Source organism: Triticum urartu, chromosome 1A (genome assembly GCF_056163025.1).
Source record: "Triticum urartu cultivar PI428250 chromosome 1A, HENAU_Tu73, whole genome shotgun sequence".
Taxonomy (NCBI): Eukaryota; Viridiplantae; Streptophyta; class Magnoliopsida; order Poales; family Poaceae; genus Triticum; species Triticum urartu.
The window spans coordinates 521,990,828-522,062,916 of NC_141873.1; the positions used below are offsets into that span (position 1 = coordinate 521,990,828).

General features: G+C 47.5%; 3 protein-coding genes across 3 annotated transcripts; all 3 read left to right on the forward strand.

The window, feature by feature from the left end:
• Positions 1 to 19,928: 19,928 nt before the first annotated feature.
• LOC147992171 (uncharacterized) lies at positions 19,929 to 21,659 on the forward strand. The gene is made up of 2 exons (XM_087539908.1): positions 19,929 to 20,671; positions 21,050 to 21,659. Exons 1-2 carry the CDS (start codon positions 19,929 to 19,931, stop codon positions 21,657 to 21,659), a joined length of 1,353 nt encoding a protein of 450 aa, XP_087396034.1.
• Positions 21,660 to 23,099: 1,440 nt separating this feature from the next.
• LOC147992172 (uncharacterized) lies at positions 23,100 to 23,402 on the forward strand. The gene has a single exon (XM_087538953.1). The coding sequence runs from the start codon at positions 23,100 to 23,102 to the stop codon at positions 23,400 to 23,402; it is 303 nt and encodes a 100-aa protein (XP_087395079.1).
• A 6,600-nt stretch (positions 23,403 to 30,002) lies between these two features.
• LOC147992173 (F-box protein At5g07610-like) lies at positions 30,003 to 31,387 on the forward strand. The gene is made up of 2 exons (XM_087539913.1): positions 30,003 to 30,691; positions 30,790 to 31,387. Exons 1-2 carry the CDS (start codon positions 30,003 to 30,005, stop codon positions 31,385 to 31,387), a joined length of 1,287 nt encoding a protein of 428 aa, XP_087396039.1.
• Positions 31,388 to 72,089: the final 40,702 nt, after the last annotated feature.

Consider the following 72,089-nt stretch of genomic DNA (forward strand, 5'->3'; position numbering starts at 1 on the left):
CGCACCCCGAGATCGGGAGAGTGTGGAGCCACCAGGGGCTATCTAGTAGCCCCACTGTCAAACTCCCATGGCTAAGTGAAAGTGTTAAAACATTATAGTCCGTTTGCCTCGCTCGCTCCGCTATCACCTCCTTAATAGGACCAAGACGTTGGGTTAAGTGTGAACGCGTGTTTTTGCTAGCACCTCCGCATGATATGCATGGGGGTTGAAGCCGACGACTGCAATCTTTCAGGTTATACACACGTATACAAAAACGGCCGCCCAGGAGGCATCATATTACTTTCAGGCAAAAGTATAAAAATAGCCTTATCAAACTCTATAAAAGCATTTCGCTTAAAATGAGATTACATATCACTCAAACATAATATTTTTTGAGCACTGGGCCTCTACCAAACAGGCACCCTCAAGAACTTCTTCAAAGTAGTGCTCAGCAGCCTTTCAACCTATGGCCGAATCCCGCGCTGCAACATTGGTAGCATCCATCTCCGCCCAGTATGCCTTGACACGGGCAAAGGCCATCCGTGCGCCCCCTATGCACGCCAACCTCTTCATCGCATCAATGCGCGGCACCACATCAAGTAACTGCTGCACCAAGCTGAAATAGTTGTTCGGTTTTGACCCTTCCGGCCATAACTGATCCACAACAGACCTCATGGAGAGTCTGGACAACCTATTTAGTTCGGCCCATTCGGCTAATTGGTCGGTCAATGATAGTGGATGCTCGGAAGAATTGAATTGTCTCCAAAACAGCTGATCTACTTCACAGTCCGTCTGACCCTGGAAGTACTTGGCCGCATCGGCAGCGCTCGCCGCCAAATCCATATACACATCCTCCGAACTCCACAGCCGATCCAGAGGGGCATACCATGGATCTCCGAACCTCCTCTGCAACATAAAGGATTTCCCAGCTACAATATCCCGGCTTCCCGCAGCTCCTCCTTCTTTGCCCTCATAGCAGAGCAGTGGTCTTTTCTCGTCACAGCAGCCTTCTCAAGGTCCAATGCCTTCGCCTGGTTTTCCTTTTCAAGAACCCGGCAACGGTCGGCGGCGGCTTTTAATTCTTTGGCCATCTTGGCCATCTTGTCTCGGCTCTCGCCATGTGCGGCCTTCTTGGCTTGCAACTCTTCGGCCGCCTTCAAAGCTGCCGCATTACCCAACCTCGCGTGTTCCTTGGCTCGGGCAAGTTTTGCCCGCAAGGCTTCAACAATGGCAGCTCCATCTGCAGTCACAACATATTAAAGATGCTGGCATCATACTGCTCTTCCTATTGTGGCGTTTATCAGATAATGACACTTACCCTGTGCCTCGTCAAGCCTTTTGTTAACAAGCTCGATATCGGTGTCTGCCGCATCCAACTGCCGTTCTAAATGGGCAAACTCGCTAGTCCGCCTAACCACCGGAGCTTCCATCACCTGCACATAGAGGCAGTATGGTTATTACCTGGGAATATGATCCTCTGTTCGTTGTCGTTTCTGACGACAACCAGAGTCTCAGGGGCTACTATCTACACAGGGCACACCTAGTATGTGCAGGACTATCATACATTCTTTTACGTACCTCAAAGCTTGTCAGTAGACTCATAAAAGCTTCATGCAATCTGCTTTCGGCGGACGATATTCTCTCCATCACCGTATTCATCAGCACACGGTGTTCATCTGAGATGGCCGCTCGCCCCATCAACTCCCTCAGAACATCCGATCGCACACTAGACGGTGCCGGACTCTTTTGTCTGCTCTCTTCGGGAGCCGGACATTGGGAGCTTCGGGGGTCAATGGGATTATCTTCTGGCCTCACCGGACTCAGAGAGGCCCTCCGCGACGACACTTCAGGGTCGCCCACTTCCGGAGCGGAGGAGTCCGGAGGAGGCGTTTCGCTCTCCATCATCTCTGGAAGAAGATCCCCCGAAGACGAGCTCATTTAAGAGGGGCTAAGGCCCGAACTGCAAAAATATATGCGGTGGTTATCTTCTCAGAAGAAAAAGATGGCATATCTGTACTATTAAAGTATTTCGAGTCACTTACGACTCGCGGGAGAATTGATCCCCCCGCAGACTTTGTGCGGCAACAGCGCCCCCCAAGGCAGGACCCTCTATGGGAGACTTTTTCTCCCGTTTGGAAGCTTCGGCTTCCGAATCCCCGGGCACAGTCCTTTTCCTCTTCAGGTCGTCCTCCTTCATGGAGACGCTCGCTCTCTCGGTTAGAATGGGCAGCGTTGGGGGCCGCGTCCGCCCGCATTATCCTCCACAGTATCTTCCTTCAAGGGCTCCGGGCAAGGTGCGGTCTGGAGCATCTTTTCCAATACCGGGTTTTCCAAACCCTCGGGGAGGGGGGCCGAACACCGAATCAACTTCGCCTTTGTTAGCCAGTCCTGGTCAAAAAGTGAAATCTCAAAAAAAATAACTTTGTAACAAAAGAGAGATAGTATGTTCGGCTGGAGGATACCTTACCTGTTCGGCGGCGCGGTTACTACTCAGGCCCACATCCTCGGTGATTTCCGGACACTCCACCTGAGGTTCGAAGAATGACTTGTACATCTCCTCGTGTGTCAGGCCGAGAAAATCTTGAATGACACGCGGTCCCTCGGGATTGAACTCCCATAGGCGAAGAGGCCGGCGTTTGAAAGGCTGGACTTGACGAACCAGCATAACTTGTATTACCGCAACCAAACTGAAATCTCCATTAAAGAGATCTCGAATGCGGCTTTGCAGTATGGGCACGTCCTTGGCCGGCCCCCAGCTCAGACCTCTACTGATCCATGACATCAGTTGTGGTGGAGAGCCCGAGCGGAAAACAGGGGCGGCCACCCACTTGGCACTTCTAGGAGCCGTGATATAGAACCACTCCCATTGCCACAATTCAGATACCTCTGGGATGGAACCTTTGGGCCACGGGGCTCCCGTCATCCTGCGTATTGAGGCACCTCCACACGCTGCATGTTGCCCCTCGATCATCTTCGGCTTCACTTCAAAGGTCTTGAGCCAGAGGCCAAAGTGAGGGGTAACCCGGAGGAAGGCCTCGCACATGACAATAAATGTCTTGATATGAAGAAAGGAGTCCGGAGTTAGATCATGGAAGTCTAGCCCGTAATAAAACATCAAACCCCTGACAAAAGGATCCAGAGCAAGGCCTAGACCTCGGAGGAAGTGGGAGACGAACACGACGTTCTCGTTGGGTTCGGGGGTGGGAACGGCCTGCCCTCGAGGAGGCAGCCGATGCAAAATCTCGGCGGTCAGATATCTGGCCTCCCTCAACTTTTTGATGTCCTCTTCCGTGACGGAGGAAGGCACCCATTGGCCTTGAAAGCTAGATCCGGACATGACTGAAGGTTCGGAGCACCTGACCTGAACTTTGGGCGTTTGAGCTCGAGGTGGGGGAAGGATTTGATTGAGCACGGGAGGGAAAAATAAAAGCCTTGTCCCCTTTATAAAGAGGGTGAATATCAAGCATCCTCTCCGTGTCCGTTTGGACTTGCCTGTAATCTAGGAGTCCTAGAAGCGGTTGGGTTACCCACGCCCGTATTGATGAGAATCCCGGAATAAGGGGACACGATCTCTGCTTTAACAAGACATGCCAAGGAAACCGCCTCGCATAACGCGCTGAGATGAGACAGTAAAACGGTTCGAATAAAAGCTTGGCCGTGGTGCGATGTCACACTACGGAATACGTCAGCAGATTTGATTTGTGTAAATATTATTCTCTCTATGGCAATATGTGGAAAAACTTATTTTGCAGAGCCAGACACTACCTTTGTGTTCAAAATCTTCTATGAAGTACTTGGAGGAGGAACCCGCCTTGCAATGCCGAAGACAATTTGCGCGCCCGACTCGTCATCATTGAAGCCTGGTTCAGGGGCTACTAAGGGAGTCCTGGATTAGGGGGTGTCCGGATGGCCGGACTATACCTTCAGCCGGACTCCAGGACTATGAAGATACAAGATTGAAGACTTCGTCCCGTGTCCGGAAGGGACTTTCCTTGGCGTGGAAGGCAAGCTTGGCGATACGGATATTCAGATCTCCTACCATTGTAACCGACTCTATGTAAGCCTAACCCTATCTAGTATCTATATAAACCGGAGGGCTTTAGTCCGCATGACAACATACACATCAACAATCATACCATAGGCTAGCTTCTAGGGTTTAGCCTCTCTGATCTCGTGGTAGATCAACTCTTGTAATACACATACCATCAATATTAATCAAGCAGGACGTAGGGTTTTACCTCCATCGAGAGGGCCCGAACCTGGGTAAAACTTCGTGTCCCCTGCCTCCTGTTACCATCCGGCCTAGACGCACAGTTCGGGACCCCCTACCCGAGATCCGCCGGTTTTGACACCGACAGACGACTATATTTGGACACCGGAAAGGTTCCGGGTGAGATTGGGACAATACCGGATTACCGAGAGGTTATCGGAACCCCCCGGGAGGTATATGGGACTTATTGGGCCTTAGTGGAAAGGAGGGGAAAGGAGCAAGGGAGGGGCGCCCCCCCCCCCAAGCCCAATCCGAATTGGGAAGGGGGCCGGCCCCCCCTTTCCTTCCTCCCTCCTTCCTCTTCCTTCCCTCTCCTACTACTAATAGGAAAAAGGGGAGTCCTACTCCCGGTGGGAGTTGGACTCACTACTAGGAAAAGGCCTACTAATGGCGCACCGGTTTTGCCTACTAATGGCGCATCACCGGTGCGCCATTAGTAGCACGCCACTAGTAATTTTTACTAATGGCGCACCACTGGTGCACCATTAGTATCTGGTATACTAATGGCGCACCATCCAGTGCGCCATTAGTATATAACACCATGCGCCATTAGTGTGCCTCCGAGGGGCCATATTTAACCATGTGCTTTGGCACACTAATGGCGCACTACGGATGGATGCGCCATTAGTATACTTGGCATACTAATGGCGCACTCTGTCTTGATGCGCCATTAGTATCCTTTGGCATAGTAATGGCGCACTCTGTATTGATGCGCCATTAGTATCCTTTGGCATACTAATGGCGCACCTTGTGGTGATGCGCCATTAGTATGAATATTTGTTTTTTTTACTTTTCTGATTTTTGCGCAGGTTACAAAATATATTATTTGACAGAATATAGACAGTGGCACATAGCAACAGCAGATTCATCGAATACAATAGAAGATTAGTCTCCGAATACAATTCATCATATTAGTCTCCGAATTCAAAAGACCGAACAAAGATAAAACATTACAAGTCTCGAGACTGCGAGTATCGAGTTTGTCTTCACAGTACAAGTCGATATCAATCATCTAAACTACCATCACATAGAAGAGAGCTGCGGTCATCACGATGAGCATCGCGATCAAACTGGTCTTCATCCGGTTCCTCCAACGCTCCCTCCTCTCTCCCGCTAGATAGCGGGCGTATGTAGATTCGGCCTCCGCCCTAGTGGTGTACCCTTTGTACCTGTTACCGCTAAAACGATGAACCTGTCTCCGACACTCCTCCCAGTCGTCGTAGACTCTGGGAACCTTACCCTTGTACACGACATACGACGGCATCTCTATGCACAAGCCAAACAATAGACAATACATACATAAGCAATATATAAGTATGCAACAAAAGGATCGGAAGAGAAAACAAGACATTAATAGCACGATTCATGGTCCTACTAATAAATAGCATCGATTACATCTAAGTTGAACGACTATCCAAACCAAAGAGACATACAATTCATTAAAGTTTAATTACAACATGAGCCAATCAATGTTTCAGAACTACACATCACTACTTTCGACTCGACTCATGGACAGGAGCGTGGATGAAGCCGCCGTCTGTCGTGATGGTCATAAAATCGCGGGCGTTGTCAGCTTGCATTTGTAGCATTCCGTCTATCTCAATGTTGGACGGTTGATATCTGAGGAAGAACTGCCCCGAGGTATGAAGGACATCTTGATGGATGATGTCCGCAAACTCCGACTGGATGCGAAAGAATTCTTGTCTGATGTCCGCGTCCTGGATTGCCGACAAGCTCGCGGCCCAATCTTTGAGATTATTTGGTAGCAGAAGGTGATGATGGTCCCTTACGATCGCCCGCATGTGATGGAGGGTGTAGTAGGCATCCTTCTGACCACCAGGCGACTGCTTGACGCAGCAGAACGTCGTATTGTGGGCGGACACGTGCTTGCCGTACTTACGAACTGCCCTGGTGAAGGTGCCTCCAGATTTGGCGTAGCCGGGGAGAACATCATCAAGAACTTTCTTGATATTTGTGTAGTCTATCTTGGAGTTACGGTTCGGGTCGAAATACCTGGCCATGGAATATTTCGGGCTTAAGAGGATGAGTGTGCAATGTGTGTCACTGCATAGAACACGGAATGTTAGAAAAAAAAAGAACGATCGAAATCTAAGAAATCATATGTTACAGGGCAGTTAAGGGATGACTTACTCGGGAAAGTAAGGCACAAGGAAGTTATCCTTATCTGGGTTTGCCAGAATGACGTCTTCGAGGTGTGAACTCGCGACTTTGCAGTCCCCAGCGCTGCTCAAGAGCTTGGCACGCATGTAGAAGGGGTCGACAATCACGATGTCCGGGGTCTTGTCTCTAATGATCCGCATCTCCATACTCAGCGAAAACAGCCGAACGAAGGTGTAGTGCAGCAGATGAAGGTTGAACATAGCAAAGATGTCATCAAACCGCAGGACGATCGTACCCCCGATGTCGCCATCCACAAAGCCCTTGCCCTCTGGTACCTTGGCCACGAAAACCGGGTATGCCACATCATTCTCTCTGAGACGCCGCTTCTCCAAAGAAAGAACACTGTCGTGCAGACTCCGCATAGCACCGGTTGCAGCATTGAGCATATTTGTCGGTAGCATCGCCCTACCCGCCACATGCACCCTCCTCGAGATATCATTAGGTGAAGGTGGCCCGTCCTGAGCACGGATCTTACTCAATGCCGGCTGGCTCACACCGGCGGCCTTTTTAGTCGGCCATTTCCGGCCCTTCTTCTTGATCTGCTGTAATGGGACCGAGTTCTGCTCACAGACCGCCTTCTTGAGCTTGTTGGGGCTGATAATATTTGACACCTCTGCTATCTGAGGCTCGGTGAAGGCGGCAGCTGGAGGCGTCTCCTGAGAACTGAACGGCAGACGACGCCTGTTGCAATTGGGTTTCTCCGCCGTACCAGCTAGATCGCGGTCGTCTTGTTTGGGTTCTTGAGAAGGAGGCCCGCAGAACTCGTCACCGTACCCAAGTTCGGCAAAGTACTTATCGACGTTGGTAAATGTACCATCGTCGTTGTCGTCGTCGTCCGGATCCTGTGCCATAGGGATGTCTGGCATGTCCGGTAGCGTTGCGGCGTTCTTGCCATGGCTTGGCCCCGGCACTACTAGCGGTCTTGTCTGTGGGGTGGTGTCCCCCGCCCCCAAATGAATCTGGCTCTTCGGCCAAAGCAGGGGCCAGCTTACGCAGGCGCTGAGGGTCATCTCATCTTCTTCGTCGGCCCCAGCGGGTCGAATCGGAGGTAACATCTCGTCGCAGCCTGGCAGCACCCGAACCACTTCAACCCTATACATTGTGGGTGACATCGGATTACCGTGGAACATGGGGTTGCCCGGTTGAACGATTCTGCCCTTGGCGACATCGACCAACTCGCCGCCCATGAAGTGCAGGAGAGTGCAAGGAACGTTGGCGGCGCCCTACGAAAACATGTAGGGCGACAGGGATGCCCAGTCAAAGGCAAGGAGGTGAAGTCCTCGGCCGAGAGGCTTAGTTACCGTGATGCCGTCGAGCTCGGCTAATGTCGAGGCACCGCCAACGGCGGGCGTGCAACTGACGGAGGGGCCGCTTGCTGGCGAGGTGCCGGCCGGCGTACACCCGGGTGCATTAAGCTCCAATGCCGGCGTCGGAGACACCAATACCGCCGCCGCTGGAGACACCAATGGCGCCGCCGCCGTAGACACCAATACCGCCCCCGCCGGAGACACCAATGGCGCCGCATGCGCGTTGTGTGAGTTGCTGGCCGTGAAGCTGGGAATCGGGGGCGGCCCCTGTTGGCCACCCGCAATCCACGTCGTTATCCCATGAATCAAGGTAGGCATAATGCCGGCAAGCGTCGATCCCAGTTGTTGTTGCACTTGCTCTTGGACCATCTCCAGAATCCGCGCCACTTGCGCCTTGAGTGCTTCAACCTCGCGCGACTGGCTTTCCGAGCTGGTCTTTTTCTCCTTTCGCCCACCAGTGCCATAGTATGACGACCATTTTGTGAACAAGCCTTTGCCGGCCACACGACCAGCTGAGTTGGCTTATTGAGCTTATCCCTGTTTTTCATTACGTTCAATGCCCTATTCAAAGGGGTGTCGAAAGGGGAGCTCTGAGACGACCCCGCGCTACTGCTTTCTTTGTCCTGCGGAAGGAACGTGAACCATTTAGAAATATTGGGGATTAATTAGAATGCATCCATATGGAGCTAATTACGCGGGGGTGTATTCCTTACCAGAACAATCTCAAGCTCCTTGGTCTTCGGATCCGTGGTAAGCTCCTTTGTTACCGGGTCCTCCTTGTACTGGGCCCTGAGGAAGTTCCTGGTCTGCTTGTCACAGTATTTCTCGAAGCAGGGCGGTAGGCCTTGCTCGGCACGCTCCACGTCCTCCTTGTCCCATACAGGCTCCGCCACTCTGTAACCGTCGGGACCGAGTTGGTGGACCCCTATGTTCAATTGCCGCATTTCTTTTCCCCACTTACTTGATTCGGAGGTTGCGGGGCTCTCGCACTTGATCTTGAACTCCTTGTAGTCATCTTCGCTCATCAAAGGATATTTCGCCTTGATCTTCTCATAACTATCACCTTTGTCAATCATTGCCTTCACCGTGCTTTTCCAAGTAGACAGGTCCATGCTCATCGTCGTGAGGGCGGCACCATTCACTTTATTACCCGAGAGGCGTGTGTTTGCGAACTCAGCGGGGAACTTGTATCGTTCATGCAGCTTCGTGAAGAGGAGGCTGCGCAAATTCCCTCGGTCCTTATGCCTTAGGTTCTCGGTGTTGATTGAGGCGGTGCTCCGGAGAATGCACCCGAGCTGAATCGAGTACCCCTTGACTACGTGTTTGGGCGCCGTCGGGTGCCCGTCAGAGTTCACTTCAGTAAATTCCTCCCTGACGGTGCCGAGCACGTTCGGGTGCTGGTCCTTCCGTTGCCTCTCCGGTTGGCTGCCATCTGTGCGTGCGCCGCCATCATCAGTGGTGGCATCCGCGGCGCCATCATCAGTGGTGTCATCCCTGACGCCACTAGGGGTTGTGTAGTCAGGATCGGTGTCTTCTGCGGCGTCCTCATAGCGGTGAGGTTCTTCCTCCAACTCCTGGGACAGCTCCCAGAATTGCTTGCCGCCCGAACCGCCGGCCTCAACGTTGTGGGCCATGTTTCGCTCTAAATAGGAAAAAAGTTTGGTCAAAAAGTTGGTTATTGTCAAGGAATAAGATCATGGTCTCATCATTTAGGGTTTGTCGACACCGAGGCATCCTAAAAGCTAAGCTTTTATCATTTAGGGTTTGTCGACGCCGAGGCACCCTAAAAGCCTAAGCGTACATCATTTAGGTTCCCATCGACACCAAGGCACCCTATAGAATCCAAGGTTTCATCATTTAGGGTTTGTCGACGCCGAGGCACCCTAAATGCTAAGTTAAGTTTTCATCATTTAGGGTTTATCGATGCCGAGGCACCATAGGTTGGGCCTAATCACTTGGCACTAATCACTTGGCTCTATTGCCATCTATGCAGCAAGAATGGCGGGGCAGTTGATCCTACTTAACTAAGTACTAAGATACCCCGGCCCATGCATTAGTCGCAAGTACCCCATATGTCCTATTTTTAGCAAAGTCATGCTAAAATTCACGGAAAATTTCAGCATGACCTTTGCTGAAAATAGGACATATGGAGTACCCAAATTTGCCGGAACGGAAGTTAATCGACATTCTGGTAAACTCAAGGGCCTCTCGGGATACCTGCAATATCATTATCCCTGCGTAATGAAGTTGCCAATGGGTTATTTCAGAAGATCACAAGTAGCATCATCGATATTGACTGCATATATTCACTGTACAGGACTGAATTCAGTCAAGAAAACCTGTCAATTTCTGTTCACTGCATATATTCACTGTACAGGTTGTCAAGTTTTATTTCAGCGCAAGAATGACACACTCAACTTCATTGCTTCAACCACATGGACAACAGAGCAAATGTTGGAAGTTGACAATATACTTTAGATTCACACATGCTCCCCTAATTATTTTGTCTGTATCTTTAGATTATCTACTTTAGGCACAATCATACACAATTCTGACTAATTCATCACTGTAGGCCAGCATGAAACATACTCCTCCAAAAAAAGCCTAAAATTCCACTATTATTGCCTGTAAAAAGGCCTAATATCCACTAGTATTGCCTCTAAAAAAGCCTTAAAGTCCACTATTGTTGACAATCAAAATATGATCTGAACTGTAAGGAGTTAACTGAAAATGAGTGGTTGTTGGCATGAGGGAGTAAACTGATTGTTGGCACAAAAATATTGGTTCTGCAAACATGAAAACAGTCACAAAAATAATGCACTTGGTTTGTGTTGAGTTTTTGCTTTCAGGGATTGGTTTGTGTTGAGTTGTTAACCTAAAGGTTCGGCAGTTTGAATCTCCTTTAGCTAGTTTGAATCCATGGACTACCCTATTAGATTGGGACTGAAGATAGGTACCTGCGTATCTTTCTATTCCGTCACCAACAGTGGCTTTTCCAAGAATAATATCCCTGCATGAACATAGGTGAGAGGTTAACTAACTGCCTCAAAGGCATAATCAATGCATCAGCTCGAAGAAATAATGCGATTGACACGTCAAAACTATGACAGAAATGTAAAACTTGATGGCAACTACGACATGGCAAGAAAGAACTCATATGTAGTGATGGCAGAACGTATGAATTTGTCGCGGCAAAATTTGGTTCTCCCTAAAAACAAAATGGAAAATTGTGGTGGAACGAATCTAAATTTGCCATTCACTGCATATTGGAAATTGCCCTAGAATACCCCTACCAGTTCTGAACCAGATCAAAAACTATATATCACAAAAATACCATGGTACAGAATGGTGGTGAAATTTGCCATGACATTTCTACTAGTGCACTAGGTCATGGCATGTCATCTGTACTAGTCTACTGGGTCATGGGATGCAATTTGGGGTGAGAAAACTAAACACAAAATTCGGATGTGCCTCTACTGGGTCATGGCACATCAATTTACAGATAATCAAACTAACAAAAATGAAAAAAAGACGGGGGGTTGAGGATGTTGCCTCCAGCAGTGGAAAAGGAGGAAGGAGGAGGCCCTCCCCAATCTTGCAACCATAGACTGCCACGGTCGAGGGGAGGGAGGGAATGGGGAATGGGGGAGAGAGGGAGGAAGGAGGAAGGAGGAGAGGTACCTGGTCGCCGGAGGGGTTGGGGTCGGGGTCGGGGTCCGAGCTCGTCCGGTTCCTTGCTCGCCGCGATCGAAGGAGAGCAGGGGGCCGGTGGCGGAGGACGGCAGGGGCAGGCGGGGTGGAGGGAGAACCTTGGTTGGGGCGGAGCGGCGAGGGCGACGGGGCGACGGAGCGGCGAGGGCGACGGGGCGACGGAGCGGCGAAGGCGACGGACGGGAGGATGAGGCACGGCGGACGGCGGCGGTCGAAACCCTAGGCGGTCGCTCGCTCGCTTCTGGGGTTGGATTGGGTGTGGGTCGATAGATCGATGGGGATCTGGTGGCGAGGGAGAGAGGGTCAAAGGGGATCTGGCGAGGGAGAGGGAGATAGCTAGGGGGAAGCTTACTAATGGCGCACCAGACCTCGGTGCGCCATTAGAAATCGTTTTTTTAGATAGCAATGGCACACCCCACAGCGGTGCGCCATTAGAAATCTTTTTTTAGATAGCAATGGCGCACCCCGCAGCGGTGTGCCATTAGAATTTTTTTATTACAGTTTGAGCACAGGTTATATTGCACCTAACCCAATCCACATTAGAACTCGCCCACTAGCCCGACTGGTCAGCACACAACACACACACTAGGAGGTCCTGGGTTCGATTCCTAGCCTCCGCAATATTTTTTTTGCATTTTAAATGCTGTTTGATATTTATTTGTGTTTAAATATGTTCGAACTTGTTTAAATCATAACAGTAATATTTTTTATAAAAACAGTAATAATTTTTTAAAAAATATATTCAAATTTGTTACTTGAAAATATCATTGGCGGCGGCGGTGGAGCGGGGGAGGGTGCGGGGGGTGCCCGTTGGCGGCGGTTGAGCGGGAAGCCGGGTGCTCGTCGGTGGCGGTGGAGGGGGATTGAGATCGAGTGTCCTCATGAATTCAAAAAGTGCCCGTGAAATTTAAAAATATTCATGATATCAAAAAGTGCCCATGAAATACAATCGAGAAATGAAGACTACGATTTAAATACAATCGATCTTAGCTAGCTATCTGTTCACAATCTTCTTGCCCTTCTTTTTCGCAAATGGAGTTCTTCTGTGGAACGGACGTCCTTTAGGTAGGGTGGTCCTGCTTCTTCTTGTGGTGTGTGCTGCTACTTCATCGTCGTCATCATGTTCGATCTTCGGGTCGCCGTACTTGTCGAAGTCTTGCTCATTGGCTACTCCATCCATTCCGATGATCTTCCTTTTGCCTCTCCTCACGACAACACGACTGGGCTTTGACGGGTCGGTAATGAAGAAGCATTGGTCCACTTGGGAAACCAGTACCCATGGCTCATTTTTTGCGGTGACGTTTGCGCCCGCGGTCTTGGATTTGGCTTCGGGTATAACCATGGTGGTGAAATATCGGTCTTCTTTTAGGACGCTCTTGGCCCATCTGACACGGAACATCGAGACCTTCTCTCCAGCGTAGCTCAGCTCCCAGATCTCCTCGATCCTTCCATAGTATCTGTCCTTGTCGTTAACGGTGTAGGATTCCATCGTTACCCCAGAGTTCTGATAACCATCGCTCTTCATGTGCTTGTCCTCGGTGTAGAATGTGTAGCCGTTGATATCGTACGCCTCATAGGTCATCAGGTTGTGCTCGGCGCCCTGTGACAAGGCGAATATGAGTTGTTCTTCCGCAGAAGAATCCTCATGTAAAGGGTACGACAGAAGCTTCTGCTTGAACCAACGCGTGAAACATGAGTTGTGCTCTTTGATTATATCTCCGTCCGTCCTCTGTTGGCCTCGGTCATTGTACGTCTTCTCAATAAAGGTTTTGTGCTCTACCACCCAAGGATCGACCACGTCTATGTGTTGTAGCACGACTAGGTTTGCTCTTTCAAAGTCGGCGAGTCGACCCTTGAAGTCGACATGCATTTCGCGGCGACCCTCACGGTGACCCCATCCAGCGAGCCTGCCGAGGTGCCTGTTGACGGGCAGACCAACGGGGTTCTCGATGCCTAGATAATTCGTGCAGTAGGAGATGCACTCTTCGGTCAGAAAGCCCATGGCTATACTTCCCTTTGGACGTGACATGTTGCGAACGTATCCTTTGATGACACCATTCATCCTTTCGAATGGCATCATGCTGTGCAGGAACGTCGGCCCGAGTTGGATGATATCCTCCACGATATGGACCAGCAGATGCACCATAACGTCGAAGAATGCGGGCGGGAAGTACATCTCAAGCTTGCATAGTATCACCACGATCTCTTCCTGTAGCCTTCTGAGTTGCCTCACGCCAATCGACTTCCGAGAGATGACGTCGAAAAAGTTGCATAGGCCAAATAGCATTTCACGGACGTGCGCGTCCATGATCCCACGGATTGCAACTGGAAGTATCTACGTCATCAGCACATGACAGTCGTGAGACTTCATCCCGCTGAACTTCTGCTTCACTGGGTCTAGGTATCTGCTTATCTTCCCCGCATAACCGTAAGGAAGTTTTACTCCTACGAGGCAAGTGAAAAACTGCTCGATCTCCTCCTGACTTAGAGTGAAGCACGCAGGAGGGTAGTCACTTCCGGTCTTCTTGGCCTTTTTGCCTTTGTGACGAGTTCCTGTGTCCTGCTTCGCCTCATCATCATCATCATCATCATCATCATCATCATTAGCGTGAAGCTCCTGCCTGATGCCCATTGATTTCAAGTCTGCCCTTGCTTTCGGCCCATCTTTGGTCCTCTCTGGCATGTTGAGCAGTGTACCAAGCAGACTCTCACACACGTTCTTCGTGATATGCATGGCATCAAGGCTGTGAGGCACACGGTGGATCTTCCAGTACGGCAAGTAACAGAAAACAGACCTCGTTTTCCATACCTTCAGCAGCGGCTCTGGCGCCTTTCGCTTCTTTCCCGACAGTGGGCAATCTTTCCAATTTTTCAACATCTCGTCTATTTCCTCGCCGCTCCTCGTACGCGGGCGTTTTCGGGGTTCGGTTTCACCATCGAACAGATCCTTGCGTTTCCTCCACGGGTCATCGTTGTGAAGCCACCTTCGATGTCCCATGAACACGGTTTTCGAAAATCCGGGATCTCTATCTAGCTGGCGATACGTTGTGTCATCCATGCACCTTATGCATCTAGAAAATCTGTGGACTACCTGCCCCGCGAGATAGTCGTGCACCATCGTGAGCAGTGAGGCTCTCATAGGGAAATATTCTTTCTCTACAGCGTCCCACGTATTGGCTGGCATTTTCCACAGCGTGTCTAGCTCCTCTTTCAGCAGCCCCAGATGCAGATAGATGTCGTTCCCTGGTTGTTTTGGCCCTTCAATTAGCATACTCATGTGAATGTACTTCCTCTTCATGCACAACCAGGGGGGAAGGTTGTACATCCACACAAACACAGGCCACGTGCTATGTGTGCTTCTCTGGCTGCCAAACGGATTGACTTCATTGGTGCTCGCGCCCAGCACGATGTTCCTTGGATCCTTCCCAAATTCTGGGTATTCGAAGTTCAACGCTTGCCACTGGCTCGCATCCTTAGGGTGACTCAGCATCTTGTCTTTTTTATTTATCTCCGGATCATTTCCGTCATCTTCCCGCTTCTTCTCCTCCCTATCTGCGTGCCAACGCAGGAGCTTTGCTACCTTAGGGTCCGCGAAATACCGCTGCAGACGAGGAGTGATCGGAAAGTACCACACCAATTTTCGAGGAGCTTTCTTCCTCTTCTTGTATCGAGTGACGCCGCACACCGGACATATGGTAGACTCCGTGTGCTCGTCCTGATAAATGATGCAATTGTTCATGCACACATGGTATTTCACGTGTGGTAAATCCAGAGGACACACGATTTTTTTCGCCTCCTCGAAACTGGTCGGGCACTTGTTCCCCTTGGGAAGACGTTCGTGCCAGAATGACATGTTCTCGTCAAAGCATGCGTCGGTCATTTTGTGTTTTACCTTCATCTCCAGAGCCATGAGCGTTACTTTCAGGCGGGTATCCTCGGGCCTGCATCCTTCATACAATGGAGTAACCGCGTCTATCTCCAGTTGATCCATCTTGGCTTTCTCTCGGGCGGCAGCTCTTGCGTTATCCGTCTGCTTGAGAAGCAGCTCTTGAATATGAGGGTCCTGCACCCAGCCTCCATCGTCGTCTGCTCCGGCATCTTCATCTTCATGATCATGCCCTTCGTCTTGATCTTCCTCATCATCATGTACGGCATCTTCTACATGATGACTGTGTACAGCATCACCGTCGTGATCATGTCCTGGACTCTTCGTCTTCTCGCCCGCCCTCGCCGCGGTGGTACTTGTCTTGTTGCCCTTCCTCATTTCTTGCCCAGCCCCCATGGACGACTTCATAGTCATCTTCATCACCTTGCCACCGATAGCCATCCATGAAACCACGAAAGAGCAGGTGGTCCCGCACCTACCCGGAATCCGGGTCCGCAATAAGGCTCTTCAGCTTGCATCTTGGACACGGACATCTTATCTCCGTCTCGTTCTTTTGAAGCATCTTGGCCTTCGCGGAGCTCAAAAACCTATTCACGATGCCTTCGGTCATCGTGCGGACCATGGTCGCCTGCGGGGTAGAGCAAAACGATATTTTAGAACCAAGAAAAAAATTTGGCATGACCTTCCCTAAAAATAGGACCAAAAAGAATGCATAGTGCCAAAATTCTTGCCGAAACGGAAATGAATCAACATTCTGGCAAAAAATTGGCAACTATCGCATTTCAAATACCGGTACCTGCAAACACAAACATATATGCAACACCACAAACACATGCAACACCACAAACATACATAGATCTAGCTAGGCCACAAAAAGTGCATGTGCACGTTGTTGGAGCGAGCTAGGGAGAAAAAAAGTAGATCTACATCATGAAGATAGCTTTCCCCTTACTTACCTATCAAAAAAAGGTAATTGCACCACTTAATTCTGATGAATCTATGGTGGAAATGAGGTGAGGAGGAGGAGGCAGCCGAAAGCTTGGAGGAGGTGGAGGGAATGAAGTGGGGAAAGTGAGTGGGTAGGTGTGGGGCTGTCCAAAATATTTTGTTGGGTCCCAGGTTACTAATGGCGCACCACATGCAAATGCGCCATTAGTAACCCTGGTTACTAATGGCGCACCTGCAGGTGGTGCGTCATTAGTAGTTTTGCAGAAAAGTAAAAAAATATATATATACTAATGGCGCACTTTTACAGGGTGCGCCATTAGTAGTTTAAACTAGTAATGGTGCACTGTGAGGCAGTGCGCCATTAGTAGTTTTGTAAAAAAAAAGAATAAAAAAATTCAGTACTGGCGCACTCCATGTCAACTAGTAATGGCGCACTTCGGTAGGATGCGCCATTAGTATGTATGTAAAAATGAAAAAAAAATTATCACTGGTGGCGCACCAGTTTTTTGGTGCGCCATTAGTGTCTTCCACACTAATGGCGCATCACCAACTGGTGCGTCATTAGTATATAGTAGTGGCGCACTACTTCCCTGGTGCGCCAGTAGTGTCAATCCTATCTATAGCCATTTTCCTAGTAGTGACTTCCCCCCTTGGGCGCGCCACCCTCCTTGGCCGGCCCCCTCCTCCACTCCTTTATATACGGAGGAGCGGGGCACCCCATAGACACACAAGTTGATCCTCGTGATCATTCATTAGCCGTGTGCGGTGCCCCCTCCACCATATTCCACCTCGGTCATATCGTAGCGGTGCTTAGGCGAAGCCCTGCGACGGTAGAACATCAAGATCGTCACCACGCCGTCGTGCTGACGGAACTCCTCCCCGACGCTTTGCTGGATCAGAGTCCGGGGATCGTCATCGAGCTGAACATGTGCTAGAACTCGGAGGTGTCGTAGTTTCGGTGCTTGATCGGTCGGGCCGTGAAGACGTATGACTACATCAACCGCGTTGTTATAACGCTTTTGCTGTCGGTCTACGAGGGTACGTAGACAACACTCTCCCCTCTCGTTGCTATGCATCACCGTGATATTGCGTGTGCGTAGGAAATTTTTTGAAATTACTACGTTCCCAACAGGATTTTGTGTGGATGCTATATATACCCCTCCACCCCCTTCTCCATAAGTGAGAGAGCCATCAGAACATGCCTACACTTCCACTACTCATTTTCTGAGAGAGAACCACCTACTCATGTGTTGAGATCAAGACATTCCATTACTACCACAAGAATCTTGATTTCTAGCCTTCCCCAAGTTGCTTTCCACTCAAATCATCTTTACATCATAGCCAAATTTGTGAGTGAGAGAGAGTTGAGTGTTGGGGAGACTATCATCTGAAGCACAAGAGCAAGGAGTTCATCATCAATACACCGTCTATTACCTTTTGGAGAGTGGTGTCTCCTAGATTGGTTAGGTGTCGCTTGGGAGCCTCCGACATGTTGTGGAGTTGAACCAAGAAGTTTGTAAGGGCAAGGAGATCGCCTACTTCGTGAAGATCTACCCGAGTGAGGCAAGTCCTTCGTGGGCGATGACCATGGTGGGATAAATAATGTTGCTTCTTTGTGGACCCTTCGTGGGTGGAGCCCTTCGTGGACTTGTGCAGCCGTTATCCTTCGTGGGTTGAAGTGTCCATCAACGTGGACGTACGATAGCACCACCTATCGGAACCACGCCAAAAATCTCCGCGTATCCATTGCGTTTGCAAACTCCAATCTCATCCCTTTGCATGCCTTACTTTTTCCGCTGCATATACTCTTGTCATGCTTGCTTGAAATGTATTGTGATTGCTTTAACTTATGATAAACTCAACCTTAACTTGAAAGAAATTAAAAACTGTCAACTTTGCTTGTTAAGGGTCTAATCGCCCCCCTCCCCCTCTAGAACCCTCTTCTCGATCCTTTTGCACTGCCACACATAGCCCTTCGAGTTGGTTGGAGAGCGTGGGCTGCGGGAACTAGAAGGTGGTGAGCTGGGCGCTGGTCAAGACTATTCTAGGTGAGCACACATGGTAGTCCCTCCCTAGACCCTGAAACAACAGCAAATTCTTGCCCGCTAAACGCAACCATGGATCCACCCCCGCCATGTGACTCCCTTCTACCAATGATCCAGCAACAAACTCCAAGAAAAAAATATCAGGTCAAGAGCAAAACACAACATTGCTCATCTATGTGCCTATGTTAATTTAATTAGCAAGAAAAGTTAGGAAATTGCCTTCCTACTACGAGAATAATAGGCAAGAAAACATGATACTAGTAGGTGATTTTGTAGGAAGCTTGAGGCAACTACTTGTGTTAACAGAAACATCCCACGTTGGCAATTTAGTTACTGCAGATGGACAATTTAATTACTAAAGATGGGCAAGTTAATGTTAACAAAAAGAAACTACTCCATTATATGTCCTAGGTAAGCAAAGAGACGGAGAAATCTGAGCAACTTTGACTTAAAATTGAGGACGTAATCAGTGAGCACTTAAAAACAAGATGAAAAGTATATATCCCTATAGCCTTCCTCCAGCTTGTTGCTCATCGCGCGCAGCCACCTGGCTCCGCCCTCCCCCCTTTTCGCATCCCGTCTTCCTCCATGGATTGTATTACCACCATCTGGCAGCGGGTACCATGGATGAAATCCCTATAAAATGAATCGGAGGAGGGAGTTGATGAAATCCCTAAAATTGAATAGAAGGAGGAGTTGGGGAAAGAGGAACAAGATCCTCCAACATTGAGAAGCAAAGTCACAGAACCTAACTTTCTTTCTTTCTATCCATATGATTATGGCTAAAACGACTTAAATTAATTTACAAATTAATGGTCTACTATGTACAATTATAGTAATTATATACAAACAAATTGATGATGAAATAAAATTATTTTTAAATTACTTATTTCTACAGGAAATACCAACAGGAAACAACCTGCTAACTATCTACTAACAGTTTTTAACTTCCCTTCTTTATTTTACACTAGGGTAGTATTATAACACCGTGATTTTCCTTCTCTATGTTCTATGTTAGAGGATCCGCTTCCAGGTAATGAGGAACGCAAGTGACTGCTGGATAGTGATCGATGTGTGGAATAATAGTAGTAGATGTAGATAGGAATTGATCTACTAATCTTGAACGTGATATCTATATACATGATCATTGCCTTCAATATTGTCATAATTATTTTCTCTTCCATCAATCAGCCAACGATGGGATGAATCGGCACCTGTGTGTCGTTTTCTGAAGAAAAAAAAACGTTTGTCGATCCCATCGAACGGCCCACCCACAGCCGCTCGAGAGCGCCTAATCGCGCGCGCGCTATGCAGCGTTTGGGGGTCTCGCAAACCAGAGAGTTGATGATCCGCTGGCTGACAGCACGTACGAGTCCTTACTCAAAAAAAAAAAAGCACGTACGAGTCCATTGCTAAAACAAATAGGAGCTTGAAACTGGAACGAACTCTAACCCACTACCCACCCACCATTGGCCCTGGCTATATATATCTTCCCTTGTTGGTAGCCGAGGTAGAAGCAAAGCATCAGACTATCGAGACCCCTACCTGCCTGCCTGCCTGTTCCTTTGCACCGCGTGCGCACCGCGCAGTAGCCAGACATCATGGATCCGGCGGGTCTGCTACCCGGCGATGTGCTCGCGGACGTCCTCCGGCGCCTGATGCCGCGCAGCCTCGCCGCCTGCCGCTCCGTCTGCAAGGAGTGGTGTGCCGTCGTCGACGCCCACCGCCTGCTGCGAAAGGACCTCCTGCCGCTCTCCCTGGCCGGCATCTTCGTTGTCTACCGCTTCGTTGACGGCGAGCACTTCCCCCCGGCGTTCCTCTCGCGCCCCTCCGTCGTAGGCAAGATCCAGGGTAACCTCGGCTACCTCGACGACGTCCACAATGACTGGTCCCACATGACGGGTCACTGCAACGGCCTCCTCCTCCTCTGGGGAGGCGTGGCCAATCCGGCCACGCAACAGTGGGCTAGTCTACCGCGTCATCCTGATCGGACCCCGACCAAAGGCTTCATCAAATACGACTTCCTCGCGTACGATCCTATGGTCTCGCCACATTTTGAGGTGTTCTTCATGCAGTGTGTTAGGCGCAGGTATGGGAACCGATACGAGAACGAAGCTGAATTGGTCCCCGCGAACCCAAACTCAGAGTGGCCTCCATCGCCTTACACTATGAGCGCATTCTCGTCAAAGACCTGGCGGTGGGAGGAAAGATCTTTTATCAGGGAAGGGATGGCTCCACGGTCCATCGACCCCAAGCTACTACCGCTCATGAAAGATGTGCTCTCTCATGATGCTGTGTATTGGCGGGGCCGGCTCTATGTGTACAACATATTTTTTGTTATCAGGTATTTCCTCCGGTCCTTTTTAATCCGCATATAAGTTTTGTTCGAAGTCAAAGTATCTCTACTTTAACCAAACTTATAGAAAATAATATTAACACTCACAATGTTAAATCAATATTGTTAGATTCATTGAAAAATATAGTTTGATAGTATATATATATATATATTTGATATTGTAGATGTTCGTGTTTTTTAATATAATAAATTTGGTCAAACTTTACAATATTTGACTTGACATAAATCTATTACGCAAAGTAAAAAAGGACCTGAGGGAGTATATATGTTTTGTTTCCCTAATTTTTTCTTAGCAAAGGTCGCTAGTACCATGGTGACTAGCTAGCTACTGTTGTACAGTAATAATGAATTTATTTATTTGTGCAGGTTAGATTTAGAGGATAAAAAGTACCGAGTAATTGAACTCCCCCCGACGATTAATGAAGCACGTGGGGATATTTTGCCCCATCTGGGAAAATCAGAGAAAGGCGTTTACTATGGGTTCGTCCACGGTGATTGGTGCAAGCTTCAGATTTGGTTCCTCAATGAATCAATTGATCACACTGAGTGGATGTTGAAGCATGAGATGGACCTCAAGCCGTTGCTAGAAAATTTTCCTTGGGAGCACGGTTATAGCTCTTGGTTCGTACAGGGTGTCAGGGATCACAATGATGAAACAGTAGACAAAGAGAAACCGGAATGGGATTCAGATAATGATGATGCCACCACTGCTACTGCCACTGAAGTTAGTGTTAAGGAAAACTTCCCTGGTTATATTTCTACGATACTCGGATTCCATCCTTACAAGGAGATTATCTTTTTGCGAACGTTGCACACAAGAGTAATGGCCTACCATCTTAGTAGCTCCAAGGTTGAGGATCTGGGATGTTTACCCTTAGATGGTGATGATTGGATAAAGTCATCTGTTGTATACACGCCTTGTTGGATGGAGAGTAGCTTGATAGCAAATAGTTTAGAAGGCAATACTGAGCTCTAGCTTGCATGAATTGCTTATAACAAGTTATGTATTTACGTTGAATTGTGGTCGTCCACTTACTTTGGCCTCATTTGACTTTTCATATGCAAGCATATTAAAAGATAATCTCTGTTGCAGAATCCGCAGTTGCTTCTAGTATTAATTCCTTTTATTACGTAATGTATGTGTTTGTTTCATGCCTAGTTACTTTTCAACATTTCGACACCAGGAATGATCGCTCAATATTGCTCTAATGAAAGTGAAAACAAATAGGCTTTGCAGAGTGTCCTGGAAGGTATACCTCATCTTATGAGACTATGCTCAGTTCATCGATGGGTTGCAATTTCCCAACAAGAATGAAGTGACCTAAATGAGAGTTACAAGTTACAACTACAAACTGTTGTAAGAATTAAGATATTGTATGACCAGTCGAAACTGACGGTGTTGCCTTGAACAATGTTGATGCAGTAACTGAACCATGAGTTTGATCCTTTTTTGGAAACCACATTCAGGATTTACCGATTTAGTGGACCAAATCCTGAGCTCATTTCCTCTGCTTTACACCATAAATGATGTATATTATCTTTCACATCGTTCGTCGTGAAATTGGCAACACATGAAAGCGTTCCACTGTTGGTAACCGATTCATATCGAAAGCACTAATTAAAGCATCTCCAGTAAAAGATGTAATTCTATAAATAACTTACTTTTACACCAGGAAGGCCTAAAAACACTGCTCCAATATATAATGTAGAAGTAAAAAAAAATTACATCACCTGCTTCAGCTAATGTAAAATACAATACTTGGAGATAAAAATTTACATCACCTCGTCCGTCTGGTGATGTAAAATCCGCAGCTGCGCGCCAACCACCAACCGTCACTTCATATGTTCCCCACCCACCGTGCGACCACCACCTCTCCTCCCGCTGCATAGCCGCACGCCCACCGGACCATGCCGCACCGCCCCTTCGCCAGATCTGTCCTCTCCACCGCCCCCGCTGCCGGTTCCGCCGCAACTCCGCCACCCCGCCTCCAAATCTGTCGCTTTACCGCCACCACTGCCACCTGATCCGAGCACCTCTGCCTCCGCGCCACCGCTCGATTGAAACTCCACCGTCGCCTGGCCAGCCTCCCGCTTCCTCCACCGACCGCCGCCTCCTGTCTCGACGCTCGGCCGCAGCCCCATTCATCGCCGGCATATGCCATCGAAGAAGCTCTCGAAGAGCAAGATCGAAATCTTCAGGGTGCATGCGAAGCCTTCCGAGAACTACGGTGTCGAGTTCTAGTGCAACAACTATCGCTACTGGCTCGGCACCTTCAAGTACCAAGAGGTGGCTGAGAGTGCGTACGACGTCGCAACTTGGCGTTTTGGCCAGCCAAGGCACGAGATGTATTTTCTGGAGATCTAAACCAAGGTGGATGCGGAGTTCATCGGGCCGAAGAATATCAAGATTCGGCAGATGAAGGAGAAGAAGAAGAAGCCGGCAAATCTCGTTGCTCTTGGCGTTAGCGACGACGCGGCGATGTCTAGGTTCGCGCGGGAGCATCCGAAGTATGTCCAGGCCGAGCGCGAGTTCTTCTGCAAGCGCGGGGCAGAGCAGAAGAACAAGGTGGTGAAGAAGGAGGAGGAGGTCCGCCCCTCAGCGATGATCCGTGTCAAGTCTGACTCGTCGGACTGGGATGACTCGGGGGAGCAGGACAACGAGTGCGATGACCCCAACAAGGAGGAGTTCTGGGAGCAGTTTAAGAGCAACGACGAGTAAACTCGGAGTAGTAGTAGCTCGATGGATGTAGTAGTTTGAACTACTTTTAGTTATGTTTAAGAATTATGTTTGCTTCAAATGAACTTTTTATGTTTGAATTTATGTTTCAAATGATGTAGTTGAAATAATTTTGCATCATCAAATATATCATATGTTGGAGCACTACTTTTACATCACCAAATATACATCGTTTGTTGGAGTTGGGGCTTTTTTGGTGATACAAAAAACACTTTTTAATGATGTAAATTATACATCACCTACTTTTATGTCTCCAAATATAATTTTTCTATTGGAGATGCTTTAAGAAGTACTCTTTGCAAATGTCACTTCCACATCCTCAGCTTGCGACAAGTGACGCATTGTATGTGCGCCACTTGTCGCAACTTGGTAATTTTTCTTTTTCATACATTCATTTATTCAAAATGTTTTATCTATTTATCCCTGCGTCCAAATCCTGAATCATTTTCACCCTTAGAGCGCGTCGAGATCTTTGAAATTAGATACCACGTTGATAGCTTTCGATGATTTTTTTTTCAAGAAAAACCCCGAACTGGAAGCATGTTTTTTTTCTTTTTCGAAGAAGCACAATTGTGCCTCTAGCGAAAGCAAATTTGTGCCACTCGCAGAAAAAAAGGAAACCATGTTTTCCTGCGCGAAAGTAACCTGTGCCTCCAGAAGAAGTAAATATATATCTCTGGTGGAAGAAAAAAAAACACATCTTTTTCTTTTCTTTTCTTTTCTGAGAGGCACAAATGTGATGTGCCTCTCACGGAAACAAATATGTGCCTCCACGTGAAGAAAAACGGTGCCTCTCATGGAAGCAGAAAAAACGCATTCACAGATGTGGCTCTCACGGAAGTAAATCTGTGCCTCCACGAGAAGTAAATCTATGGCTCTCACGGAAGCAAAAAAAAATCACATTTTCCCCTTTTCCGAGAGGCACACTAGCGAGAGCAAATCTGTGCATCCACAAGAAGTAAATCCATGCATCTCGCGAAAGGAAAACAGTAAATGCATATTTTCACGTAAAATATTTTGTCTAAAAACATAGGAAAAACCGGGCAAAAACCATTTAAAACCCGAAAATGCGTATAGAAAAATCTAAAAAAATAAATCCGGAGGGAGCGCCCAGCACGCGACATGTGATGCAGCCCACCAAAAGTGACCCTTGCAGGATCCCACAACGAGTTCTCCTCAACTAGTTGCTTTCGAGTCATAAGGGCTAAAACCATGATTCTAAAATGGTTTGGGACTGTATTGGGCCATTTTATTATCCGGGCCTCGAACAACCGGTGGGTTGGTTTAGCTTTGGTTTGACGACTACACCTCCTATTTAGGCCATAGGGTGTTGGGTGACGTGTAAACGTGCAGCCCCCGCTACCCTTGGTGTCCTTCTGGACTGGCCCATGTGCGGGGCGGGCGGGCCCTTGAATTATTTCTTTTGTTTTTCTTTTATTTTCCTCTTTGAAAAATGTTTGGGATTTCAAAAAGTTTTCAACTTCAAAATATGTTCATGACTTTGTTTCTTTTTATCTAAAAAATGTTCACAAAATTCAAATTTGGTCTTGCATTTCCAAATTTATTCTTAGTTTAAAAAAGTGAAATAAAAATGTTCCCTCATTTCAGAAAATGTTCATGAATTTTTAAAATGTTCTAAACTTGAAAACCTTCTTATTTTTAAAAAATAACCATGAACTCAAATGTATGGCCAAGAATATAGAAAATGGCCTGAAATTCAAAATTTGTTCCCCGATTAAAACATTGCTAGCGAATTCAAAACTTTTCATGAATTTTAAAAATTGTCCCCAACTTACAAAAATGTCCATGAATTAAAAAAAATCGAATTTCAAAAACTTTACACTGATTCAAGAAATATTTACGGATTCAAATGAGATTAATTTTTATATTGTATAAGAAATTCAAAAAATATTCAAGAGTTTTCTTAATTCATGAATTTCAAATGTTCATGAGTTTGAAATTTGTTCATGGATTTTAAAACTGTTCCAATTTTTGAAAAAGATCATGAATTTCGAAATTCTTATTGATTTTCAAAAAAAGTTTACGAATTGAAAAATGCAAATGATTTTTAAAAAATCATGAATTTGATAATTATTCATGATTTTCATAGTTTATAATGTTTTTTAAAAAAGTTCACAGATTAGAAGAGGTAAGGAAAGAGAAAAGAAAAATGAAACCGTAGAAAAGAGGAAAACAGGCAGAAAAAGATCCAAACTAACGGGCTGGCCCATTACCGCGGGATGGGGTGCAAGTTTTGGTGGCTACTAGCAAAAAGGCCCGTGCGTTGCAACGGGAAAAAAAACACCACATGCTCTTAACTTACAAAAAAATGGTCTATAATATGAGAATTTGTAGCTACGGCCCAAACAAAGATGGTCTTAGCCTACAAAAGCGCACTTCAAGATTCCACAGGTATTCTATTTCAACAGGGCTTGCGTATAGATTTAATCCGGACGAAGAAACGGGCAAGTGATCATGCATTTTATTCATGTCATGTGTGAAATGGGGTATTGTTACGGGCCGGTAAAGGAAAATGACAAAAACAGACGGATAATGCATTATTGATTAAGATTGCATCCTAGATAGTATTTTTTTAAATTGTTAACAGGTAAAATAACATCATATTCAGATTCTACATATTTTTCTAATCAAAATTCATATATAACATGTTAAATTAGGAGTTAGGTTTACAAGATATGAGTATTTTTTAAAACATTTGATATCTACTGCGGGTTCAATGTCAGAAAAATCAGAGGGTTTTCTATAAGATAGCATGACGGACTAAGAATTCTTATTTCTTTTATTAGTAGGTATAGATCTCTAACCCGCACGGGGAATAGGATACCTATTTGATGACGGGCGCCCCTATTTCTCGTGTGATGCGAGACGACAGCGAGCGCGTGAGCTAGACCGGCCCACGAGCGCAGGAGGCCACAACCTTTTTTTCCCTGTTTTTTATGTTTTCTGTTTTCTGATGTACTTTTGTTTATATTTGAAATATTCTCTCTCTCTCTCTCTCTCTCTCTCTCTCTCTATATATATATATATATATATATATATATATATATAAAATAGAAAAATCATCAAAAATATTTGAAAGAAATATTGAAAAAGTATTTAAAAATGTTGAACAAGTATTTCAAAAAATGTTGATCATATATATAAAATGTTGAAAAAGTATTTGAAAAAAATGTTGAAAAATTATTTAAGAAAATGTTGATCATGTATATAGATGTGTCCAATAAGTATTTGAAGTTTTTTGAAGGATGACCTTAAAAAATGTTGATCATGTATATAAAAATGTTGCACAATTATTTGAAGAAATGTTGATCATGTATAAAAGAATGTACAATGAAAAAATAGAAACAAAGAAAATAAAAAAAATGAAAAAATGGAGAATAAAAAAAGAAAAAAAACGAAAGATCAAAGAAAAAACAGAGAAAGTCGGCTCCGACCGCCTCTAGTATGTCGTGATCCTACTACTAACCAGTAACTGGAAGCGGGTGCAATTGTTAGCTGCACAGGTGGTGCAGTGGTTAGTTGTGCCGGTGTTCCCCCTCACGAGCTGGGTGCAATTCCTGGGGAGCGCACCTTTTCATACCCATTTCTTTAGTCTGCGCGCGCTGAAATGGGCCGGCCCAACATTGTTTACTTCAACGCGAGAGTTTCCTCTCGACTCGCTTATGGCCAGAAATAGTCATCGTGATTGATGACATAGTGTGGAAATATTTATAAGTTTCGTTATATTGGGTGGGCCGATGGGGTGGTGTGTGAAACGTGATTTCATAGTAGTTTGGTTCGGCTTTGTGACTTTTTCTTCTGAAAGGACCCAATGCCATGTATTAAATATCACATGTCCTTGAAAATACATTGCCTAGAAAACATGTCCCTAAAAATACATCAATACATAGTGAAAGTCCTATTCTGCTCCCGAGCTCAATGATCCCTTATAAACAGTAAAAAATTAAAAATACTAAACAAAATTCAAGAAATTCTGAACTTTTTTTGTGGTAAATTTTGACATAGTAGTTTGGTTCGGCTTTGTGACTTTTTCTTCTGAAAGGACCCAATGCCATGTATTAAATATCACATGTCCTTGAAAATACATTGCCTAGAAAACATGTCCCTAAAAATACATCAATACATAGTGAAAGTCCTATTCTGCTCCCGAGCTCAATGATCCCTTATAAACAGTAAAAAATTAAAAATACTAAACAAAATTCAAGAAATTCTGAACTTTTTTTGTGGTAAATTTTGACAAATGTTTTGTATGCTTGCAAAATTTTAGCACAAAATAACATTCATGGAAGACGTGGAAAAGAAAATCAGCACTCCAAAATGTTTTCAAAACTAGCATTTTTGAAACATCAATTTTGTTTTTTTCCATGACTTCCACGGATGTTATTTCGTGCTGAAATTTTACAAGCATACGGAACATTTGTCAAAGTTTACAACAAAAAAAGACAGATTTTTCTGAATTTTCTACTTTTTTTCTTCTAAATTTACTGTTCGCAAGGAAGCATTTGAACTCGGGAGTACGTAGAGACAAAAATACATTCAAATCTTACGGGTATCGAAGTTTTCTTCCTTTTGCATCCACCAGTGAAGTGTCATGAGCAAAACACGATGTCGCCTCTAGGCCTCAGCCTGGCTGGAGCAAAAAATTTAAGCCCAAGAACTTGTAGAAGCGGCACCCGAGAAGTTGTCGATGCAGACTAGGAGAAGCCGGCCAGTGCTATCTGCGAAACAAATCGCCACCCCGGAGAAGAAAACATCGACTGGCCGTATCCTGAAAGACCTATTGGAGACATGACTTCACACATCATCCACGAGTGATGAACACTCCAATGGATCAGGGAAAGAGCAGGAGAACATTATTTTTAGATGGGGACAACATCGCTGCCTCATTTGCCCCAAATCATACTCGAAACCCCGTAAAAAAACTTGGAAAAAATCCATCTCGTTGCACGATAGGTCGATCTGATGTTGAGCTCGCCGCTATCCAGGACCATGCGCCGACTCCCTCTTCTCTGGTGGCGTCGTGAGGCTGTGCCGCCGTTGACGATCGCTGCACTGGATCACCAACTCGGCCGTCGAACATCGCATATCGAGAGACGCAACCCGATGACCATGTAGCACCATCACCATCCCACAATAGCCAACAAGCTCCTCCATGCTGGCGCCCAATGGGCAGCAGCTTTCCTGCCGCTGGTGGTGCTCCCTGGCCGTGGTGATTGGATCAGATCAAGGTGTGCAAAAAAAGCAATAAAAATGCCACCTCTCGAATAAAAAATGCCATCTCACAATAATGAAAATGCCCATCCTATTATAAAAATAAAATGCCATCTCTTATAAAAAATTGTCATCCTCTTAATAATAAAAATGCCATCCTCTTAAATTATAAAAATGGCATCCTCATGGTAATAAAAATGGCATGATCTTATAAATAAATCAGCCATCCTCCCGTAATAGAAATGTCATCATCTTACAATAAAAATGTCATCCTCTAATAATAAAAATTCCTATCCTATTATAAAAATAAAAAAGGGCATGGTCTTATAAAAAAACTGACATGCTCTTATAAAAAATGCCATCCTCTTAAATAACGAAAATGCCATGCTGACAATAATAAAAAGCCATAATTTTATAAATAAAACTGCCATCCTCTAATAATAAAAATGTCATCCTCTTACAACAAAAATGCCATTCTCTAATAATATAACGGCTGTCCTCTTATAAAAAATCCTCTTATAATTAAACGGTCATGTGAGAAGTAAAAAAAAAGGATTTTTGGACGAATTAAAAAACAAAAAAGCTTCAAAAAATGTCAAAGTTATATATAAATATCATTTTTACGGCAAACGACAGCGAACACCTCGATCCGTCGGACGTGGCATTGCCCCTGCGTTGAGATCCATGCAACGGCAATGAGGGCGTTCGCTGGGGTTGGCCTTGCAGGGAACGTTAGTGAGATAACATTTCCGTGCTCATAATATGCAGTTTATTGGACACTTTTTTGGTTAGGTCGAAGCAAATTTGAATCAACATGGAAGAAAACTTATCCAGTCGATGGAAGTAAACAATTACAGTACTACGACAAATAATTTTCCAGATCGAATCAAAGCTGTCCGATCTCCAGTGCTACCCCCAAAACTAGTCCGGACTCCGATTTGATTGCATGCTCACGGTAGGGGCAGAGGGAATTTCAGGTGGAGCGAGTCTATGGCCAAATCTGATACGTGATCCAACGCCCTAAGGTTCTGCAATGAGGAGGTCGCCGGCTGAAGAAGAGTTTTTGTTCAGAGTGGCCCGGGGCCTGGATTGCTTTATTCAGCTTCTTCGCCGGCCGGAATGGCGCGATCATCAAGTCTGGAATAGTTCTGCTGCTGCTACTTCGGACTCCGACTTGAACAAATCGGAGCGTGAAACTGGAACGAACTCTAACCCACTACCCACCCACCATTGGCCTCGCTATATACATCTTCCCTTGTTGGTAGCAGAGGTAGAAGCAACGCATCAGACTATCGAGAACCCTACCTACTTGTCTGTTCCTTTGCACCGCGCGCGCAGTCTCCAGAAAACATGGATCCGGCGGGTCTGCTACCCGGCGACGTGCTCGCGGACGTCCTCCGGCGCCTGATGCCGTGCAGCCTCGCCGCCTGCCGCTCCGTCTGCAAGGCGTGGTGCGCCGCCGTCGACGCCCACGGCCTGCTGCGCAAGGACCTCCTGCCGCTCTCCCTGGCCGGCATCTTCGCCGTCTACAACTTCGTTGACGGCTATCACCTTCCCCCGGCGTTCCTCTCGCGCCCCTCTGTCGCGGGCAAGATCCAAGGTAACCTCGGCTACCTTGACGACCTCCACGATGACTGGTCCCACGTGATGGGTCACTGCAACGGCCTCCTCCTCCTCTGGGGAGGCGTGGCCAATCCGGCCACGCGGCAGTGGGCGTGTCTACCGTGTCACCCTGATCGGAGCTTCATCGAACACGACTTCCTCGCGTACGATCCAACGCTCTCGCCACACTTTGAGGTGTTCTTCATGGAGTGTGTTCACCCTGCGAACCCAAACTCGGAGTGGCCCTCGTCGCCCTACACCATGAGCACATTCTCGTCAAAGACATGGCGGTGGGAGGAGAGATCTTTTACCAGGGAAGGGATGCCTCCACGGTCGATCGACCCTAACCTACCACTACTCATGAGAGACGTGTACTCTCATGATTCTGTGTATTGGCGGGGACGTCTCTATGTGTTCAACATATTTTTTATTATCAGGTATGTTTTGTTTCCCTATTTTTTCTTAGAAAAGGTCACCCAATACCATGCACGGTGACTAGCTAGCTAACGTGGTGCGAATTTATTTATTTTTGCAGATTGGATTTAGAGGATAATAAGTACCAAGTAATTAAACTCCCCCCGATTAATGAAGCACGCGGAGATACTCATTTGGGAAAATCGGAGAAGGGCGTTTACTATGTATTCACCGGTGGTTGGTGCAAACTTCAGATTTGGCTTCTCAATGAATCAATTGATCACACCGAATGGATGTTGAAGCATGAGATTGGCCTCAAGCCGTTGCTAGAAAATTTTCCTTGGGAACACAGTCATGGGTCTTGGTTCGTGCAAGGTGTGAGGGATAACAATGATGAAACACTTGACAGAGAGAAACCGGAATGGGATTCAGACAACGATGATGCCACTACTGCTCCTGCCACTGAAGTTAGTGTTCAGAAAAAGTTCCATAAATACATTTCGAGGATATTTGGATTTCATCCTTACAAGGAGATTATCTTTTTGCACATGTCCCTCACGAGAGTAGTGGCCTACCATCTTAAGAACTCCAAGGTTGAGGATTTGGGGTGCTTACCCGTAGATGGCGATGATTGGATACAGTCATCCTGTGTATACACACCTTGCTGGATAGAGAGTTGCTTGAGAGCAAATAGTGTAGAATCTAATAGTGAGCTCTAGAATGTATTGCTTGAAACAAGTTATCTATTTACGTTGAATTGTCACCGTTCATTTACGTTGGACTGCTTTAACTTCCACATGGGAGCATATTAAAACATAATCTCTACGAGTGGCTGCTTCTAATGAGTCATATTAATTACTTCTTCCTATTACTTGGTGTATGTGGTTATTTCTACATGGTTAAGCCTTTTCAGTTCTATTTAGATATCTAATGTTCCAAACTGAACTTGTGACCATTAGAAAACATTGGTTTTCTTTTACCACTAGACTTTTACTGGTCACTTTGGTCGAACATGAGCCACTCGTTCATTCAAATGAGAGACATTTTGATGCTTAGTCCCCCATTGTGTACATCATGATACTACCCCTGTTCTAACCACAAACATGAATTTCTCGCAACAAAAAAAACATAAATGTAATGTTTGCTACGAGAAACATAAGTATTTGGGTTTTATCTTCACGAAATACAATCTATCAATTTAAATATTTTTCATACATCAATTGTTTCAACAATTTAAGAGATATCATTACCTAAATGGTACCAACTATTATCGCGCCATCAACAAGGACATGGTTATCTAGAACAACAAAAATGTTGCTTACCTTTAGGAATTTCCACTTTTTTTTGTTTTATCTAGGTTATTATTGTTTGAGCTTTTCAACTTAGCCCTCGTTTGACTTGGCCTAAAATACAGGCAATGGTAGAATCCAATCCACTCCGAGCGAATACAGACAAGCGAAGATGGTTTGCATAGCCCTAGGTAGAATCACATGCAAAAGGTGTCCAAACATAGGCCACAACCACGTCCATGTGAACCATGAGGTATGTATCGATTACATCGGACATGTTCGGTTACTTGCATCTATTGGACCCCTTGCATGAGTGACCCATAGAGGTTGACTGAGCTAATGCAACCTCTGGACCAAGTTTTGCATGTCATATTTGGTTGCCCACAACGCCCTAGGTTGCATGAGAGAAGAAAACACCAGCACCATGTTTGGTTGCTAGTCTGTGCTCCCTAGATGCAACGTGTTGTTTTTGATTATGTTCTAGGCGTGCAGTCTAGTTACCTATTCTTCGAGTGGTGAGGTTACCGACACACAAAGTCATAGGCATTAGTGTGGCAACAACACTGACAAACAAAATATTAAACAACATAGATTACACTACGACATATTAGTAGCAGCAACACTAAACTAGCAAGAACAACATTGAACAATAGTCATAATAGTTCACATCACACACATACTAACAAACAAAGATATGTAAACCCTCACTCATCGATCATTTCAAGGGCTAGATCGCGGTCAGACACACTTGATGACCACCTCCGCGGGAACGGTCGAAGATGGTGACCCAAAAAACATCTTGGTTCAACATTGAAGGTCACAAAGTAGCTAGATAGTCTACAGGTGGTGAGTAATCGCAAAGCTTGGACACCCTTGATCCATGGTAACCCTCGCGTTGACATCCTTAAGCCTTACCATACTTTTGCTTCTGGTGTTTGTCTTCAAAGTGGTCTCCCTTGGGGTGGTGCCTAGGTACTGATGGACGGTATCAAGGATGGGAAGTAAATCCAACCGGGTGCTAAGAGCACCTTGCATTAGTGGGTTGAAGAAACTTCCTCGTGGAATACAAACTTTGTCGGCCTCCCCCGCACCTCTTGGAGACACTGCTTTCTCCTGCATCCTTAGAGCAGTTGCCCTGAGGAGCATTACCTAGGATTAGCTTGCTGGAAGAGCACTACAATGAAGATCATGAAGCTCGACACACTACCACATTGCATCACTACATTGATAGAGCAACAATGCATCAATACATCTTGAATGGTCTTCACTGCGTGCCATCATTGAAGGGGAGAGTTAGTACAAGGATCAGAACTACAATGTGTTGAACCAACCCTCGTACGACTGGTCGCCCTAATACATGGTGTTGAGTATATATTTGTGTTACATGTATTATGCGTTGTGGCCCACCTCCTAGTTGTGTATAGTTGAGGTTGAGGCCTACCCTGTACTTATATATACGTGCACCAGCACCCCATCAATACAATGACTATTGTATTGCGAACTATTCGTCTACATGGTATCATCTTTCTCGGTCCAACCCTTGGGTTCGCCGCCATCGCCGCGCCTCCTCGTGCCGCCGCCGCCGCACCCACCACCGCTGCACCTCGCAGCCGCCGCGCTCCTCCCTCTCCTACCCCGCGCCGCCGCCACCCATGCAGCCTGCTTCCGCCCGCCTCGCGCGCCACCCGTAGCCACTGCCATGCCTCTCTCCACCGTGCCGCCACCCGCTGCCTTCCGCCGCGCCACCCGACGTCACTGCCCCTTCCTCTCCCGCAGCCGCGCTTCCCCTCCACGGCTGCCGCACCCTCTGCCGCCGCTGTTCTCCTCCTCCTCTCCTCACAAAAAAACCCTAACCCTAGCCATGCCGCCATGTCTTCCTCGGGCTCCTCCACGACCCGCTCGTCGAACCCCTTCACCAGCCCCGAGCCCTCCACCACCACCATCCGTGACCTCAACATTGAGGCCCGAGTCCCTATCCGCCTTGACAGCTCCAGCACGTCATATTACGCGTGGAAGACCTACTTCAACCTCATCTTCCGCGAGTACTATCTCACCGAGCACATCGACGGTTCCGTGGACAGCGAGTACATGTGGGGCGATCCGGAGTGGTCCGCCATTGAGGCCACGATCATCCGATGGTTCTACCAGACCATCTGGAAGGACATTTTCCACACGGTTATTGCCGAGGATGACGAGACCTGTGTCATGTGGGCCAAGATCAACGCGCTCTTCACCGACAACAAACTTCAGTGCCTTGTTTTCTTGTAGCAGGAGTTCTTCGGCTGTCATCAGGACAACTCCACCATCGATGAGTACTGCATGAGGCTCAAGATGCTTGCCGGCGAGCTTTGCGACATCGGCGCCAAGGTCTCTGACGACCTCATACTGAGCACCCTCACCGCTGGCCTCAACGAGGACTCCGGCAATGCGGCGTCCAACCTCACCCTGCTGCCGCAACCCACATTTCAGCGCGTCCAGCACACCGCCCTCGCCGTCGGCACCACCCGCGGCGGCCCTGCCCCACAGGCCGCGCCTTGTCCGCCAGCGCCACCCGCGCCCGCCAGCTACTTCCCATTGCCGCCGCACCGCCCTGCGCCCCCCGTGCCTCCCCAGCAGCCGCAAGGTGGCGGGGGCCGGCGTGCTACTTCTTGAGCTTGCGTTGGTTTTTCCCTTGAAGAGGAAAGAGTGATGCATCAAAGTAGATATAAGTATTTCCCATAGTTTGAGAACCAAGGTATCAATCCAGTAGGAGACAACGCACAAATCACCGAATACCTGCACAAACAATCAAACAACTTGCACCCAACGCGATAAAGGGGTTGTCAATCCCTTCACGGTTACTTGCAAAAGTGAGACCTGATAGAGATAGATAAACGATAAAGTCAATATTTTTGGTATTTTTGGTTTATGAAACGGAAAGTAAAAGATTGGAAAATAGTAGATTGGAAACTAATATGATGGAAAGTAGAAACTTATATGATGGAAAATAGACCCGGGGGCCATAGGTTTCACTAGAGGCTTCTCTCAAGATAGCAAATAATACTATGGGGTGAACAAATTACTGCCGAGTAATTGATAGAAAAGCGCATAATTATGACGATATCTAAGGCAATGATCATGAATATAGGCATCACGTCCGTGTCAAGTAGACCGAAACGATTCTGCATCTACTACTATTACTCCACACATCGACCAACTCCTGCCTGCATCTAGAGTATTAAGTTCATAACGAACAGAGTAACGCATTAAGTAAGATGACATGATGTAGAGGAATTAACTCAAGCAATATGATGAAAACCCCATATTTTTATCCTCGATGGCAACAATACAATACGTGCCCTGCTGCCCCTACTGTCACTGGAAAAGGACACCGCAAGATTGAACCCAAAGCTAAGCACTTCTCCCTTTGCAAGAAAAACCAATCTAGTTGGCCAAACCAAACCGATAGTTTGAAGAGAATTACAAAGATATCAAATCATGAATATAAGAATTCAGAGAAGATTCAAATTATATTCATAGATAAGCTGATCATAAATCCACAATTCATCGGATCTCAGCAAACACACCGCAAAAAAAGTATTACATCGAATAGATCTCCAAGAACATCGAGGAGAACATGGTATTGAGAATCAAAGAGAGAGAAGAAGCCATCTAGCTACTAGCTATGGACCCGCAGGTCTGTGGTAAACTACTGACGCTTCATCGAAAGGGAAATAAAGTTGATGTAGAAGCCCTCCATGATCGAATCCCCCTCTAGCAGGGTGCCGGAAAAGGTCCCTAGATGGGATCTCATGGGTATAGAAGGTTGCGGCGGTGGATAAGTGTTTCCGTGGATGCCTCTGGTGGTTTGGGGATATATGGGTATATATAGGCAAATTAGGTCAGGAGAGGCACGAGGGACCCACAAGGGTGGGGGGGCGCCCTACCCCCTGGGCGCGCCCTCCGTCCTTGTGGCCGCCTCGTGGCTCCTCCGACTTCATCTCCAAGTCTCCCGGGTTTCTTCTGGTCCAAGAAAAATCATTGCAAAGGTTTCATTCCGTTTGGACTCCGTTTGGTATTCCTTTTTTGCGAAACTCAAAAATAAGGAAGAAACAGAAACTGGCACTGGGCCCTAGGTTAATAGGTTAGTCACAAAAATAATAGAAAATAGCATATTAATGCATATAAAACATCCAAAACAGATAATATAATAGCATGGAACAATCAAAAATTCTAGATACGTTGGAGACGTATCAAGCATCCCCAAGCTTAATTCCTGCTCGTCCTCGAGTAGGTAAATGATAAAAACAGAATTTTTGATGTGGAATGCTACCTAACATATTTATCCATGTAATTCTCTTTATTGTGGCATGAATGTTCAGATCCATAAGATTCAAGACAAAAGTTTAATATTGACATAAAAACACTAATACTTCAAGCATACTAACAAGGCAATTATGTCTTCTCAAAATAACATGGCCAAAGAAAGCTTAACCCTACAAAATCATATAGTCTAGCTATGCTCCATCTTCATCACACAAAATATTCAAATCATGCACAACCCCGATGACAAGCCAAGAAATTGTTTCATACTTTTGATGTTCTCAAACTTTTTCAACTTTCACGCAATACATGAGCGTGAGCCATGGACATAGCACTATAGGTGGAATAGAATATGGGGTTGTGGAGTAGACAAAAAGGAGATAGTCTCACATCAACTAGGCGTATCAACGGGTGATACGTCTCCAACGTATCTATAATTTTTGATTGTTCCATGCTGTTATATTATCATTCTTGGATGTTTTACAATCATTTTATAGCAACTTTATATAATTTTTTGGAACTAACCTATTGACCCAGTGCCCAGTGCCAGTTGCTGTTTTTGCTTGTTTTTTACATCGCAGGAAATCAATATCAAATGGAGTCCAAACACCGCGAAACTTTTTATGGACCAGAAGACCACCAATGGGCCAGAGTAGCACCTGGGGGGTGCCCCGAGGGGGACACAACCCACCAGGGCACGCCTGGGGGCCCAAGCGCGCCCAGGTGGGTTGTGCCCACCTCGGTGGCCTCCAGCACCCCCTCTTCACCCTATAAATTCCCAAATATTCCAAAAACCCTTGGGGTTAACCTAGATCAGAAGTTCCGCCGCCGCAAGGCTCTGTAGCCACAAGAACCAATCTAGACCCTGTTTCGGCACCCTGCCGGAGGGGGAATCATCACCGATGGCCATCTTCATCATCCCGGCGGCCACCACGATGAGGAGGGGGTAGTCCACCCTCGGGGCTGAGGGTTTGTACCAGTAGCTATGTGTTTAATCTCTCTCTCTCTCTCTTGTGTTTTTGAGATGTCACGATCTTGATGTATCGCGGGATTTGTTAATATAGTTGGATCATATGATATTTTCTCCTCTCTATCTTGTTGTGATGAATTGAGCTTTCCCTTTGAGATTTCGTTTTATCGGATTGAATACTTTTATGGATTTGATAGCACTTGATATATGTCTTGCAAATGAATACTCGTGGTGACAATGGGGTATCATATTGATTCACTTGATGTATGTTTTGGCACTGAACTCGCGGATTCCTGAGGTGACATTGGGATAATCTATGCATAGGGGTTGATGCACGTTCTTGTCTTTGTTTCTCTGGTAGAAATCTTGGGGCACTCTTTGAGGTTCTTTGTGTTGGATTGAGTATTATGAATATGAAATTATTTGGTGTTATTTAGTACGAACTCTTGGATAGATCGATTAGAAAGAATAGCTTCGGGGTGGTTTCGTACCCTACAAATGATTTCTTCTTATGTTCTATGCTAGATAAGAACTTTGGAGTGATTCTTCGGTGCACGTTGAGGGATGGTTATGTGGTCCAATTATATTAGCATTGTTAGGAGATTGCACTAGTGAAAGTACGGACCCTAGGCCTTGTTTTCAAGCATTGCAATACCGTTTGTGCTCTGTTTTATCAATTGCTACCTTGCTGTTTTTATTTATTCAGATTATAAAAATATATTTGTATCATCCATATTACACTTTTATCACCATCTCTTCACCGAACTAGTGCACCTATACAATTTGCCATTGAATTGGGTGTGTTGGGGACACAAGAGACTTTTTATTATTTGGTTGCAGGGTTGTTTGAGAGAAACCATCTTCATCCTACACCTCCCACGGATTGATAAACCTTAGGTCATCCACTTGAGGGAAAATTGCTACTGTCCCACAAAACTCTGCGCTTGGAGGCCCAACACGTGTCTACAAGAATAAAGTTGCGTAGTAGACATCAACGGGCTATGGAGATGCCCATCAATAGATATCAATGTGAGTGAGTAGGGATTGCCATGCAACGGATGCACTAGAGCTATAAGTTTACGAAAGATCAAAAGAAAACTAAGTGGATGGGTGTCGGTGTCAAAACCGGCGGATCTCGGGTAGGGGGTCCCAAACTATGCGTCTAAGGTCGATGGTAACAGGAGACGGGGGACACGATGTTTACCCAGGTTCGGGCCCTCTTGATTGAGGTAATACCCAACTTCCTGCTTAATTGATCTGGATGAATATGAGGATTACAAGAGTTGATCTACCACGAGATCGTAATGGCTAAACCCTAGATGTCTAGCCTGTATGATTATGATCCCCCTCTACGGACTAAACCGTCCGGTTTATATAGACACCGGAGGGGCCTAGGGTTGTACAGAGTCGGTTTACAGAGGAAGGAATCTTCATATCCAAATGCCAAGCTTGCCTTCTACGCAAAGGAGAGTCCCATCCGGACACGGGAGGAAGTCTTCTATCTTGTATCTTCATGGCCCGTCAGCCCGGCCCACGTCACATAGGCCGGATGCCCGAGGACCCCTTAATCCAGGACTCCCTCAGTATGCATCCAACTCGCTTACTCATGAAGACCTAGGGCAATTTGAGGAAGCCCATCATTGGAATATACAAGCCAAGTTCTATGATGAAAAATTTCCACTAGTATATGAAAATGACAATATAGGAGAGATTCTCTATCATGAATATCATGGTGCTACTTTGAAGCACAAGTGTGGTAAAAGGATAGTAACATTGCCCCTTCTCTCTTTTCTCTCATTTTTTATTTTTTTTATTTGGGCCTTCTCATTTTTTTTGGCCTCTTTTTTTTCGTCCGGAGTCTCATCCCGACTTGTGGGGAAATCATAGTCTCCATCATCCTTTCCTCACATGGGTCAATGCTCTAATAATGAAGATCATCACACTTTTATTTACTTACAACTTGATACTTTGAACAAAAATATTACTCTATATGAATGCCTCCGGCGATGTACCGGGATGTGCAATGAATCAAGAGTGACATGTATGAAAGAATTATCAATGGTGGCTTTGCCACAAATACGATGTCAACTACATGATCATGCAAAGCAATATGACAATGATGCTGTGTGTCATAATAAACGAAACGGGGGAAAGTTGCATGGCAGTATATCTCAGAATGGCTATGGAAATGCCATAATAGGTAGGTATGGTGGCTGTTTTGAGGAAGGTATATGGTGGGTTTATGGTACGGGCGAAATTTGCGCGACACTAGAGAGGCTAGCAATGATGGAAGGGTGAGAGACTCAATGTTTGGGACATGCATAACAGGTAGGCCCATGAAGGGTCAAAGATCATAAAGCACGGGGTCCACATATCAGATGGGCCCAGAGCATCGCTCGAAGAATCAATAAACCATCCACTCGGATGACCACCAAGTCACTCGGACGACAACAACCACTCGGAGCATCGCACTCCACTCGACCAACTCATTCCACTCGGAGCACCTGATCTCACTCGGATATGCGAAGACCAACAGTCGACAAGGCACTCGAAGCATCATCTTAGTATATAGTAGGCTGAGTTATGGCATTAACGCCCCCACTTTGTAACGTAGGAGGTGAGGGGGTGGCGCACTCTATATAAGCCGCCCCCACCACTAGACTAGGGGGCTTTTTTCTTCCACCTCTCTCTCTTTCTCACCATTAGTCTCAGGACATAGCTCAGGCATCGAGATCCGCTCTCCCCTCTCCCTTTAATATACACCATGTAACTCCGTGTTCATGACAGATAAAGAAAGCCTCTCCAAAGCATGATATGTGGGGTCGTTATCTCCACCGCGAGAGGCCCGAACTCGTTAAAACCACCGTGTCACCCGTTTGCATCTCGATAGATCATGCTCCTTTACCCTACCCCTTTCGATTGTCAGAGTCGTTCCCACAACAGTTGGCGCTCACCTTGGGGCATGGCGTCTATCGAACCATGATGTGAATGGTTTGTAGCAATTCTTACATCTATTCCCTATTTTACTTATGATGTGTTTTTCCTTTACCAGGGACAGGGTCGTCTTCAGCCTCGTATGCGAACGCCGTTGCCGCTCCTCGACGTATGGTCACCGCACGTGCGGACGAAGATGCCAAGGGATCGATCCCGTCCAGCTCCCGGAGCGGTGACATGCTGCGTAGCGCTCGCCCGCCTGGTGATGCACTTGCCGGCCCCGCGTCGTGTTCTCCGGCCCAGCGCCGTACTCGCCCATCCCGCCGCGCGCTCGCTGGCCCCACGCCATGCTGGCCACCGTGCGACGAGCTCGCCGACCTCGCGCCGTGCTGGCCGCCTTGCGACAAGCTCGCCGGCTCGCCGGCCCTCTCTCACATCTCCAGCGGCACACGCTACCTCATCGCCTGCGCCTGTTTCACCTGGATCGTCTGCATGGAGAGAAGGTAACCCTCTAACCCAAGTGCAGGTCATGGGCCAGTTACCATTTCATTACGATAATTCCCTCATTAAGCAGCCAATTAGGCGATGGTTCCGTTACCTAATTACGGTGATTGATACCCCCGCTTTTCCCATAAATTAATGGCTTAATTGCCCACCTTTCGGTTTCCACACCGATTAATCTGTGCATGCTTGCATGGCCATCCGTGGTCTTTACTCCCTGCAAAATACTAGCATCAATGCTTGCATGCACGGCCATCTGTGGTCTTTAATCATTGCAAAATAGCATCCGTGCATGGACACTTTAGTCCAACAAAAAATATTCGTGGATGTATTAACTTGCAGGCTTACTGAGACGAACAATGTCGATTGACTAACTCGCCATTTATTCCACTCGGCTGATGGTGTGGCGACTGGATCGCAGCCCAACTGTGGTTCACTCGATCGATTCACCTTTTCACTCGACCGGCTAACGAACAGGTTCACTCGACCGGCTAGCCCGGAGATGATTTTTGCACTCTAGACAATTAACGTGCAGACTACTCGGTTGGTTGGCGTCAACATGCAGTCACCAGTGCCATCCGCCTCGTCGTCGTTTCCGGCTTCGTCTACGAGGCCATCGTCGAACCTCCACGCACGGCCACCAGCGCCGTCCGGCTTGTCGCAGTCTCCAGCCTCATCTGCAACGTCTATAACGAACCCGGCGAAACAAGTCCCCAGCCACTCGACAGAGGATTAAGGACCTTATCCTTTCCGACCATTTTACAATTTAGTTCTCAAATTACTGTACAATTACTTAACAGTCCCTTTTTTGTTCGAACCCGAGTTCACTCGGATGGGACTAAAGCACACTTGAATGACCGTCCACTCGAACTATTCGCGCGCATGCTCGGACGAATTTACTCGGGTGGTTAACAAACCACTACGGCAGTCGGACAAAGACGTTTTGGTCCAGCAACCACTCGGACGCCCCACACGTCACCACTTCGCGGGACACCTCTATTTCTCTCGGACGCCCCGCGCATTGTTACTCCGCAGCGCGCATCTACATCACCCTGACGCCCCGCGTGTCGCCACTCTGCGAGACGCGTCTATGTCACTCGGACGCCTCACTCGTCGCCACTCCGCGGGACGCATCTACATCACTCGGACGCCCCGCGCATCGTCACTCCGTGCCACGCGTCTACTTTACACGGCAGCCCCGCGCGTCGCCATAGGTTGGTCACCTCATAACCACTCGGCCACCCCGCGCGTCGACATAGGTTGGCCACCTCATAACCACTCGGCCGCCCCGCGCATCGCCATCGGTTGGTCACCTCATAACCACTCGGCCGCCCCGCGCATCGCCATAGGTTGGTCACCTCATAACCACTCGGTCGCCCCACGCGTCGCCATAGGTTGGTCACCTCATAACCACTTGGCCGCCCCGCGCATCGCCATAGGTTGGTCACCTCATAACCACTTGGCCGCCCCGCGCGTCGCCATAGGTTGGTCACCTCATAACCACTCGGCCGCCCCGCGCGTCGCCATAGGTTGGTCACCTCATAACCACTCGGCCGCCCCGCGCGTCGCCATAGGTTGGTCACCTCATAACCACTCGGCCGCCCCGCGCGTCGCCACTCGGTTGGTCACCTCATAAGCACTCGGCCGCCCCGCGCATCGCCATAGGTTGGTCACCTCATAACCACTCGGCCGCCCCGCACGTCGCCACTCGGTTGGTCACCACATCACCACTCGGCCACCCCGCACGTCGCCATAGGTTGGACACATCTACATCAATCGGTCGCCCCTCACATTGCCATCGGTTGAACACATCTTCACCACTCGGCCACTCGCGCGCCTTCAGACAGCTGAGTCAATGTAGCACTACATTCTATTATTTTCCCGTGCCTGAGTATCCCGTAATGCACAAATCATGTTCACTCGGAGGCCACGCCACCGAGTGTGCCCCTATGCTCGGTTTCTTATTTTCACATACCTGCTTAGTACTCACTCCTGAGTCCAACATCCATTTTTAACGCATACGTCATTCACGAACACCATTTGTTCTTCATTTCGAGTTTGCATCAGTCCTCGGGGGCTGCAACTCAGTCGGAACACTACACTTCCGTTTTATTTGAGCCAGCACTCCAACATGTCCAGTTGGATCCTTCACTTCGTCAAGTTCGACTAGATCCTTCACTCTTTTAGAATCTTGTTGGTTTTGAACCAGCAAGCCCCTTGCACTCCTAGTGGGTGTCTATGGGTGTTATTTACACAAATCTTTTAGCACACATCAAATTTCCTCGAGAAATTATTTCGTTGGCTTGTGCCATTTTTCTTACACAAGTTATGCGATCACTCGAAGGCCCTATGCGCCAACTTCATCGCTGCTCGAACTCAGTCACCATACCAGTCCTAGCGCACCACAACACCGACCTTGTCACCTGTTGGCTTCAAACACATTCGGCCAACCCCTCAGAGGAATCCTCTTCATCATATCAATGACATAGACCTCGTCAGGCATGAGCCTGATAAGTCCCTTTTATAATTAAACTGCACACTTCACTCCTTGCGAGTTTGCCTCTTTCTCGCATCACTCGGAAGCTTCTCCTCATCTTTACCCGAGTCCGACTCGATGAATTGCAAATTATCCATTTAAAACTATATTTCTCGTATTCCGGCAAATCCGTTGTCGAAGCCTATAGTACGCTCGGGGGCTACGCCGCACTCGGGAGCTGCAGCTCATTCGGAATGACACTCTCCTAAGTGGTCGAGTACTTCATCACCAGTCAGACCCTTCACTTCAACAAGTACATTCGATCCGTCACTTTGACAAATTTCATAATCACCTAGACACTCTGCGCGCCATCTTCGTTCGTACTTAGACTCAGTTGTCGCGTCGGTCTTGTTGCGCCGCAGCCACACTACACCGACCTCGTCGCTACATCAGCTTCGAAAGTATCTGGCTAACTCCTTCAAGGACCATTTTTGCCACTTGGCTAGACACTTAGTCCTTCACTCGGCCACCTCGCATAGCATCACACGGCCGCCCCGTGCGTCGCCACTCGGTTGTGCATGTCTTCACGCCTCGACCGCCCCGCGCGTCGCCACTCGGTTGCGCACGTCTTCACCACCCGGCCGCCCGCGCGTCGCCACTCGGCTGTGCCCGTCTTCACCACTTGGTCGCCCCGCACCTCGCCACTCGGTTGTGCACGCCTTCACCACTTGGCCGCCCCGCGCGTCGCCACTCGGTTGTGCCCGTCTTCACCACTCGGCTGCCCCGCGCGTCGCCACTCGGTTGCCCCGCGCGTCGCCACTCGGTTTTGCACGTCTTCACCACTCGGTTGTACACGTCATCGCCCCTCAGCCGCCCCACGCATCGCCATCAGTTGGACATGTCCTGACCTCTACACCCCCAACACTGGAACAACTAAGTTACTCATATGTTCAAACCTCATATCACACTCTGTAGCAAGCTTACCTTTTTCGAGCATCACTCAGGGGCTTCGCACAGCCCTGGGCCATGTCACCCTCATGGGTTACGCCCATTTGGTCAACCTATTGATCATATCAGGAATATTCTTCTGACCATACATGCTTGGTCCGGCGAAGATCTATAAGTGTAGCACCGTGCACTCGGACGATCGCCCAAATCATTACCTGGAGTCATCTTCAGGACTGCAAAAGGATGAAAATGACGCTCCTCTACGGATACACTTGGCCCTTATTCTAGGCTCCGTGTGAGTTTCACAAACTTGGACCAGAGATGGCATGTGCTGGTGTTCCCCCGGGATAATGAGTGGCCTCTCTCCGGAGAGTCAGCCAACACGCTAGCCTCACCACTCGGGTTTCATGGCACGTCCACATAGGACCACTAGTCTATCTCCTCCGGGAGACATACGAGTGCCACCAAGTTTTTCCTTGCAGTCAACATATCCCGATCAGTCGGGAAGCACATGTACTCTTACAAATACCCCTTTCCTGCAAAAGCTAATGGTCAATATAAGAAGTACTACTAGAACGATTACTCCCTGGAGTGTCGAGCTTTTTTCTACAGTCGGCAGTTTCAAGGCCGAATTCATTTATCGTGCCGAGTTCAAAAAGATCACTTGATTGACCCAGTTCCAGACTGAATTTATTTACAGTGCCAAGTGCATGAAGATCAGTCCGACTGACTCAGCTCCAAGTTGAGCTTATTTACCATACCAAGCGCTTGAAGATCCATCTGATTGACTCAATTTCAAACAAAGATATTTACCATGCCAACTGCATGGAGGTTTACCAGGAGACTTAAACCCCCTGCCAGACTCATCTAGTCCTACAGAGGCTCGGGGACTACACCTAGTGGGTGCACTCAGCGTGCCCCCACTGGAAGAGAACTCAGAAAGAAACATTTTGCTCGATGCAAAAGTAGCTCCAGAATTACTCGACCTCCGAGTCAGAGAATAACAAGTTCGATTAGTACCAACTAAGAAGATTTTTAGTTCTCTCAGACGCCCTCCGACTGCCGGAAGTCGACGGCGGTCTCGGGAACCACACCTAGTGGGTGCACTCAACGTGCCCCCACTAGAGTAATGTCCACTCAGTACGGCCTGACCAGTCCGAGTGATGAACAACAACAAAAAAGACAGGCTCTAAGACTCCCGCCGACTTCCCGCAGTCGACGGCAGTCTCGGGGACTACACCCAGTGGGTGCACTTAGCGTGCCCCCACTGGAATGGTATCCACTCGGAACGGTCCGCCCGGTCTGAGTGATGGCCAAATAACAAAAAAAGACATGTTCCAGGCGTGAAGAAATTCTGAGTAATCGGTTACTCGATGTAGGACCAGCTCCAAATCACTCCAATTTTTTTTGCTATAAGGTGAGTTTAATGCTCCTCCATGGACCTGTTTTGAGCCTTCTTCTAAGGCTCAAAGCGTGAAACTCATAAGTTTGGATCTAGAACCGACTCGTATTGACGTTCCCCTGGGATAAGAATGGCGTCTCTCCGAGAGAACAGTCCATGCGTCAATCTTGTTGCCCAGATTTAATGACACACCCATACTCTGATCAAGAGTTAACCTCTTCCGAGAGATGAACGAATGTCACCAAGTCGCTCCTCGCGGGCTCTTATCCCAGATCAGTCGGGAAGCGCAATGCCAGAATCCATTGAGATTTTGTTCAAACCTTGGTTGTCTGAAAGCACAATGATGGGTACCGAGTATTTCCGTAATCACTCGGGCCAAATTATGTCTTTCACAAACTCGTTCTGCAAAATCACAACCGATTCAGGTGCTAATGTTGGGGACATGCATAACAGGTAGGCCCACGAAGGGTCAAAGATCATAAAGCACAGTGTCCACATATCAGATGGGCCTAGAGCATCGCTCGGAGAATCAACAAACCATCCACTCGGATGACCACCAAGTCACTCGGACGACAACAGCCACTCGGAGCATCGCACTCCACTCGACCAACTCATTCCACTCGGAGTACCCGATCTCACTCGGATATGCGAAGACCAATAGTCGACAAGGCACTCGAAGCATCATCTTAGTAGTAGGCTGAGTTATGGCATTAATGCCCCCACTTTGTAACGTAGGAGGTGAGGGGGTGGCGCACTCTATATAAGCCGCCCAGACTAGGGTGCTTTTTTCTTCCACCTCTCTCTCTCTTTCTCACCATTAGTCTCAGGACATAGCTCAGGCATGGAGATCCGCTCTCCCCTCTCCCTCTAAAATACACCATGTAACTCCGTGTTCATGACAGATAAAAAAGCCTCTCCGGAGCACGAGACGTAGGGTCGTTATCTCCACCGCGAGAGGCCCGAACTCATTAAAACCACCGTGTCACCCGTTTGCATCTCGATAGATCATGCTCCTTTACCCTACCCCTTTCTATTGATGGAGTTGTTCCCACGACACTCAACATTAGTCATAAAGAACTCACATAATTATTGCAAAAATCTATTAGTTATCGAAACGATGTACTACGCACATGCTCTTAGGGGGATAGATTGGTAGGAGAAGACCATCGCTCGTCCCCGACCGCCACTCGTAAGGAAGACAATCAATAAATAAATCATGCTCTGACTTCATCACATAAAGGTTCACCATACGTGCGTGCTACGGGAATCACAAACTTTAATCCTCAAATTCACAATTACCCACTAGCATGACTCTAATATAACCATCTTTATATCTCAAAAGAATCATAAGAAATCAAACTTCTCATAGTATTCAATGCACTTTATATGAAAGTTTTTATTATATCCCTCTTGGATGCCTATCATACTAGGACTAAATTTATAACCAAAGCAAATTACCATGCTGTTCTAAGAGACTCTCAAAATAATATAAGTGAAGCATGATAGTTCAATAATTTCTATAAAATAAAGCCACCGCCGTGCTCTAAAAAGATATAAGTGAAGCACTAGTGCAAAATTGCCTAGCTCAAAAGATATAAGTGAAGCACATAGAGTATTCTAATAAATCACGATTCATGCGTGTCCCTCTCAAAAGGTGTGTACAGCAAGGATGATTGTGGCAAACTAAAAGGCAAAGACTCAAATCATACAAGACGCTCCAAGCAAAATACATATCATGTGGTGAATAAAAATATAGCCTCAAGTAAAGTTACCGATAGACGAAGATGAAAGAGGGGATGCCTCCCGGGGCATCCCCAAGCTTAGGCTCTTGGTTGTCCTTGAATATTACCTTGGGGTGCCTTGGGCATCCCCAAGCTTAGGCTCTTGCCACTCCTTATTCCATAGTCCATCAAATCCTTACCCAAAACATGAAAACTTCACAACACAAAACTCAACAGAAAATCTCTTAAGCTCCGTTAGTATAAGAAAATAAATCACCACTTTTGGTACTGTCGTGAACTCATTCTTTATTTATATTGGTGTAATATCTACTGTATTCCAACATATCCATGGTTCATACCCCCCATACTAACCATAGTATCATCAAATAAGCAAACAACACAAAGAAAACAGAATCTGTCAAAAACAGAACAGTCTGTAGTAATCTGTAACTCTCGAATAATTATGTAACTCCAAAAATTCTGAAACAATAGGACAATGGGGGACATTTGTATATTAATCTTCTGAAAATAGAATCAGTATTTTATGGCACATCTGTGATTTTAAACAATTCTGTGACTGGGCGCAAAAGTTTCTATTTTTCAGCAAGATCAAATCAACTATCACGCAAGCTATCCCAAAGGTCTTACTTGCCAAAAACACTAATTAAAACACCAAAAAACAATTACTATAGAGGTAATAATGTGTAATTTATTCAAGAATAGTAGCAAAACAAAAAGAACAAAAATAAAATTGGGTTGCCTCCCAACAAGCGCTATTGTTTAACGCCCCTAGCTAGGCATAAAACAAAATAATAGATCTAGGTATTGTCATCTTGGGTATGCAATTCCTTTCTCATTAAATTCTCCAAAACTTGTCTTAACAAATATATCCTTTCCTTTATTTCCATTCTAGTAGATGAACTCAAATCATGAAACGGACTTTGATTAGTTATTTTGACATTCATAAACCCGTAGTCGGGATCATCACCATAAATATCATCATAAAGAACACGAAACTCATTTCTAACGGGTTCCTTCATCATCTTATTTAACCAATCCCTATTGAATCCTACATGAATACCTCGTAATCTAATAAAATTCCTCATAGGCCTCAAGGTACAAAGATTGAGAGATTTCTGAATAGGGAACCCTCCTCCTACGATTTTCGCTATATGGTTGATAATCCCTAGATTCCAAACTACGCATAATTTCTTTATCATGGAGGATATCTCAATGGGAGGATGTTCAACATCTTTTTTATAGAAAGCACAAATATCCCTAGCTTCTTGTATTATAAAATAAAATTCACGCATAAGAATAATAGTGGCAATCTTTTTAGCTATAGGATGATTGATGTTGGGAAGCTCATAAAACACTTTTTGCAAAGCAGGATGAATGTGTACAAATTTTCTTTCTAGTTTCTCAAGAAGCATAAAAATGGCATCCGCACAACAATTTGTATCAAGAAGAATAGATCTTTTGCTAATAGGCATAGATCCCATACAATCAAAGAATTCTTGAATAACACTTTTTCCGATAATATTACCATCTCCCACACGATTTTTTTACTTTGTAATTAGGAGGATTTTCAGTTTCATGATCCAAAGAACAAGATCCAAGTTTTTCCTCAAGATTTTCAGCAATAACCTCCCCAGATTCAGACATGGTGGCAACAAACCAATCTAGCAAACGAGCAATTCGAAGAACACGAACGGAAGAGGGGCGAAGAAAAGGCAAATCTTTTCGAAAATCATTTTAGAAGTGCGGGAGAGGAAAATGAGAGGCGAAGGGCGAATAATGTAATGCAAGAGATGAGAGTTTATGATCGGTACTTGGTATGTCTTGACTTGGTGTAGATCTCCCTGGCAACGGCACAATTGCGTTAGTTTTTACTTTGAAGAGGAAAGGGTGATGCAACAAAGTAGAGATAAATATTTCCCTCAGTTTGAGAACCAAGGTATCAATCCACTAGGAGAAAACACACAATCATCGAATACCTGCACAAACAATCAAACAACTTGCACCCAACGTGATAAAGGGGTTGTCAATCCCTTCATGGTTACTTGCAAAAGTGAGATCTGATAGAGATAGATAAACGACAAAGTTTTTTTTTGGTATTTTTGGTTTATGGAACAGAAATTAAACGATTGCAAAATAGTAGATCAGAAACTAATATGATGAAGTAGAAACTTATATGATGGAAATAGACCCGGGGGCCATAGGTTTCACTACATGCTTCTCTCAAGATAGCAAATAATATGGTGGGTGAACAAATTACTGCCGAGCAATTGATAGAAAAGCGCATAATTATGACGATATGTAAGGCAATGATCATGAATATAGGCATCACGTCCGTGTCAAGTAGACCGAAACGATTCTTCATCTACTACTACTACTACTACTCCACACATCGACCGACTCCTGCCTGCATCTAGAGTATTAAGTTCATAAAGAACAGAGTAACACATTAAGTAATATGACATGATGTAGAGGAATTAACTCAAGCAATATGACGAAAACCCCATGTTTTTATCCTCGATGGAAACAATACAATACGTGCCTTGCTGCCTCTACTGTCACTGGGAAAGGACACTGCAAGATTGAACCCAAAGCTAAGCACTTCTCCCATTGCAAGAAAAACCAATCTAGTTGGCCAAACCAAACAGATAGTTTGAAGAGAATTACAAAGATATCAAATCATCCATATAAGAATTCAGAGAAGATTCAAATAATATTCATTCATAAGCTGATCATAAATCCACAATTCATCGGATCTCGGCAAACACACCGCAAAAAAAGTATTACATCGCATAGATCTCGAAGAACATCGAGGAGAACATGGTATTGAGAATCAAAGAGAGAGAAGAAGCCATCTAGCTACTAGCTATGGACCCGTTGGTCTGTGGTAAACTACTCACGCTTCATCGGAAGGGCAATAGAGTTGATGTAGAAGCCCTTCGTGATCTAATCCCCCTCCGGCAAGGTGCCGGAAAAGGTCCCTAGATGGGATCTCATGGGTACAGAAGGTTGCGGCGGTTGAAAAGTGTTTTCGTGAATGCCTCTAGTGGTTTGGGGATATATGGGTAGGCGAAAGAATTAGTTCAGGAGAGGTGCGAGGGGCCCACATGGGTGGGGGGCGCGCCCTACCCTCCTGGGCGCACCCTCCTTCCTTGTGGCCACCTCGTGGCTTGATACGTCTCCAACATATCTATATTTTTTGATTGTTCCATGCTATATTATATTCTGTTTTGGATGTTTATTGGGCTTTATTATACACTTTTATATTATTTTTGGGACTAACGTATTAACCGGTGGCCCAGCCCAAATTGCTGTTTTTCCCATTTCTGTGTTTCACAGAAAAAGTATTCGGAACGAACGTGATCCAGATGACTTGGAGTCCACGCAAAGAAATGAACGAGGAAGGCACGAGGTAGGGGGCGCGCCTACCCCCCTGGGCGCGCCCTCCACCGTCGTGGGCCCCTCGTTGCTCCACCGACATACTTCTTCCTCCTATATATACCCATGTACCCAGAAAACATCAGATACAGAGCCAAAACCCTATTTTCACCGCCGCAACCTTCTGTACCCGTGAGATCCCATCTTGGGGCCTTTTCCGGCGCTCCGTTGGAGGGGGCATTGATCACGGAGGGCTTCTACATCAACACCATAGCCACTCCGATGAAGTGTGAGTAGTTTACCTCAGACCTTCGGGTCCATAGTTATTAGCTAGATGGCTTCTTCTCTCTTTTTGGATCTCAATACAATGTTCTCCCCCTCTCTTGTGGAGATCTATTCGATGTAATCTTCTTTTGCGGTGTGTTTGTCGAGATCCTGTGAATTGTGCGTTTATGATCAAGATTATCTATGAACAATATTTGAATATCCTCTGAATTCTTTTATGTATGATTGGTTATCTTTGCAAGTCTCTTCGAATTATCAGTTTGGTTTGGCCTACTAGATTGATCTTTCTTGCAATGGGAGAAGTGCTTAGCTTTGGGTTCAATCTTGTTGTGTCCTTTCCCAGTGACAGTAGGGGAAGCAAGGCACGTATTGTATTGTTGCCATTGAGGATAAAAATATGGGGTTTATATTATATTGCATGAGTTTATCCCTCTACATCATGTCATCTTGCCTAATGCGTTACTCTGTTCTTATGAACTTAATACTCTAGATGCATGCTGGATAGCGGTCGATGTGTGGAGTAATAGTAGTAGATGCAGAATCGTTTCGGTCTACTTGTCGCGGACGTGATGCCTATATACATGATCATACCTAGATATTCACATAACTCTGCTCAATTCTATCAATTTCTCGACAGTAATTTGTTTACCCATCACAATACTTATGCTTTTTGAGAGAAGCCACTAGTGAAACATATGGCCCCCGGGTCTATTCTCCATCATATTAATCTTCCAACACTTTGCTATTTCTATTTCCATTTATTTTTCTTTGCATCTTTATCATAAAAATACCAAAAATATTATCCTATCATCTCTGTCAGATCTCACTCTCGTAAGTGACCAAGAAGGGATTGACAACCCCTTTATCGCGTCGGTTGCGAGGTTCTTGTTTGTTTGTGTAGGTGCGTGGGACTCGTGCGTGGACTCCTACTGGATTGATACCTTCGTTCTCAAAACTGAGGGAAATACTTACGCTACTTTACTGCATCACCCTTTCCTCTTCAAGGGAAAACCAACGTAGTGCTCAAGAGGTAGCAAGAAGGATTTTTGGCGCCGTTGCCGGGGAGTCTACACACAAGTAAAGACATACCGTGTACCCATCACAAACTCATCTCCCTCGCATTACATTATTTCTCGTTTGCCTCTCGTTTTCCTATCCCCCACTTCACCTTTGCCGTTTTTTTCGCCCTCCTTCCGTTCGATCTTGTGTTACCATGTGCCTTCTTTTTGCTTGCATCTTTGCTTGCTAAAAGTTTATGGATCCTCATGTGCTTGCTAGTCTTTTTAAGAGATCCAATTATGATGAACCAATTTCAAGTGATTTGAGTGCACTAGATTATCTTTATGAGGTTTTGCTTGAAATTCGTGAATCTAAAAATTGTGATGAAGAAGAGATTCACGATAGCTCCTTGAATAAAAATCATGATTGCAATTATTTTACTATAAATTCTCTTGATGTCAATTGTGCTATTAATATGCAAAACCGTAAGCTTGGGGATGCTAGTTTTGCTATGTCTACTACCTGTTGCAATGATCATGATTGGGGTGATTCTTCTTATGATCTTGGAAATTTATTTAAGCCCCATGATGAATATGAGATTGATAATAATGTTTGCATTTATATTGAAAGTGGGTTTGTAAGAGTATCAACTTTATATCCCAGATATTTGGATAATGGTCAATCTTATGAATTTTTTGATAAAAGTGGGTTTGGAGAGGTCACGACTTTAGTTAATGTTAATCCCTCTATTTTGGAAGCGTGCCAACTTTGCATGCATGTGGATCGTGTTGAAAATATGAATTTTCTTATGATCCCACATGTAATTTTTATGAGAGAGGAAAATATGGTTGTAGAAATTTTCATGATAATAAATTACCTCTCGTTATGTTGAGATTGCTATTGTTTCTTTCCGCTTCCTTGCATATGCTAGTTTTTGCTTGCTATGATAATTTGTTTGCCTATAAGATGCCTATGCATAGGAAGTATGTTAGACTTAGATGTTTTTGTCACCTATTTCATGATGCTCTCTTTGCGCTTCAATTCTTGTCTTTCATGTGCGCATCATCGAAATCTCAATGCCTAGCTAGGGGCGTTAAACGATAGCGCTTGTTGGGAGGCAACCCAATTTTATTTTAGTTTTTTGCTTTTTTCTTCTGTTTAGGAATAAATATTTGATCTAGCCTCTGGTTAGATTCGTTTTTATGTTTTAATTAGTGTTTGTGCCAAGTAAAACCGTTAGGATAACCTTCGGTGATAGTTATTTGATTCTGCTGCAGAAAACAGAAACTTTGTGCGCACGAGATTAGTTTTCATAAATCACATGAACGTGCTTTTCAGTTGATTCTTTTTGATGTAGATCAATAAACAAATTATCTAGAACTTCCTAAGTTTGTGGAATTTTTTACGTTCCATAAGTTTGCGTCAGTTACAGATTACTATAGACTGTTCTGTTTTTGACAGATTCTGTTTTTCGTTTGTTGTTTGCTTATTTTGATGAATCTATGGCTAGTAAAATAGTTTATAAACCATAGGGAATTTGGAATACAGTAAGTTTAACACCAATATAAATAAAGAATGAGTTCATTACAGTACCTTGAAGTGGTGTTTTGTTTTCTCTCGCTAACGGAGCTTATGAGATTTTCTGTTGAGTTTTGTGTTGTGAAGTTTTCAAGTTTTGGGTAGAGATTTTATGGATTATGGAACAAGGAGTGGCAAAAGCCTAAGCTTGGGGATTCCCATGGCACCCCAAGATAATCTAAGGACACCAAAAAGCCAAAGCACGGGGATGCCCCGAAAGGCATCCCCTCTTTCGTCTTCATCCATCGGTAACTTTACTTGGAGCTATATTTTTATTCACCACATGATATGTGTTTTGCTTGGAGCGTCTTGTATGATTTGAGTCTTTGCTTTTTAGTTTACCACAACCATCCTTTCTGTACACACCTTTTGAGAGATACACACATGATTCAGAATTTATTAGAATACTCTATGTGCTTCGCTTATATCTTTTGAGCTATATAGTTTTGCTCTAGTGCTTCACTTATATCTTTTAGAGCACGGTGGTGGATTTGTTTTATAGAAACTATTGTTCTCTTATGCTTCACTTATATTATTTTGAGAGTCCTACAAAACAGCATGGTAATTTGCTTTAAACATGAAATTAATCCTAATATGCTAGGTATTCAAGTTTAGTGAAAACTTTCTTATGAAGTGTGTTGAATACTAAGAGAAGTTTGATGCTTGATGATTGTTTTGAGATATGGAGGTAATAATATTAAAGTCATGCTAGTTGAGAAATTATGAATTTGAGAAATACTTGTGTTGATGTTTGTGATTCCCGTAGCATGCACGTATAGTGAACCGTTATGTGATGAAGTTGGAGCATGATATATTTATTGATTGTCTACCTTATGTGTGGAGGTCGGGATCGCGCAATGGTTAACTCCTACCAACCCTTCCCCTAGGAGCATGCGTGTAGTACTTTGTTTTGATGACTTGTAGATTTTTTCAATAAGTATGTGAGTTCTTTATGACTAATGTTGAGTCCATGGATTATACACACTCTCACCCTTCCACCATTGCTAGCCTCTCTAGTACCGCGCAACTTTCGCCGGTGCATTACACCCACCATATACCTTCCTCAAAATATCCACCATACCTACCTATTATGGCATTTTCATAGCCATTCCGAGATATATTGCCGTGCAACTTTCCACAGTTCCGTTTATTATGACACGCTCCATCATTTTCATATTGCTTAGCATGATCATGTAGTTGACATAGTATTAGCCACACTCACCGCCTTTTATTCCTATGTCACCACCCAGTTCGGTCGCCCCATACTTGCACTCCAAACCGATAACGGAAAGAGTTTACAACATCACTCTTCGCACACTTCTCGCCTCTCACGGCACAACCTTTCGTCTGACTTGCCCTTACACCTCACAGCAGAATGGCCGCGCTGAACGCATCCTCCGCAGTCTTAATGACTGCATTCGCACGTTACTCTTTGATATGTCCATTTTGCATCATGTTTTATTATTGTTATTTATGATGTTTTTATCCATAATAATGCTTTTGGGAGTAATTCTAATGCCTTTTCTCTCATAATTTGCAAGGTACACACCAAGAGGGAGAATTCCGGCAGCTGGAAATCTCGACCTGAAAAAGCTACGTCAGGCCACCTATTTTTGCACAACTCCAAACAAGCTGAAACTTGACGGAGATTTTTTATGGAATATTTGAGGAATATTGGAGCAAATAACTACCAGAGGAGGCCCACCAGGTGGGCACAGCCCACCTGGGCGCGTGAGGGAGCCCAGGCGCGCCCTAGTGGGTTGTGCTCACCCAGGCCAACCTCCGGTGCCCATCTTCTGGTACATAGTTCATTTTGACCTAGAAAAAAAAATAAGGAGAGGACTTTTGGGAAGGAGCGCCCCGTTGTCGGTGTCAAAACCGGCGGATCTCGGGTAGGGGATCCCGAACTGTGTGTCTAAGGCTAATGGTAACAGGAGGCGGGGGACACAATGTTTACCCAGGTTCGGGCTCTCTCGATGGAGGTAATACCCTACTTCCTGCTTGATTGATCTTGATGATATGAGTATTACAAGAGTTGATCTACCACGAGATCGTAGAGGCTAAACCATAGAAGCTAGCCTATGATTATGATTGTTGTTCTTGTCCTACGGACTAAACCCTCCGGTTTATATAGACACCGGAGGGGGCTCGGGTTACACAAAGTCAGTTACAGAGAAGGAGATCTACATATCCAAATCGCCAAGCTTGCCTTCCACGCAAAGGAGATTCCTACCCGGACACGGGACGAAGTGTTCAATCTTGTATCTTCATATTCCAACAGTCCGGCTGCCCGAGGACCCCTTAATCCAGGACTCCCTCAGTAGCCCCTGAACCATGCTTCAATGACGATGAGTCCGGCGCGCAGATTATCTTCGACATTGCAAGGCGGGTTCCTTCTCCGAATACTCCATAGAAGATTTTGAACACAAGGATCATGTCCGACTCTGCAAAACAAATTCCACATACCACCGTAGAGAGTATAACATTCCACAAATCCAATCTGTTGACAACTTTTCATAACGTGACATCCTGCCGTGGTCTGGTCATTACGAACCGTTCTTCCCAGCCTGCCACTTCACATGTTGCGAGGCGGTTTTATTGGCACGTCTTGTCGAAGCAGAGATCGTGTTCCCCTTATCACGGGATTCTCATCAATATGGGTGTGGGTAACCCAACCGTGCTTGTTAGTATGACTCCTCGATTTTAGGCAAGTTCCAAATGTCCACGCGGAGGACGCTTGATATTCACCTTCTTTATAAAGGGGCCAAGGCCTGTCCTTTTCTTCCCACGCTCGACCCTTCCCTTCCCCCACCTCGAGTTCCAACACCCAAGGCTCAGGATAAGCGCTTCGGACCTTCAACCATGTACGGATCCAACCTTCAGGGTCAGTGGATGGCCTCCTCTGTCACAGAGGAGGACATCAAGAAGCTAAGGGAAGCCAGGTATGTGACCGCCGAAATCCCACACAGGCTGCCTACTCAAGGGCAGGTCATCCCCACTCCCGAACCCAATGAGAGTGTCATATTTGTTTCCCACTTCCTCCGAGGGCTAGGATTTAGTCTTGATCCCTTTATTAGAGGGCTTATGTTCTATTACGGGCTTGATTTCCATGATCTAGCTCCAGATTCCATCCTTCACATCTTGTCGTTTATCATTGTGTGTGAGGCCTTCCTCCGCATCACCCCACACTTCGGCTTATGGCTCAAGACCTTCAATGTGAAGCCGAAGACGATCGATGGGCGACACGCAGAATGCGGAGGTGCCATAATAAGCAAAGGCGCCGATGTTCTATGGCCAAAGGGTTCCTTCCTGGAGGTGTCCAACTTATGGCAACGGGAGTGGTTTTACATCATAGCTCCTCGAGGTACAAAGTGGGCGGCTGCCCCCGCCTTCCGCTCGGGCCCTCCACCGCAACTGGCGTCATGGGTCAACAAGGGGCTGGACTGGGGGCCAGTTAATGACGTGCCGACATTGTAGAGTCGCATCCGAGATCTCCTCAAGAGGGATGTCGGTCTCGTCAAGGTAATGCAAGTTATGCTAGTTTGTCGGGTCCTGCCATGCCAACGTCGATCTCTCCGTATGTGGGAGTTCAACCCGGAAGGACCGCAAACTATTCAGCAATTCTTCGGCATGACGCTCGAAGAGATGTATGGATTGTTCTTCGGATCACGAATAAAGTGTACGGACACCACCGAGGATGCGGGTCTCAACTGCAACCATCCGGAGACCCATGTAAGTAATTCTGCGGCCGAACATGCTATCTTTTTATTTGCCACAACATCATTCTGAAAAAATCGCTCTCGACCAGGACTGGATAAGAAAGGCGGAGAGGATCAGGTGTTCGGCCCCCCTTCCCGAAGGCTCACCGGATCCTGTACTAGCCAGGATGCTTGAGCGTGCACCTTATCAAGTGCCATCAGGGGAAGATAAAGGGAGGAATAAAGAATCCGAAAGCGGGATTCACACATTACTCATCCAAACCGGGGGAATTAGTGTCTCCGCGAAGGAGAATAATCGGGGAGAAGAATCTAGAATCCCCTCTCCCCAAGGAAGGAAAAGGGTTGCCTCTGAAGACTTGGAAATGGAGGTTTCCAAATGAGGGAAGAAACCTTCGCCAGGGGGCCCTGCCCTGGAGGGCGTCCTTACCGCACAGCGCCCGCAAGGGGGCCAGCCCTCCACCGAGCTGTAAGTGAACAAGAGTACTTTGGTAAATATATCCTGCTTTATCTCAGAGGACAATAACCGAGACATATATCTTGCAGTCCGGCTCGTAGCCCTTCTCGACAGAGTTCGTCTTTGGGGGATCTTCTTCCAGGATGATGGAGAGCGAAACGCCTGCCCCTGTCTCCCCGCCTCATGAGGCGAACAAGCCTTAGGTGTCGTCACGTAGGATTTCTCCTGATCCGCCAAGGCCATAAGGTAACCCTTCGGCCACCCGAAGTCCGAAGTATTCGGCTCCTAAGTAGAGCAACGGAAAGAGTCCGGGACTGTCCGGTGCACTACCAAACGCACTGATGGGTCTTCTGGAGCAAGCGGCTATCTCAGAGGCGCATCGTACTTTAATGGTTATGGTGGTTGAGAGGATTTCATCCGGCAAAAGTGGGTTGCATGAAGCTTTTACAAGCCTGCTAAGAGGCTTTGAGGTACGCAAAGTAATATATATATTTTTTGACGGTACCACACACACTAGGTGTGCTCTATATAGATAGTAGCCCCTGAGATTCTGGTTGCCATCCAGACATGGCAAACAGAGGATCATAGTCCCAGGTAATGATCACGCTGCTTTCCTGTGCAGGCGGCTGAGGGTCCGGTGGCTGGCCGGACTGCTGAATTTGCCGAACTGGAGCGGCAGCTTGACGTGGCAGAGGCCGACATCGCGCTTGTGAACAAGCGGCTTGACGAGGCACAGGGTATGTATTGTCGGGTGGTCAACCAATATTAAGAGGAGCATGATGCTAGTATCTATAATATGTTGTGACTGCAGATGGAGCTGCCGCCGTGGAGACCCTTCGGGCGGAACTTGCCCGAGCCAAGGAACAAGCCAAGAGAAGTGATGCGGCCGCCCTATAGGCGGCCGAAGAGTTAAGGGCCAAACAAGCTCCTCGTCGCCAGAGCGAAGATAAAATAGCCAAGATGGCTGTTGAGCTGAAAGATGTCGCCGGCCGATATGAGCTTCTTGAAAAGGAAAGCCAAGCGAAAGCGGCTGACCTGAAGAAAGCCATGCTAGCAGCCAAGAAAACCCGCTCTAAAATCAGAGCGGCGAAGGAGTAGCTCCATCAAGCTGGCGATATCATGGCTGGGAAGCCCTTTTTGTTGCGGACGAAGTTCGGAGATCCGAAGTATGCCCCTCTGGATCAATTATGGAGTGTTGCAGACGCGTACTTGGACTTGGCCATGAGTGCTGCTGATGCGACTGAGTTTTTCAAGGATCAGAAAGATCATGAAGTGGAAAGATTGTTCTGATCGCAGTTCAGTGCTCCAACGCGTCTGCGGCTGTTAAATGAACAGATGGCCGAGTGGGGCGAGCTCCATAGGTTGTGCGGACTTGCCATGAGGTCTGTCGTGGATCATCTTTGGCCAACGGGACCAAGGCCTAATAGTTATTTTGGTTTAGTGCAACGATTCCTTGGTGCTGTGCCGCATATCGACGCTGTAAAGAGGTCGGCGCACATAGAGGGTGCGCGGATGGCTCTTGCCCGTGTTAAGACATACTGGGCAGAGATGGATGCCACCGCTATTGCAACCTGGGGTCCGGCCGTAGGCCAGGCCGAGCACTATTTTGAAGAAGTCCTAGAAGGCGCTCGTTTAATAGAGGCTCAGTGCTCGAAGAGTATCATGTTCGAGTGACATGTATCCCAATTGTAAAAACAATGCTATTTGGATTTTAAAGGTTGTGTTTATACTTTTGCCTGAAAGTATTATGATGCCTCCTGTGCGGCCGTTTATGTATGTATATAACCTAAAAGTTTGCAGTCGTCGGCTTCAGCCCCCGCGCATATAATGCGGGAGTGTTCAGAAAAGCGCGTATTCACACTTGATCCAACGTCTTGGTCCATTAAGGAGGTGATAGCGCGGCGAACAAGGCAATCGGACTATATAGCTTTAACACTTTCACTTAGCCATAGGAGTTTGACGGTGGGGCTACTATATAGCCCCTGGTACTTCCGCGCTCATCCGAATACGGTGCGCGTACATACATGACTGGGAAACCGTTCCTTCGTTAATGCAGAGGATTCGTGAAGATTCCGCTGAGTCATCGAGTGGTTGACCAGTCTCGCGCTTTATCATGACAGTCAGTTTTTGGCTTTCTCTACTGAGGTGCTCATCCAGATGAACCAGGGCACAATCGCAGTAGTTCTCTCAGTGCCACCTTAGCCGATAGAGCGGAACGTAAGGTAGCAAAACACGGGAGCCGGGCAAACCCAACTATTGACCAAAGACATGATTTGGAGCTGCTGCATATAAGGCCAAACTCGCGACGCCGAACACTCCATAAGGTATTCAGACTTTACAATCATATACTGGGCTGAGTAACACCATCGATAATGAGCCCTGAATTTCCAGGTACGTGCATTAGTCTGACATGACGAAATGCCAATAACGCCAGTGTCAGCGTAAACGACACCTATGGGATCACAAGAATCCCTACTACGGTTAGCGGGGCGCGGGGTTGAGAGAAGAGCGGATCAAACAGATAGCACACGGTTCGTTTATCCAGGTTCGGGCCGCGAGGATGTGTAAAACCCTACTCCTGCTTTGGTGGATTGTATATCTGTGTTCTTCAGCTAGCTATGGGGCGTGAAGAGCTCCAAAAAGCCGAATCCTTCTCCTGGTTGCCTCAGGCCTCCTTTTATAGGAAAAGGGGTTGCCATAGTGGCACACAGGAGGTGGAAAGGGTACAGTGATGCGAGGTTATCCCTCGCATTACATGACAAGGCGCATTTAATGCGTCTTGCTTAGGTGTCCTTGCTTTATCGGGGACGGGGGAGAGATCTGTCTTGTCCATCGCCGCTCCTTCTTGTGTCGGCACGCGCCCTGGTCAGCGATGCCTGAGATGCCATGTAGGTAGGCAGGCAGCTGAGGTGGCGCAATGGTGGGTCTTCACGAAGATCTGCATGCCGCCACGCAGGTGCCTGCCCAGCTGGTTGGGTCGGCAGCTGCATACGGCGGTGGAAGTTTAGTCGGCGTGGGCCTGATGGTGGCCCTGCGGATGTCCTTGGCAAGGGCCTTGCCGGGGCCCCGGCAAGGGTCTTGCCGTGGCGCCTGCTGCCATCCCTGGCAAGGCGCTTGCCGGATGTCTTGTGGTCTTCCTTGGCTAGGATCCCGCCAAGGGTCGTCGTCTTCTTAGTGCGTATCTGATCTTGAATGTCTTCAGAAAGATCTTCATGCCACTACGGGGATGTCTCCCGAATCCTTGCCCTATGGGGGCAGCGGACTCAAGGGTGATTTGCTCCGTAGGCATGGGGCGAGTTGCCGCCGCAAGGGCCTTGCCGGGGCTGCTAAAGCTGGCCCCGACAAAGATCTTGCCGGGGGAGCCCGCCTCGTCCCTTGGTTCTTTGTGGTCTTGGCTTTGGTGTTGCTCCAGTTCTCTTGAGCTTCGGTCTTACCCTGGCTTACCTCCCTTGCCTTGCTTAGTGCGGTGGTGCCTGTGGCTCAGACTGCCCGTGCACAGTCATAGGGGTACAAAAAGTGTACCCCCCCTTTTTGTACACCGACAGGAGCCCCCGGGCCTGGGCCACACATAAGCGCGACTCGTTGTTGGGCTAGGCCCAGAACGCTGCGCAGGCGGGCGGGTTGGTTTTTACCGTGGTAAGATTTTTCGCGCGCTGCGCCTCCCACGATCCGCGCGCGTTGCGCGGTGCGGAGGGGTGTGCGTGACGTGGGCGGCATGCGCGGGGCGGTTCCCGCAGGTGTGCGTCACATCGTAGTAAAGAGGCGGCTTCGCGCCTTCCCCGTAAAAGGAGGGAGGCGTGGAGGCGCGGTCTTCAAGGCGTCTACTCCCCATGATCACAGGGCGGGGAGAGGGCGCTTCACTTGTCACCTCGGTTCTGCGCATCGGCCACGTGTATCCCATGCGCTTGGGGTGGCGAATGGAGGAGGCGGGGAACCGGGCCGTCGCTGGTTGGGGCAGCGGGTCGGTCCTGGTTCCCTGCGCCTCTTGTGTCTTGATTGGCCGAGCGGGGCGGCTGAGCCCCAACCCCGTTTCTTTATAAGCAGCGGGGAGGGGGATGGCACCCCGCATTCTTCCATCTTCTTCCTTCTTCTACTTCCGCTTCTCCCTTCCCCTTCCAATGGAGAAAGGGAATCCCGGTCCTTCGATGGTGGCGGCAAGGGTTGCTGCTCGACAACGCGTCCCTCCTCCTCCTGCACCTGTGGTGATAGAGCCAGCCGCGAGGGGAAGGGGGAGAGGGCGAGGCCGTGGGCGAGGTCAGGGCAGAGGTCGCAGTGCTCAGCGAAGAGGAGGACGGGTGGCGCGCCGGCCTTGCCCCCGCCAGCGGCTCCTCCTCCGATGGAGGGCCACGTTGGGGAAAATCCCCGTGAATTCTTCGTCAGGCTGCACCGGCCGCCGCGCCGTCGCCTTCGTCTCCCGACTCCATTCGCGTGGGAGATGGAGCTGGATCCGCCGCAGTCATTGTGGCTGCGTATGAGGGGCTGCGGGATTAGCGGTACGCGGGTCCGCGTTGACTTCCCTGCTCCTCACGTAATGTATCTTCGTCGGGGGTGGAAGACATTTGCTTGTATCCACAGCTTGGCGGATGGGCTCACTCTCCATTTTAAGTTGATGGAGGGTGGCCTTCTTTCCGTCAAGGTCTTCGGGCACTTCGGGACTCATGCAAGGTGCTGCGTGGAGAGCTCTTCTGATGATGAAGATTCCTCCTCGAGTGAGAGTGACGAGGAGGACAGTGACAGTGACGACGAGGGTGGTAGGCGGCAGGATGACGGGTTCGACTAGGTGTCGGGCGCCGTTCCATGCGGCACCGGTGACCCCATCATCCATGTTGCCAGCTCCTTGAACTTCTCAGGGCCGTCTCCTTGGGCGGCTAGCGTTGGGGGGCTGCGGAAGAGGAAGAGGGCGGGCGGCAAGGCCGTCAAGTCGGAGTACGCAGGCACCGACGCCTTCGACGCGTACTGACGTCCTGCCGCCTTGTCTTCGAGCTCTACTTTCAGCGCCGCCATCACCATCCAGCCTTTGGGCGGCCACCAAGATGTTCTCTCGGTGTCTTCTGCCACCCGTAGCTCGCCTAGGCGCTCCTTTTGCCCTTCTCGTCTCCTTGACCCGCCTCCTAAGGAGACGGACAAGAAAGGGATTACGGGCATCTTATCTCTTTTTAGTTTGTAAGCCTTTGGGCCTTTGCTGAATTTAAAACTTGTAATTCCCTTTATTCATGTTTTTCATTTCCTATGGACTGTACCTGAGTGGGATGTTTTTTTAATGAAAAAGGGATGTTTGCTGGGTCATTTGTTTGCGGGTGAAACCCACGACAAGGAATAAATCCTTGATATCTCTAAGATAAACATTTTCTTGCCCGGCAACAGGCCTCGCCATCTCCCCACTTTGCTCGACCTTTCTCACGCCTTTGGCGGAGGTAGGGATGAAGTGGGTTTAGGCTCCCTGTTCTATTCTTTCGCTGCCACGACTACGACCAAACATGGTCCCAGGAACGAGCCCTGGGGCCTAGAGTTAGGGGAGCATGGTAGCTTGAGGACAAAACGAGGTTTCACATACCTCAGTCCATAAGGGAATGCATGATAAGGGATGAAAAACTTATTTGAATATGCAGCCCCCGGCGACCCTGGTTCGCCGTGGGTGAATCTTTGCTCTTGTAGCCCTCGACAATACTGGTTTGCCGGGACCTAGATGCTGGTCCATTCCTTTTTCCTTCCCAAGTGGTTTGGCAAGGATATCTGCGTGTCCTGCGAACCAAAGGAGACAAAAAGAAGACAAAGAACTCAAACTCGACCTCTAAGCTAGGGGTTAGCCGCTGCTAAGCACTATCAACCCTAACCAAGGACGAGACTCGACCTAGCATGCATGCTATAACTTAGGGCGCCAGCGCTTCATTTATTTATGCTCAGGGCCTGCGCCTGGCTTTGTACAAAGGGTTACATGCCTTGCCGGCAAGGCTTGTTCAAAAGGTGGCTTGCCGGGGGGCCCGACAAGCCGCGCCTTATGGGTAAAACTTGCGAAGATGCTCAATGTTCCAGGAATTGCTCACTGGAACGGCATCTTCAGTCTCCAGGCGGACTGCGCCAGGCCTGGTGACTCGTATTACCTGATAAGGGCCTTCCCACTTTGGCGTCAACTTGTTGGTATTCTTGGCCGATTGAACGCGCCGAAGAACAAGGTCACCTTCCTCAAAGCTTCGGGCACGAACCTTGCGGCTATGGTAGCGGCGCAAGGCTTGCTGGTAGCGTGCTGCTCTCACAGCCGCCCGAAGACGATCTTCCTCAAGGAGCGTTGCGTCATCTTGTCGCAGTTGCTCTTGCTCAAGCTCATCATAAGCGAGCACTCGAGGTGACCCGTATATGAGTTTAGTGGGGAGAACTGCTTCTGCCCCATATACCAGGGCAAAGAGTGTCTGACCGGTGGCTCGATTTGGCGTCGTTCTGATCGACCAAAGAACCGTTGGTAACTCATCAATCCAGCGCCTTCCACTCTTGCGCAGCCTGTCAAAGGTCTTTGTCCTTAGGCCTCGCAGTACTTGAGTGTTTGCTCTCTCAGCTTGACCATTGCTTCGTGGGTGAGCAACGGAACCGAAACAGACTTTGCTGCCGAGGTCTTGGGTATATTGCATAAAGGTGAGGCTTGTGAACTGTGTGCCGTTGTCGGTGATGACCCTGTTGGGTACACCAAAACGGCACACTAGTCCCTTGAAGAATTTGACGGCTGACTAAGCTGTGACCTTCCTCATTGCCTCCACCTCTGGCCACTTTGTGAACTTGTCGATTGCGACGTACAAGTACTCAAAGCCCTCGACAGCGCAGGGGAAAGGGCCTAGTATGTCGAGCCCCCAGACCGAGAAGGGCTAGGAGAGAGGAATGGTTTGAAGGGCTTGAGCCGGCTGATGAAGCTTCTTTGAATGGAACTGACACGCTTCACACCTGGTGACTAGTGTCATCGCATCCTGGAGGGCAGTGGGCCAAAAGAAGCCTTGCTGAAATGCCTTGCCGGCAAGGGCCCTTGTCGGTGTCAAAACCGGCGGATCTCGGGTAGGGGGTCCCGAACTATGCGTCTAGGCGGATGGTAACAGGAGACAAGGGACACGATGTTTTTACCCAGGTTCGGGCCCTCTCGATGGAGGTAAAACCCTAGTCCTGCTTGATTAATATTGATGATATGGGTAGTACAAGAGTAGATCTACCACGAGATCAAGGAGGCTAAACCCTAGAAGCCAGCCTATGGTATCATTGTTGTTGTCTCCTATGGACTAAAACCCTCCGGTTTATATAGACACCGGAGAGGGTTAGGGTTACACAGAGTCGGTTACAATGGTAGGAGATCTACATATCCGTATCGCCAAGCTTGCCTTCCATGCCAAGGAAAGTCCCTTCCGGACACGGGACGAAGTCTTCAATCTTGTATCTTCATAGTCCAGGAGTCCGGCTGAAGGTTATAGTCTGGCTATCCGGACACCCCCTAATCCAGGACTCCCTCAGTAGCCCCCGAACCAGGCTTCAATGACGACGAGTCCGGCGCGCAAATTGTCTTCGGCATTGCAAGGCGGGTTCTCCTCCAAATTCCGTGTACCTGTTGAATAATGTCCGGTTTTTTGCAAATGTAGCGCTCCTCGGCTTCTACGCCCAATAATGGCCATCTTCCTCGTGTCAAAAGAATACGAAAAGTATGGGTGTTTTTACATTCACACCCCTAGCCGCGTAAATGAGCCGCCTATTTGAAGGGAAGAGGATTCAGATCCAAACCACACCTTCTCCCCTCCGCGAGTATTCATCAGAGCGCACCCGACAAAGGTCCATTCCACCATGGCCAGCCGTTGCAGCTCCTCCTCTCGCCCTTCCAGCCCTCGTCCTGGAGATTGGGAGAGATGCTCCATCCCGCACAGCGAGCTAGTGTCGCTTCAGACCAAGGGATTTCTCCCCCGGCCTATCTGGTCCCGGTTTGAGCCGGACTTGCCACCTATAATGGCGGAGAGCAAGCGGAGAGCGCCCCCAATCCCTCCAAAGGAGAGCAGGTATGCCTTGTCCCTTATTTGATAAGAGGGCTCGGATTTCCAATTCATCCGTTTCTCCGGGGGCTCCTGGAGTTCTATGGCCTCCAGCTGCACAACCTCATGCCTGCCTCCATATTGCATATCGCGGGCTTCGTAGCCCTTTGCGAGCTGTTTTTTGGTGTTGAGGCTCATTTTGCGCTGTGGTAGAGGCTATTCTGCCTTGTGCCCCGTTCCCAGGAGGGGTCAATATATCAAGTGGGCGGAGCCGAAGTGTGGCGCATCGCCGGGACTGGATATCTATCCGGAACCCCAAAGAAGGCATCCGAGGACTGGCCTTCGGAATGGTTTTATATAGAGGATGTCCCGTTGCCGGATCCCGTTCGGATCAGCCCCCCTGAGTTCAACAGTGCTCCCCTGAAGAAGCGCCTAAGCTGCGTCCACGGAGCCCTCAGAAAGAAAGTGACAAGGACGTCCTTTACCTGATGGGCCGGATAAGATTATTAGCTCATTCCGGACTAACCATGATCGGAGTCATGGCCGCATTTATCATGCGGGGGGTGTAACTGCTTCAGTATAGAGGCCACCTCATGTGGGATTTCAACGGGGAGGATGACGCCACCCGTCATGGCCGTAAGGGACCGGACTCAGCTGGCGCTCTAATAAAGATCCTGTCCGCTTTGTACAAGGGAGAAAAGGAGGAATTTCCCCGCGTCAACCCACAGGGTGGATTTACTATGTACAATCCTCCAAGTTGGGTAAGTGGACAATTTTACTTGCCCATCCATTTTTTATTCCCATCATTAACTATATAGTTTAACGACTTCAACGTAGGAACTGCGCCAGGAAGTAAAGGAAATAAACAGCCCTCATCCACAGCTCGAGGATCCAGAACGGTCCCTCGATCCGGCCTCCGAAGAGGATCTGGACTTATCTGTGGAGCTGATCGATGGGGTGTTTTATCAACTGAGCAAGGACAATGCCTTGGTGGCCATTACGGTCGATTACCCAGGGCTACTCCCGGCCTCCCAGGTAACTGAGACCGGAGTCCCAACACCTCAAAAAGGGATCCGCCCTCGCGTGCTTTCAGTCTCCTGACAACAACCGTGTTTTGCGAGGGAGGTTCTTGAGGCGGGAGGCCGAGCCTGCGGCGACTAGCCAATGAGGGGTTGTGGGGCCCCGTGGGATGAAAAGAACTGCAGTCCGGACTGAGGCGCCGGCGCAAAGGTATAGTGCGCCCTCTTATTCCCAGGTGTTATTCCTTCAAGGTATATTAACACTTGTGCTCTGTTCAGGTCAAAAAGACCTCGCCGAACTATATCCGGAGAGGCTGCCAATCGCGCCTCTACCAGTCAGGCTCCAAAGCCTGGTCCGGAGGTGGAGGCGAACACGAGGCGCGCACCGGACGCTCCTCCGACAGAGGATGCGGACAGGCTGTCTGCCACCAATTCCGAGGTGGAGAGTGCCATGAACTGCAGGCGTCGCCGGATAGTTCTTCGCGACGCTTGTTTCTCCCAAGAGGCATTAGATGCCTTCAATTCGGGAGGTGCGTACCTCCGCGCCGCTCAAAATGGTCTAGCTAGAGCCATGGAGCAATATGTAAAAGACATACGGGTAAGAAAATTTGATGATGATATATATCAGTAGCCCCCGAGACTTGAAACAGTTAGAATAACTGATTTAAGGATCATGTAATATGCAGGTTCTTTCAGCGAAGAATACCCAACTGTCCCAGGAGCTAGAAGAGTGCAAAACCCAACTTGAGGCCGCACTAGCTGCGACAGGGGAGCCCAAGGAGACGCCCTCTGGTAATATATGCTTCAAAAAGATGAGTATTGTGTGAAGTGCGGCGTGTGTGCAAATCTGACAAATGAAATTGTAGATGGCGCTGGATTAGATCCGGAAAAGCAACAACTCCTACGCCAGCTAAAGGCTGGTGAGAGCGTGCTGACAAAGGTGAGGCGGGAGAAGATCGATCTCCAAGATGCCAACACCAAGCTGGGCGTTGAACTGAAAGATGTTCGTGCCCAGCTGTCGGACTCCGTTAAGGAGAATCAGCGGCTTCGACGTGGCATATTTAGTAAGTGCTTGAATGAACCTTTGAAAAAAGAGTTCGGCGAGGAAGTCGACTAACAGAGTAATGTCTGTAGGTATGCTAACAGGTCGTCCTGCAGAGGAGATGCCTGGTTTGACGGGTGACCTTCTTCCCAAGCTCTTACAACTGCACGAGTGAGTTCGGCAGGTGATGCAAGGCATCGCCCAGGCCTTGTGGCCATCCATCTCCATGCCCGAAGGACTTGGAGAGCTTGCAGAGAAGCTGAAGGGAGCACGGCGGCGCTTCCGATGTTGGAAGATATCGGCCTGCCGTCAAGGCGCTAGGGAGGCCTGGGCCATGGTGAAGATGCGGTACACGAAGGCTGACCCAAACCACATGGCCGAGGTCGGACCTGTAGGGCCCGATGGGAAGGAGATCCATGTAAGCTTAGTATACGACCAAGTAGAATTGGCCGCAAAGTATTCCCAGCAGGACTGTAAACTAGACAGCCTGTTAGATGGTATTGAAGAGGAATACAATCAGTCAGAATGACTATGTAATTTGAATTGACATATGTAATGCCTTCTAGCCGGATTGTAGATCCTTTGTCATGGCCGACCTTTTCGCTTCGACCTTGGGACCTGACGGTCCGGAGTGTGTCCGAATACCCTTGCAGTTATATAAGAAACGGGGTATGCATGGAGACCAGGCGTAGGGGTCATTAGTGCTTGAACAGACAAGTGCCCAACTAGTTATGTTATATTACATGGTTAGTAAGAAACATCTTCCAGGGAGAATAGTTCCGTTAGGGGTTCCTTTCCCTGGGAGGCATGCCCTAAAGTGCATGTCCATTCTGCGAAAAAGAGACGCAGGCAAAAACATCTGGGGGCGCATAAATAAATAGGTGAAAAATCATCTTTAGTTCACCGATCGAATATTCCCCTAAGAACGCTAGCTTTCGGCTTCACCCAGTCTGAGGTACACATTCGGCTGACCCGGTAGTAACAATCACAGAGGTGCTCCCTTTACCACCTAGCCGAACAATCGGGAACATAGGGGTAAGCACAAGAGCCAGGCAACCCAGCTTGGCCAAAACTTAAGTCATATCGATGCATATAATGGTGAATAAAAGGTACATGCGGAAGTGTGACACATGTGTTGGGCATGAAGCCCGTATAAATAAGCTTCTGTTTAAAGAAGCCCCCAGGTTCAATGAGCGCGGATGGCGCGTCACTTGATGAGACTTTAAAGGCTATGAGAGAAAAGAGGGGGAGAAGGAGAGAAATATAAGACAGAATTATAAAAAATGGACAGAGGGAGGAGACGAACACATAGTCCGGCGCTAGGCATAGAATCTTCGGAGACGGGCTGCATTCCATGGGTTCGGCTCGAGTCGGTTATCCGATGCATCTCGCAGGCGGTATGCTCCACCAGTCAGGACTTGGTCAATTATAAAGGGACCTTCCCACTTGGGCTTGAGTTTGTCCTTTTTCTTGTCCGGCAGGCGTAGAACTAATTCGCCAACGTTGTAATTTTTGGCCCATAGTTCTCTGCTTTGATATCTTCGAGCCTGCTATTGATAGAATGCGGAACGGGCTTTTGCCACGTCACGCTCCTCCTCCAAGGCGTCCAAACTGTCCTGCCGATCGTGCTCGGCTTCTCTTTCTTCGTACATGCGCACTCGAGGTGAGTCATGAATTATATCACAGGGCAAAACTGCCTCTGCGCCGTACACCATGAAGAATGTTGTGTATCCGGTGGTGCGATTCAGCGTGGTCCGCAGCCCCCAGAGTACGGAGTCGAGCTCCTCTACCTAGTGCGTATTAGATTCCTTAAGGGACCGCACTAATCTGGGTTTGATTCTGCTCATGATAAGACCATTTGTGCGTTCGACCTGTCCATTAGTTTGTGGGTGATAGACGGAAGCATAATCGAGCTTGATGCCCATGTTTTTGCACCAGAGTTTTACCTCATCGGCCATAAAGTTCGTGCCGTTATCAGTGATGATGCTGTGGGGGATGCCATAACGGTGTACGACCCCAGATATAAAGTCTATCACCGGTCCGGATTCGGCCGTCTTAACGGGTTTGGCCTCTATCCATGTGGTGAACTTATCCACCATGACCAGTAAGTATTTTTTCTTGTGGGTTCCGCCTTTAAGGGGTCCAACCATGTCAAGCCCCCAGACCGCGAAGGGCCAAGTGATGGGGATAGTTTGGAGGGCGGTGAGTGGCATATGGCTTTGGTTTGCAAAAAGCTGGCAACCGACGCATCGTTGGACTAAGTCCTAAGCGTTTGCCCGGGCCGTTGGCCAATAAAAGCCTATATGGAAAGCCTTGCTTACAAGGGACTGAGCTGCAGCGTGATGACCACCGAGTCCGGCATGAATTTCAGCCAGCAAGTTCCGCCCTTCCTCTTCGGAGATGCACCTGTGAAGGACTCCGGTAGTGCTTTTCTTATAAAGCTCTCCCTCATGGACTTTATAGGCTTTAGATCGCCGCACTATGCAGCGTGCCTCATTTTGGTCCTTTGGGAGTTCTTGCCTAGTAAGGTAGGCTAGGAATGGTTCTGTCCACAGGGCGATGACGGCCATTATTACATGGGCTGAAGGTTTGATTTCATTGGCAGAGCCTCCAATTGTGTCAGATTGTTCGGCATCGGGCAGTGCGGTTGAGTCTGGGCTGTTATTGCTGGGTTCCTCTTCCCATACTACGGATGGCTTGAACAACCTCTCCAAGAAGATGTTGGGGGGGGGGACTGCGTCGTGTTTCGTGCCGATGCGTGCCAAGACATCTGCCGCCTGATTGTTTTCCCGGGCTATATGATGAAATTCGAGCCCTTCGAACCGAGCTGACATTTTTAGGACGGCGTTGTGATAAGCTGCCATTTTTGGATCCTTGGCATCGAAGTCTCCATTTATTTGGGATATTGCGAGGTTCGAATCCCCTCGCACCTCTAGGCGTTGAATACCCATGGATACTACCATCCGGAGACCATGTAAGAGGGCCTCGTATTCGGCTGCATTGTTGGAGTCTGTACATAATCTGGAGTACATATTGAACTGTGTCTCCTGTGGGGGACGTCAAAACGACGCCAGCCCCCAGACCGGCCAACATTTTGGAGCCGTCGAAATGCATGATCCAGTTTGAATATGTGTTGTATTCTTTAGGTAGTTCGGCCTCCGTCCATTCTGCGACGAAGTCGGCCAAAACTTGTGACTTGATAGCTCGCGTGGCTTATAAGTTATGTCGAACGGGAGGAGCTCAATGGCCCATTTTGCAATCCGGCCCGTTGCATCACGGTTGTTTATGATATCATTAAGTGGTACTTCCGAGGCTACTCTTATTGAACACTCTTGAAAGTAGTGTTGCAGCTTCCGGGATGCCATGAATACCGCGTACGCAATCTTCTGATAATGCGGGTACCGTGATTTGCACGGGGTGAGGATAGTGGACACATAATAGACCGGCTTTTGAAGGGGGAATTTGTGTCCGTCCGTTTCTCGTTCGACGACGAGCACTGCGCTTACAACCTGATGGGTTGCTGCAATGTACAATAGCATTGGTTCGCCAATGTTTGGCGCGGCCAGGACTGGGTTTGTTGCCAATATGGCTTTTATTTCGTCGAGTCCGGCCGTGGCGGCATCTGTCCACTCGAAGTGTTCGGTGCGCCGAAGGAGGCCGTAGAGAGGTAGTGCCTTTTCTCCCAAGCGGGAGATAAAGCGGCTTAGAGCCGCCACGCATCCGGTTAATTTTTGTATTTGTTTGAGGTCCTTTGGGATATCCAATTGTGACAGAGCTCGGATCTTGGCTAGATTTGCTTCAATTCCTCTACCGGATACAATGAAGCCCAAGAGCTTTCCGGCTGGAACGCCAAAAACGCATTTTTCCTGGTTGAGCTTGATGTCGTATGTTCGGAGGTTATCAAATGTGAGCCTCAAGTCGTCTACTAGAGATTCGACATGTCTTGTTTTTACGACCACATCATCTACGTATGCCTCCACTGTTTTGCCGATCTGGTTTGCCAGACATGTCTGAATCATGCGCTGATATGTTGCGCCGGCATTTTTGAGCCCGAATGGCATTGTGTTGAAGTAGAATGGGCCGTATGGTGTGATGAATGCAGTTGCGGCTTGTTCTGACTCTGCCATCTTGATTTGATGGTAACCTGAATATGCGTCGAGGAAACACAATGAATCGTGTCCTGCGGTAGCGTCGATAATTTGATCGATGCGGGGGAGGGGGAAGGGATCCTTTGGGCAAGCCTTGTTAAGGTCTTTAAAATCAACACACAGGCGCCAGGATTTGTCCTTCTTTGGTACCATCACCAGGTTTTGCTAGCCAGTCTGGATGTTTTATATCTCTGATGAATCCGGCCTCCAATAGCTTGGCTAGCTCCTCTCCCATGGCCTGTCTCTT

What these genes read in the sequence shown, in the direction of transcription:
- LOC147992173 (XM_087539913.1), top strand. Translation starts at nt 30,003, where the DNA reads ATGGATCCGGCGGGTCTGCTACCCGGCGACGTGCTCGCGGACGTCCTC. An exon ending in AACATATTTTTTATTATCAG is followed by an intron (nt 30,692 to 30,789) that starts GTATGTTTTGTT and finishes TTATTTTTGCAG; the next exon opens with ATTGGATTTAGAGGATAATA.
- LOC147992171 (XM_087539908.1), top strand. Translation starts at nt 19,929, where the DNA reads ATGGATCCGGCGGGTCTGCTACCCGGCGATGTGCTCGCGGACGTCCTC. An exon ending in AACATATTTTTTGTTATCAG is followed by an intron (nt 20,672 to 21,049) that starts GTATTTCCTCCG and finishes TTATTTGTGCAG; the next exon opens with GTTAGATTTAGAGGATAAAA.
- LOC147992172 (XM_087538953.1), top strand. Translation starts at nt 23,100, where the DNA reads ATGAAGGAGAAGAAGAAGAAGCCGGCAAATCTCGTTGCTCTTGGCGTT.